This window comes from Mesoplodon mirus (assembly GCF_964341445.2).
Source record: "Mesoplodon mirus genome assembly, chromosome: 4".
In the NCBI taxonomy this organism is placed as follows: Eukaryota; Metazoa; Chordata; class Mammalia; order Artiodactyla; family Ziphiidae; genus Mesoplodon; species Mesoplodon mirus.
This window is the reverse complement of record NC_138979.1, coordinates 48870811-48942899: the sequence shown is the minus strand read 5'-3', so window position 1 is coordinate 48942899 and position 72089 is coordinate 48870811. Positions and strand designations below refer to the sequence as shown.

Below are 72089 nucleotides of genomic sequence, written 5' to 3'. Positions count from 1 at the left end.
CGATTAAAATGTGTCCCCCATCTCTGTGCCCAACTTGAACCTTTTTCAACCCCAGCATATTTCACATGACTCAACTGTTTTGGGGCTCCAACTGCCATCACACAGACCCTTTGGGGCCATCTTTTGTTCCTGCCTTTTTGCATAGGTGTGTCACCACCAGAAGCGGGTAAGTCCAGACCTAGAGGTCATTTAGGTCTTCCAGAATGGGGTAGAAAACCAGTCAACATCAAGAAATTATGAGATCTAGGATTAGGGAGCAGGACTTGGAGAAGCAGGAAAGCATCCTAGTCATGGGGAAACTAGGACACCAGGAAGGGAAATGAAATAGGATAATAGTAACAAGGACCTGGCTACCAGGTCATAGATCCAGGCACCAGGCTGACATAGTGAGAGACCAGGAAGTACAAACCCACCTCTGAAGTTGGTGCTACTAGATCTTGGGTTTGAGTTGATTCTGTGAGTAGTAGTAGGTGGCCTAGCAGTGGGGGTTACTGTACTGCCCCAGCGGAGAGTCAAGCAAGGTGCTAAGATAGCCTCCAAGAGAATTTTCAAGATTCCTGACACGTGCTCATCCCATTCAGTTCTTCCAGCTGGCCCTGAATTAAATCCTGGAGAGCGCCTCTTTTTACTTGTTTCTGAGTCTTTTGTGAGATTACCTTATTGTAAGGGCAGTCAGAAATCTATCAGATGCCCTTTTTTTCAGCAGGATGACAGTATTTGACTACAGCTGGGTGGTATCCAGGTAACTGGTGACTCTCTGAGTACTCAAAATGTCAGTTTAAGGCTAGGACAAATCTGATAAGAATGGAGCGAGGCAGTGATGGGTTACACTTTATGGTGCAGTCATTTTTAATCCACTTTAATGACTCAAGGGAATGGTACTGGTTGTAACTCTCTGGCTGTCTGTACCATCAAGGTGCCCTTAAGTGTCACTCAAAAGCCATCTAAGACTTTTCCCATTTTTAAATCTTTTAAAACTAAAAAAATATTAAAAAAATTTTTTTTAAGGAAATGGAGAAATAAACTGCATCACAATCCCACCTTCTGGAGAAAATCTGTTAAAATTTTAGAGTGTATCTGAGCTAGTTTCTTTCTGCCCTCCTGTCGACCCCCCCCCCCCATCTACCCCCTTTCTTGTCCTCTTCTTTCTCTTTCTCTCTTTGGACCTCAGGGGCAGAGAGTTGAGTTGTTTATGCTTTTCAGTGATGATGCATTATCAACATTAGCATGTCCTTGGCTTTGCTTCTATTTTACTTTATTATTTTCCCCCTTTCTACTGAATCTTTACTCTCAGTCCCCCTTCCAACCACTGGTGGCCATTCTAAGATGCTGTATTCTTGCATTTGCACTCATCATTGAAGAATATATTGTATTTACGTATTTTCAATTTACATACATGGTACTTGCTATAGGTTTTGTTCTGTTTCTTTTTATTTTTTAATGCATGATCTATTTATAGTGCAGATGTCCATCTGGCTCATTGCTGCTTACAGCTGCATGGTGTTCGGTAGTATATATTCACCACATTTTATTTGTCTGTTTCCCTGAGTGATGGACTTTCAGGTTGTTTCTAACATCCTATTGTCAAAAACAACACAGTAGGGCTTCCCTGGTGGCGCAGTGGTTGAGAGCCCGCCTGCCGATGCAGGGGACACAGGTTCGTGCCCCGGTCCGGGAAGATCCCACATGCCGTGGAGCGGCTAGGCCCGTGAGCCATGGCCGCTGAGCCTGCGCATCCAGAGCCTGTGCTCCGCAACGGGAGAGGCCACAACAGCGCGAGGCCCACATACCACAAAAAAAAACAAAAACAAAAACACAGTAAACATCCCCATGTATATACCCCTGTGCATCTGATTATCAGAAGTATATAGACAGGAGTGAGATTGCTGAATCATAGGGATACACATATTTAGTAGCACTAAGGTGTTCCAGATTTTTCTTCAAATGGTCATAACATTCTTTTTATTGAGAAATGATTCACATTCCATAAAATTCACGCTTTTATGGTGTATAATTCAGTGGTTTTTAGATTATTCACAGAGTGGTACATCTAATTCCTGAACATTTTCAGTTCCTCCAAAAGAAACCTGATAACTATTAGCAGTCACTCCCCATTTCCTCTCCTCCCAGCTCCTGTCACCCAGGGGCTGAAAATCTACTTTCTGTCTCTGTATATCTGCCTACTTTGGACATTTCATATAAATGGAATCATTCTGTATGTGGCCTTTTGTGTCTGGTTTCTCTCACTTATTAAACTGTTTTCAAGGTTCATCCATGTTGTAAAATGTATCAGTACTTCATTCCTTTTTATTGCTGAATAACAACATTCTATTGTATGGAGATAAAATATTTTTTTAATCCATTCATCAGATGATGCACTTTTGGGTTGCTTTTTGGCTATTATGGATTATGCTGCTATGAATATGTATGTATAAGTTTTTGTGTGGACACACATTTTCAATTCTCTTGAAGATAGACCTAGGAGTGAATTGCTTGCTCTTACGGTAAATTCACTTAATTATTGAGGACTGTTCCAAAGCAGCTGCACCATTCCATGTTTCTACCAGCAGTATATGAAGGATCTAACTGCTGCACTTCCTCACCAATACTTGTTATTATCAATCTTTTTTATTACAGCCAACAAAGTATGTGGCTTCGCATTGTGGTTTTGATTTGCATTTCCTAATGACTAATTATTTTGAGCATCTTTCTATGTGCTTATTGGGCATTTATGTATCTTAATTGGAAGGAATGTCTATTTAAATCCTTTGCCCATTTAAAATTGGCTTATTTGTCCATTTATTGTTTAATTGTAATGGTTTTTTAAAAAATACTATGGATAAAAGTTCCTTATCAGAAACGCTCCCAATTACCATTGCAACAAAAAGAATAAAATACCTAGGAGTAAACCTACCTAAGGAGACAAAAGATTTGTATGCAGAAAACTATAAGACACTGATGAAAGAAATTAAAGATGATACAAACAGATGGAGAGACATACCATTTTCTTGGATTGGAAGAATCAACATGGTGAAAATGACTATACTACACAAAGCAGTCTACAGATTCAATGCAATCCCTATCAAACTACCACTGGCATTTTTCACAGAACTAGAACAAAAAGTTTCACAATTTGTATGGCAACACAAAAGACCCCGAATAGCCAAAGCAATCTTGAGAATGAAAAACAGAGATGGAAGAATCAGGCTCCCTGACTTCACACTATACTACAAAGTTACAGTAATCAAGACAGTATGGTACTGGCACAAAAACAGAAATATAGATCAATGGAACAGGATAGAAAGCCCAGAGATAAACCCAGGCACTTATGGTCACCTTATCTTTGATAAAGGAGGCAAGAATATACAATGGAGAAAAGACAGCCTCTTCAATAAGTGGTGCTGGGAAAACTGGACAGCTACATGTTAAAGAATGAAATTAGAACACTCCCTAACACCATACGCAAAAATAAATTCAAAATGGCTTAAAGACCTAAATGTAAGGCCAGACACTATAAAACTCTTAGAGGAAAACATAGGCAGAACACTCTATGACATAAATCACAGCAAGATCCTTTTTGACCCATATCCTAGAGAAAGGGAAATAAAAACAAAAATAAACAAATAGGGCCTAATGAAACTTAAAAGCTTTTGCACAGCAAAGGAAACCATAAACAAGATGAAAAGACAACCCTCAGAATGGGAGTAAATATTTGCAAACAAAGCAGCTGACAAAGGATTAATCTCCAAAATATACAAGCAGCTCATGTAGCTCAATATCAAACAAAGAACCCAATCCAAAAATGGGCAAAAGACCGAAATCAACATTTCTCCAAAGAAGATATACAGTTTGCCAACAAACACATGAAAGGATGCTCAACATCACTAATTATTAGAGAAATGCAAATCAAAACTACAATGAGGTATCACCTCACACCGGTCAGAATGGCCATCATCAAAAAGTCTACAAACAATAAATGCTGGAGAGGGTGTAGACAAAAGGGAACCCTCTTGCACTGTTGGTTGGAATGTAAATTGATACAGCCACTATGGAGAACAGTATGGAGGATCCTTAAAAAACTAAAAATAGAACTACCATACTACCCAGCAGTCCCACCACTGGGCATATACCCTGAGAAAACCATAATTCAAAAAGAGTCATGTACGATGTTCACTGCAGCTCTGTTTACAATAGCCAGGACATGGAAGCAACCTAAGTGTCCACTGACAGATGAATGGGTAAAGAAGATGTAGCACATATATACAATGAATATTACTCAGCCATAAAAAAGAAATGAAATTGAATTATTTGTAGTGAGGTGGATGGACCTAGAGTATGTCATACAGAGTGAAGTAAGACAGAAAGAGAAAAACAAATACTGTATGCTAACACATATATATGGAATCTAAAAAAAAAAAAAAGGTTCTGAAGAACCTGGGGGTAGGACAGGAATAAAGTCGCAGACATAGAGAATGGACTTGAGGCCTTGGGGAGGGCAAAGGGTAAGCTGGGATGAAGTGAGAGAGTGGCATGGACATATATACACTACCAAATGTAAAATAGCTAGTTTGAAGCAGCCTCATTGCACAGGGAGATCAGCTGGGTGCTTTGTGACCACCTAGAGGGGTGGGATGGGGGGCTGGGATAGGGAAGGTAGAAGGGAGACTCAAGAGGAAGGGGATATGGGGATATATGTATATGTATAGCTGATTCACTTTGTTATACAGCAGAAACTAACACACCATTGTAAAGCAATTATACTCCAATAAAGATGTTAAAAACAAAAAAAGTTCCTTATCAGATATATGATTGCAAATATTTTTATCCATTCTGTAGATTGTGTCCTTGAAGCACAAAAGTTAAAGTCCTATTTATCTATTATTTTTTGTTGTTGATTATGCTTTTGGTATAAACCGCTGTCTAATCCAAAGTCATAAAATTTTATGCCTTTGTTTTCTTCTAAGAGTTTTATAGTTTTAGCTCTTACATTTAGAGACTTTGATCCATTGTGAATTAATTTTTGTACATCTTACAAAGTATTGACCCACATTCATCTTTTGCATGTGGATATACAGATATCCAGTTGTTCCAGCACCATTTGTTGAAAAGACCATTCTTTTCTCCATTGAATTGTCTACGTACCCTTGTTGAAAATCAGTTGACTATGAATGTGAAGATTTATTTCTGGACTCTCAATTCGATTCCATTTTTATACGTCTATCCTTATCCACACTGTCTTGAGTACTGCAGCTTTGTATACTACGTTGTAAAATTGGGAATCATGAGTCCTCCAACTTTGTTCTTTTTCAAGATTGTTTTGGGAGGGTTTGGGCGTGTTAACCATCTGTATTAATTTTCTATGGCTCCTGTTATAAATTAGCACCAACCTAGTGGCTTAAAACAACAGAATTTTGTTATATTACAGTTCCACATGGATTCACCAAAATCACAAATTTCACATGGATTCATCAAAATCAAGGTGTTGGCAGGTTTGTGTTCCTCCCTAGTGGCTCCAGGGGAGAATCTATTTTCTTGTCTTTTCTAGCTTCTAGAGGCCACCCTCGTTCCTTGGCTCCACGATATGCTTTTCGATCTTCAAAGCCAGCGGTGGCAGGCCTAGTCCTTCTCACGCTGCTCTCTCACACATTCTCTCTTTTGAGGGAGGCACACCTCCCTCCCAAAATAATGTTTTGTAGTTTTCAGTATACAAGACTTGCACATCTTTCATTAAATTTATTTGTAAATGTTATTCTTTTTGGTACTATTACAAATGGAATTGTTTCTGTAATTTTGTTTTCAGATGGTTTGTTGCTAGTGTATAGAAATAAAATCTATTTTTGTTTTTTTGATCTACCCTGCAAACTTGCTAAACTCATTTATTATATCCAGTGATTTTTTTGTGTGTGAAATCTTTAGGATTTCCTACAAGGAATGTCATGTCATCTCAAAATAGAAGTAGTTTTACTTTGTGTTTTCCAATCTAGCTGTCTTTTGCTTCTTTTTCTTGCCTCATTGCTATGACCTCCAATAAAATGTTGAATAGATGTACCAGAGTGGACAACCTTGTCTTGTTCCTGATCTTTGGGGGAAAGATTTCAGTTTTTCACCATTAAGTTTGATGTTGCTTTGTGTTTTTATGTAGATTCCCTTTATCCCATTAAAGAAGTTCCCTTCTATTACTAATTTTTTATAATAAAAGTGTTTTGAATTTTTGTCAAATGATTTTTCTACATCTATTAAGATGACAATATATCCTCCCATGTTTTTCTCTAAAAGCTTAATAGTTTTAGCTTTTATTCTGAAGTCTATGATCCATCTTGAATTATTTTTGGTGCATTGGGTTATCCTGAAGTAGGAATCAAGGTTTCCTTTTTTCTAGTTGTTCAGGACCATTTGCTGAAAACAGTTTCCTTTCTCTATAGGATTGCATGGGCTCCTTTACTGAAAATCAATTTACTGCATAAGCATGGGTCAAAGTCTGAATTCTCTGTTCTGTTCCATTTATCTGTTTGTCCCTCCTTATGCCAATAGCATACTGTCTTGATTACCATGGCTTTATAGAAAGTCTTAATATTATATAGTGTAAGTCCTCTAACGTTGTTCCTCTTCTTGAAGGTTGTTTTGGCGCTTCTAGCTCCTTTATATTTACATATACATTTTATTTTTTTTAAACATCTTTATTGGGGTATAATTGCTTTACAATGGTGTGTTAGTTTCTGCTGTATAACAAAGTGAATCAGCTATACATATACATATATCCCCATATCTCCTCCCTCTTGCATCTCCCTCCCACCCTCCCTATCCCACCCCTCTAGGTGGACACAAAACACCGAGCTGATCTCCCTGTGCTTTGCAACTGCTTCCCACTAGCTATCTATTTTACATTTGGTAGTGTATATAGGTCCACGCCACTCTCTCACTTCGTCCCAGCTTACCCTTCCGCCTCCCCATGTCTCAAGTCTATTCCCTATGTCTATGTCTTTATTCCTGTCCTGCTCCTACGTTCTTCAGAACCATTTTTATTTTTTTTAGATTCCATATATATGTGTTAGCATACGGTATTTGTTTTTCTCTTTTTGACTTACTTCACTATGTATGAGTCTCTATGTCCATCCACCTCACTACAAATAACTCAATTTCGTTTCTTTTTATGGCTGAGCAATATTCCATTGTATATATGTGCCACATCTTCTTTATCCATTCATCTGTCAATGGACACTTAGGTTGCTTCATGTCCTGGCTATTATAAATAGAGCTACAGTGAGCATCGTGGTACGTGACTCTTTTTGAATTATGGTTTTCTCAGGATATACTCCCAGTAGTGGGATTGCTGGGTAGTATGGTAATTCTATTTTTAGTTTTTTGAGGAACCTCTATAGTGGCTGTATCAGTTTACATTCCCACCAACAGTTCAAGAGGGTTCCCTTTTCTCCACACCCTCTCCAGCATTTATTGTTTGTAGACTTTTTGATGATGGCTTTTCTGACTGGTGTGAGGTGATACCCCATTGTAGTTTTGATTTGCATTTCTCTAATAATTAGTGATGTTGAGCATCCTTTCATGTGTTTGTTGGTAAACTGTATATCTTCTTTGGAGAAATGTTGATTTCGGTCTTTTGCCCATTTTTGGATTGGGTTCTTTGTTTTGATATTGAGCTACATGAGCTGCTTGTATATTTTGGAGATTAATCCTTTGTCAGCTGCTTTGTTTGCAAATATTTACTCCCATTCTGAGGGTTGTCTTTTCATCTTGTTTATGGTTTCCTTTGCTGTGCAAAAGCTTTTAAGTTTCATTAGGCCCTATTTGTTTATTTTTGTTTTTATTTCCCTTTCTCTAGGATATGGGTCAAAAAGGATCTTGCTGTGATTTATGTCATAGAGTGTTCTGCCTATGTTTTCCTCTAAGAGTTTTATAGTGTCTGGCCTTACATTTAGGTCTTTAAGCCATTTTGAATTTATTTTTGCGTATGGTGTTAGGGAGTGTTCTAATTTCATTCTTTAACATGTAGCTGTCCAGTTTTCCCAGCACCACTTATTGAAGAGGCTGTCTTTTTTCCACTGTATATTCTTGCCTCCTTTATCAAAGATAAGGTGACCATAAGTGCCTGGGTTTATCTCTGGGCTTTCTATCCTGTTCCATTGATCTATATTTCTGTTTTTGTGCCAGTACCATACTGTCTTGATTACTGTAACTTTGTAGTATAGTGTGAAGTCAGGGAGCCTGATTCTTCCATCTCTGTTTTTCATTCTCAAGATTGCTTTGGCTATTCGGGGTCTTTTGTGTTGCCATACAAATTGTGAAACTTTTTGTTCTAGTTCTGTGAAAAATGCCAGTGGTAGTTTGATAGGGATTGCATTGAATCTGTAGACTGCTTTGTGTAGTATAGTCATTTTCACCATGTTGATTCTTCCAATCCAAGAACATGGTATGTCTCTCCATCTGTTTGTATCATCTTTAATTTCTTTCATCAGTGTCTTATAGTTTTCTGCATACAAATCTTTTGTCTTCTTAGGTAGGTTTATTCCTAGGTATTTTATTCTTCTCGTTGCAGTGGTAAATGGGACTGTTTCCTTAATTTCCCTTTCAGATTTTTCATCATTAGTGTATAGGAATGCAAGAGATTTCTGTGCATTAATTTTGTATCCTGCTACTTTACCCAATTCATTGATTAGCTCTAGTAGTTTTCTGGTAGCATCTTTAGGATTCTCCGTGTATAGTATCATGTCATCTGCAAACAGTGACAGTTTTACTTCTTTTCTGATTTGGATTCCTTTTGTTTTTGTCTTCTCTGATTGCTGTGGCTAAAACTTCCAAAACTCTGTTGAATAAGAGTGGTGAGAGTGGGCAACCTTGTCTTGTTCCTGATCTTAGTGGAAATGATTTCAGTTTTTCACCATTGAGGATGATGTTGGCTGTGGGTTTGTCATATATGGCCTTTATTATGTTGAGGTAAGTTCCCTCTATGCCTACTTTCTGGAGGGTTTTTTATTATAAACGGTGTTGAATTTTATCAAAAGCTTTTTCTGCATCTATTGAGATGATCCTATGGTTTTTCCTCTTCAGTTTGTTAGTATGATGTATCACATTGATTGATTTGCGTATATTGAGGAATCCTTGCGTTCCTGGGATAAACCCCACTTGATCATGGTGTATGATCCTTTGAATGTGCTGTTGGATTCTGTTTGCTGGTATTTTGTTGAGGATTTTTGCATCTATGTTCATCCGTGATATTGGCCTGTAGTTTTCATTTTTGTGGCATTTTGTCTGGTTTTGGTATCAGGGTGATGATGGCCTTATAGAATGAGTTTGGGAGTGTTCCTCCTTCTGCTATATTTTGGAAGAGTTTGAGAAGGATAGGAGTTAGCTCTTCTCTAGATGTTTGATAGAATTTGCCAGTGAAGCCATCTTGTCCTGGGCTTTTGTTTGTTGGAAGATTTTTAATCACCGTCTCAATTTCAGTGCTTGTGATTGGTCTGTTTATATTTTCTGTTTCTTCTTGGTTCAGTCTTGGAAGGTTGTGCTTTTCTAAGAACTTGTCCATTTCTTTCAGGTTGTCCATTTTATTGGCATATAGTTGCTTGTAGTAATCTCTCATGATCCTTTGTATTTCTGCAGTGTCAGTTGTTACTTCTCCTTTTTCATTTCTAATTTTATTGATTTGAGTCCTCTCCCTTTTTTTCTTGATGAGTCTGGCTAATGCTTAATCAATTTTGTTTATCTTCTCAAAGAACCAGCTTTTAGGGCTTCCCTGGTGGCGCAGTGGTTGAGAGTACGCCTGCCGATGCAGGGGATGCGGGTTCGTGCCCCGGTCTGGGAGGATCCCGCGTGCCATGGAGCGCCTGGGCCCGTGAGCCATGGCTGCTGGGCCTGCACGTTTGGAGCCTGTGCTCCACAATGGGAGAGACCACAACGGTGAGAGCCCTGCGTACTGCAAAAAAAAAAAAAAAAAAAAAAAAAAAAAGAACCACCTTTTAGTTTTTTTGATTTGCAATTGTTTCCTTCATTTCTTTTTCATTTATTTCTGATCTGATGTTGATGATTTCTTTCCTTCTGCTAACTTTGGGGGTTTTTTTTGTTCTTCTTTCTCTAATTCCCGTAGGTGTAAGGTTAGGTTGTTTACTTGAGGTGTTTCTTGTTTTTTGAGGAAGGATTGTCTTGCTATAAACTTCCTTCTTAGAACTGCTTTTGCTGCATCCCATATGTTTTGGGTCATCGTGTTTTCATTGTCAATTGTTTCTAGGTATTTTTTGATTTCCTCTTCGATTTCTTCAGTGATCTCTTTGTTATTTAGTAGTGTATTGTTTAGCCTCTATGTGTTTGCATTTTTTACAGTTTTTTCCCTCTAATTGATATCTAGTCTCATAGCATTGTGGTTGGAAAACATACTTGATACGATTTCAATTTTCTTAAATTTACCAAGGCTTGATTTGTGACCCTAGATATAATCTATCCTGGAGAATGTTCTATGAGCACTTGAGAATAAAGTGTAATCTGCTGTTTTTTGGATGGAATGTCCTATAAATATCAATGAAGTCCTTCTTGTTTAATGTATCATTTAAAGCTTGTGTTTCCTTATTTATTTTCATTATGGAAGACCTGTCCATTGGTGAAAGTGGGGTGTTAAAGTCCCCTACTATGATTGTGTTGCTGTTGATTTCCCCTTTTATGGCTGTTAACATTTACCTTATGTATTGAGGTGCTCCTGTGTTGGGTGCATAAATATTTACAATTGTTATATCTTCTTCTTGGATTGATCCCTTTGCCATTATGTAGTGTCCTTCTTTGTCTCTTGTAATATTCTTTATTATTTTTAATTAATTAATTAATTAATTAATTTTTGCGGTACGCGGGCCTCTCACCGCTGCGGCCTCTCCCGCTGCAGAGCACAGGCTCCGGACGTGCAGGCCCAGCGGCCATGGCTCACGGGCCTAGCCGCTCTGCGGCATGCAGGATCCCCCCGGACCAGGGCACGAACCCGCGCCCCCTGCATTGGCAGGCAGACTCCGAACCACCGCGCCACCAGGGAAGCCCCAATAGTCTTTATTTTAAAGTCTGTCTTGTCTGATATGAGAATTGCTAATCCAGATTTCTTTTGATTTCAATTTACGTGGAATATCTTTTTCCATCTCCTCACTTTCAGTCTGTATGTGTCCCTAGGTCTGAAGTGGTTCTCTTGTAGACGGCATATGAACGGGTCTTGTTTTTGTATCCATTCAGCCAGTTTATGTCTTTTGGTTGGAGGATTTAATTTATTTACATTTAAGGTAGTTATCAGTATGTATGTTTCTATTACCATTTTCTTAATTGTTTTGGGTTTCTTATTTTAAGCCTTTTCCTTCTCTTGTGTTTCCTGCCTAGAGAAGTTCCTTTAGCATTTGTTGTAAAGCTGGTTTGGTGGTGCTGAATTCTCTTAGCTTTTGCTTGTCTGTAAAGGTTTTAGTTTATCTGACGAATCTGAATGAGATCCTTGCTGGGTAGAGTAATCTTGGTTGTAGTTTTCTCCCTTTCATCACTTTAAATATGTCCTGCCACTCCCTTCTGGCTTGCAGAGTTTCTGCTGAAAGATTAGCTGTTAACCTTTTGGGGGTTCCCTTGTATGTTAATTGCTGCTTTTCCCTTGCTGCTTTTAACATTTTGTCTTTGTATTTAATTTTTAATACTTTGGTTAATATGTGTCTTGGTGTGTTTCTCCTTGGATTTATCCTGTATGAGACTCTCTGCGCTTCCTGGACTTGGTTGACTATGTCCTTACCCATATTAGGGAAGTTTTCAAGCATAATGTCTTCAGATATTTTCTCGGTTCCTTTTTTATTTCTCTTCTTCTTCTGGGGCCCCTATAATTCAAATGTTGGTGCATTTAATGTTGTCCCAGAGGTCTCTGAGATTGTCCTCAATTCTTTTCTTTCTTTTTTCTTTATTCTGCTCTGCTGTAGTTATTTCCACTATTCTATCTTCCAGGTCACTTATCCGTTCTTCTGCCTCAGTTTTTCTGCTATTGATTCCTTCTAGAGAATTTTAAATTTCATTTATTGTGTTGTTCATCATTGTTTGTTTGCTCTTTAGTTCTTCCAGATCCTTGTTACATGTTTCTTGTATTTTCTCCATTCTATTTCTGAGATTTTGGAGCATCTTTACTATCATTACTCTGAATTCTTTTTCAGGTAGACTGCCTAGTTCCTCTTCATTTGTTAGGTCTGGTGGGTTTTTACCTTGCTCCTTCATCTGCTGTGTATTTCTCTGTCTTCTCATTTTGCTTAACTTACTGTGTTTGGGGTTTACAGGCTGCAGGTTCGTAGTTCCCGTTGGTTTTGGTGTCTGCTCCCAGTGGATAAAGTTGGTTCAGTGGGTTGTGTAGGCTTCCTGTTGGAAGGGGCTGCTGCCTGTGTTCTGGTGGTTAAGGCTGGATCTTGTCTTTCTGGTGGGCAGGACCATGTCTGGTGGTGTGTTTTGGGGTGTCTGTGAACTTATTATGATTTTGTGCAGCCTCTATGCTAATGAGTGAGTTTGTGCTCCTGTCTTGCTAGTTGTTTGTCATAGGGTGTCCAACACTGTAGCTTGCTGGTCGTTGAGTGGAGCTGGGTCTTAGCGTTGAGATGGAGATATCTGGGAGAGCTTTCGCTGTTTGATGTTACATGGGGCCAAGAGGTGGCTGGTGGACCAATGTTCTGAACTCGGCTCTCCCACCTCAGAGGCTCAGGCCTGACACCTGGCCATAGCACCAAGACACTGTCAGCCACAAGGCTCAGAAGAAAAGGGAGGGGGAAAAAAAAAAAGAAGGAAGGAAGGAAGGAAGGCAGAAAGGAAGGAAAAGAAAGTTATTGAAATAGAAAAAAAGTGTTAAAAATAAAAAAGTAATAAAAAAAAAGAAAAGAGCAACCAAACCAAAAAACAAATCCGCCAAAATAACAAGCACTAAAAACTATACTAAAAAAAAATTAAAAAGTACAGTCAGAACCCTAGGACAAATGGCAAAAACAAAACTATACAGACAAAATCACACAAAGAAGCATACACACACACAAAAAAAGAGTAAAAGAAAAAAGAAACATATATATATATATATATATATAAATTAAAAAAGGAAGCGAGCAACCAAATCAATAAACAAATCTACCAGTGATAATAAGCTCTCAATACTAAGCTAAGATAAACATAAAACCAGAAACAAATTAGGTGCAGAAAGCAAACCCCAAGTCCACAGTTGCTCCAGTGTCCACTGCCTCAATTTTGGATGATTCGTTGTCTATTCAGGTATTCCATAGATGCGGGGTACATCAAGTTGATTGTGGAGATTTAATCCACTGCTCCTGAGGCTGCTGGGAGAGATTTCCCTTTCTCTTCTTTATTCGCACAGCTCCTGGGGTTCAGCTTTGGATTTGGCCTCACCTCTGCATGTAGGTCACCTGAGCACATCTGTTCTTCACTCACACGGGCCTGGGTTAAAGGAGCAGGTGATTAGGGGGCTCTGGCTCACTCAGGCCGGGAGGAGGGAGGGGTACAGAATGCAGGGTGAGCCTGTGGCGACAGAGGCTGGCATGACGTTGCAACAGCCTGAGGCGTGCCTTGTGTTCTCCTGGGAAAGTTGTCCCTGGATCATTGGACCCTGGCAGTTGTAGGCTGCACGGGCTCCCGGGAGGGGAGGTGTAGATAGTGACCTGTGCTTGCACACAGGCTTCTTGCTGGCTGCAGCAGCAGCCTTAGCGTCTCATGCCCGTCTCTGGGGTCCGCGCTGATAGCCACGGCTCGCATCCGTCTCTGGAGCTCGTTTAGGCGGTGCTCTGAATCCCCTCTCCTTGTGCTCCCCGAAACAATCGTCACTTGCCTCTTAGGCAGCTCCAGACTTTTCTCGGACTCCCTCCCGGCTAGCCATGGTGCACTAGCCCCCTTCAGGCTGTGTTCACGCAGCCAACCCCAGTCCTCTCCCTGGGATCTGACCTCCGAAGCCCGAGCCTCAGCTCCCAGCCTCCACCCGCCTCAGTGGGTGAGCCTCTCATGCTGGTGAGTGATGATTGGCACTGATCCTCTGTGCGGGAATCTCTCCACTTTGCCCTCTGCATCCCTGTTGCTGCGCAATCCTCCATGCGCCGAAGCTTCTCCGCCACTATCCCCCATCTCTGCCAGTGAAGGGTCTTCCTAGTGTGTGGAAACTTTTCCTCCTTCACGGCTCCCTCCCAGAGATGCAGGTCCCGTCCCTATTCTTTTGTCCCTGTTTTTTCTTTTTCCTTTTTTTTTTTTTTTTTTTTTTTTTTTTTGCGGTACGCGGGCCTCTCACTGTTGTGGCTTCTCCCCTTGCGGAGCACAGGCTCCGGACGTGCAGGCTCAGCAGCCATGGCTTACGGGCCCAGCCGCTCTGCGGCATGTGGGATCTTTCCTGACCGGGGCACGAACCCGTGTCCCCTGCATCAGCAGGCGGACTCTTAACCACTGCGCCACCAGGGAAGCCCCTCTTTTTCCTTTTGCCCTACCCAGGTACATGGGGAGTTTCTTGCCTTTTGGGAAGTCTGAGGTCTTCTGCCAGCGTTCAGTAGGTGTTCTGTAGGAGTTGTTCCACATGTAGATGTATTTCTGATATATTTGTAGGGAGGAAGGTGATCTCTATGTCTTATTCCTCCGCCATCTTGAAGGTGCCCCCTTGCACATACATTTTAGAACGAGCTTGTAAATTTCTACAAAAAAAGCATGTTGAAACTTTGATGGGAATTGCATTAAATATGTAAATCATTTTTATTTTTGATAGATTTTTGGATAAATTTGGTAGCTCTATTAGGCAATTAAGTAGTTTGGTTAGCTTCTTTATTGAAGCTAGACTCTGTAATTCATGAACTAAGCATGACCCTGTGCAAGTTCTTTGCACCTGAGTATATGAAGAAAACTGTCAAATCTAAGTCAGTCACATGACTTGGATTATTTAAGTGTCAGCAAATTTACTCTCCTGGAGATTTTTCTTCAGCATTTTTTTATGTTAGCAAAGCAGATATACAGCTGAATTTGTAAATGTGAAATAGTAATAGAATCAGCTGACACTTATGAAGAGGAAAGTAAATTCCAGGCTCTGTGTTAAATGTTTCACAGGCATTTTCTAAATACTTTCAACGACACATAGAAAGCAAGTGCTAGTATCATTCCCATTTTATGGATAAAGAGGGTGAGGTTTAGAGGGTCACACAGCTATTCAGCGGTGGATCAGAATTCAGTCTGGTTGTCTGTAACGCCTGACCTCTTGAGGACTAGCCACTCAGCCACCAGCCTGTGATTGCACAGACTCCTTCCATGGTCTTGTTCCAGAGGTCTGTGATTCAGTAACAAAACATCTATTCCCTGCCCTTGGCCCCAGGCTAAGAGCAGGCTCCTGCATCATCCTCTTCCGTGCATGGTCCTCTTTGCTCCTTGATCCACAGAGGTCTTTCTGGCTATAAGTATATCATCTATTAAATTAGAATCTAATTCTCTGTATATCAGCAGATGAGATCTGCCAGCTGAGGACCATCAGAACCTCCTTTGGTAGAGGTAATTTCTTTCATGCAAAAGTTGGGAAGTATTATGCCACTTTTTATTAGCTTTTATTTCTATAGGTCTGAAGTCATTGGGCAAAAAGTATAAACAAAAACAAACAATAAACAGGAAGTATCAAATAAATACCACAACTCCAGGTAGAGAAGCTTAGGAATTTTTAGGTTTTCACTTCCCTTAATCAGTCACTGTGACTCTCTTGCATAGGACTGCATGGATGTTAAATATTTGGATTTCTTTCCACAGTTCGTTTTACCTTTTAAAGTATAAACATTTTATGGAGTGTGCATTTTTTGGTGTAACAAAAGTCACTAAAGACCTTTTCTGCAATTCAGGTAAATTCAAGACTTCCTCTCTTTCTAAAAATAATTTCTTTCACTCCTGGCAGATGGCTACTTTTAGTAATAGTAGACAAACACATTTTCCTTTTGGTATAAAAATGAAAATATTTTGCAAAAATCTTACAGAAGACTCTGATACAAGGGTACAGAACTGAGGTAAACTTGTGCCCCGTGTTCTCCTGAACAATTAGACATCAGAGTAAATCCCCTGTTTTCAGTTTTCACAGATTCCACGTTATTAACTGGGGTTGAAGGACAGTCTCACTAGAAATGTGAACTGTGACTAAATATTTGATGATATTAAGAAATTATTGATAATTATTTTTATGTATGATAATGGTATTTTGTTTTTGTTTCTGTTTTTAAAAAGAATCCTTATCTTTTAGATATACATATTAAATATCCATGAATACAATTATATCATGTCTGGGATTTGCTTCAAAAAATAATCCTAGGGAGAGTAGTGAGAAACAGAGAGGGGGTATTGATGAAAGCATGTTGACTATGTGTTGGCAACTGTTGAAGCTGGTGGGGAGTCTGTTATACTATTGTACTAGCATGATACTATTTCCTACTATATTTAAAAAATCTTCCATAATAAAAAAAAATGAAGGCAATCCCACTGACTTCTGTTAAAGAGTGGAAAATAAAACTGGATCGTTAAGTATTTGAAAGACAGTTTCTGGAAGATACATGTAACTGAGAATTATTAAACTATGGAGAGTAAGAGAAGAGCTTGTGACCAAATTCTGATTTCCTCACTCTATGTCATCAAACTACAGCACATTAGAATGCCATTAATAATAGTAACAATAGCTGCTGCCACAGCAGCAACAGTTCATATTCATTGAATACATACCTTGAACCTGGGAACTGTTTTGAGAACTTGGCATTGATTATCTCACTATTTTTAGCCCCACTTAATAGATGACTAAACTGAGGCTAAGTAACTCGGCTACTGTCCTAGTAGTAAAATCCCGAGAAACCAGGATTTGAACCCAAAGAATCTCACTCTACAATCCATTCTTTCATTCATTCTCCAAACACCTATTGAGCAGCTACCGTGTTCCAGGCACTGGAGCAGCAGTGGTGAATAAAAGAGCACAAAGTCCTGCAAGCATGGAGCTTCTATTCCAGTGGAAAGAGCAGACAAAACCCAACATGCTTAATAAGGAATATGTGTGTTTTACTTATTTATTTATGTTTTTTAAATATATATTTTTAAATTTTTTATTTATTAATTTTTTGGCTGTGTTGGGTCTTTGTTGCTGTGTGCAGGCTTTCTTTAGTTGTGACGAGCGGGGGCTACTCTTCATTGTGGTGTGTGGGCTTCTCATTGCAGTGGCTTCTCTTGTTGTGGAGTGTGGGCTCTAGGTGCACAGGCTTCTGCAGTTGTGGCACGTGGGCTCAGTAGTTGTGGCTCACCGGCTTAGTTGCTCCGCAGCATGTGAGATCTTCCCAGACCAGGGATCGAACCCATGTCCCTTGCATTGGCAGGTGGATTCTTAACCACTGCTCCACCAGGGAAGTCCAGGAATATGTGTGTTTTAGAGATGGTAGTAAGTGCTGTGGAAAAAGATTAGGAAGGGAAGAGGATAGGGAGTGACAGGTTGTCAGAAAGACCTGAAAAATGTGGTGACATTTGAGAAGACCTGAACAACTGGTAAAGGGAATTTCAGGCAAGAGAAACATCAAGTGCAAAGGTCCTGTGGCAGGAGCTTGTGTGGTGGGTTCAAGGATCAGCACAGAGGCTTGTATGGCTGCAGCTGAGGATAGACAAGGAGTACAATAAAGGCAAGACAAGGGAGACCCACATATTACAGGGTCTCTGGAGCTTATGGCGCCCCAGGACCTCCCTGGTTCCTTCTCAGAAGGTCAAGAAGGCCCTTTCCTGCACAGTGCTTGAGAAGGAGAGAGAAGGGCCAAGATGTGGATGGTCCCCATGGTCTCAGGCCTCAGACCTGGCCTCCAGAGTATCCTCACAACTTCTAGGACTTTCAAGGCTCTCCTCTGTTTCCATCTTTCCTCTGCCCTTGGCCGTGTTTCCTGAGACCCCACAGGCAGGGTGTTGAGGACCACAAGGAGGAAGAGGCTGCAGTATGACTGAGCTGTGGGACACCAGGGGGCGCGCTAGAGCCCAAGATGTTTTTAGCAGACCAGGAAAATGTTTTAGTGTCTTCTAACATGATATAAAACATAATAATATAGTCTAGCTTGCCACCAGTGCAGTCATAAAACATAATTTAAGCAATAAAATTTTCTATGAGGAAAGGGGCCCATGAGGGCAAACATGCCTAAAGTCTACAAAAGACATAATGTAGTCCTGGAGAGAAGATAGAGTCAAACTATGCTTGGACAACATGTCCATCCTCACATAGTTCCGTGGATTCTCTCAGCTAACTCAATTCACTTATTCATGTTCAGTTTTATGAGGGCCTTCCTTTATTAATCTTGAGACTACGTTTCTTGATAGAGCTACTCCATTTCCAGCAAGAAAAAATGTTGGGGCTTGGTGGATCAGTCTATCTACCTGTCTGTCTATCTATCTATCTATCTATCTATCTATCTATCTAAATAATCATTTATATATCTATATTTATCTATCATCAACTATGTACCTATTTATTTTTATAGAGACTTAGAGAGTCAGTAAACCTGACCAGGTCTACCACTGTTTCACTCCATATACTGTGATAAGTAAACATGTTATCTCAGAGAACTTAAATTCTCAGTTTGAGAATTGATAAACAACTTGATATAAAAAATTTCTTTGTGGGTGATATTTGGTAGGTTGAGTAATTCTGTTTAACTTATCTAAATACACTTAACGAAGAAGTCTTTGACAAATTACCTGAGATTGAACTAACATCACTTTTTGTAGGTTCTACACTTGAAACTTTTATAAAAATTTTTAGCAACAACTTGTCCCAAATTCTTTATCAGTGGTTTTCAATTGGTGTCCCCCACCACACACACAGAGCTTCTCTTCAGAGACCCTTCAGTGGCTGCATTGGGGGTGGTGTGTGAGATGATATCACAGGCAGGATGAAACTCACATCCTCTTCCCTGCCCTCTTTCTATTTATAGCAGCTCTGGTTTACTTGTGGATACCATATAAGATTTTATTTGAACAGTAGGTTCTGTGGCTAAACAAAACTTGTAAACCATTCTCTGTAACTGGAAGTTGTAATTCTTTTTCCATGATGACGTTTTTGAACACTGACATACCTTTAAATAAGGCAAGTGTGTGTGTGTGTGTGTGTACGCAATTTAAAGGAAATAATAATTTATATCTTAAGGACTGGATTTTTAAATGTGACATTTTTACCCCACATGTTCTGTTCAACAGCTGAGTGTTAACTTTGGCTCTTAAAGTTTAGAAAAGTCCTACAACCTTTGGCATGCTCTGAGATCTCAACTTGTTGGGGAATCATAGAGAAATTCCATCTTTGACATTAAAATAAATGCTTCTATTACGTTTTGTGATTGACAAGGAAGAGAGGAGGGAAGATGTTGCAATTCTACCTCCTAAGGAGGTAGGTATTTTTAAAGGTAGGTATTTGGCTCTAACTGACTTCTGACACATGTCATTCAACCCTATAGAAATTCTCTTGGATAAGAACCTGACCCAGGCAAACCCACTTGTAAACTGGGGAAGGGGGAGGATTTGAGTGTAAGCACCTTGAACCAGAGGACATTTTTTTTTCCATTTAGAAAAACCTTCCTGAGGTTGATTTCCATAAGTGTACTTTTCCTCTTCATAATTCTAGTCATTAATCACCAAGTAGTGTTTAAGAGCACCTGCGTGGATCACAGATTCCACAATCCAACCTGAAAACTCGAACTTGGGATTACTTCTTGTTGTGAGAAGTATAATCCATTCCCAGGGTCTGCCCCTGACGCATCTGGCATCTCTGTTTTTGAAAGAACTTGGATCAGGGCACAGGATTTCATTGTCTTCTCTTACTCCTCTTTTCTTGAATCCAGGGTCTCTTAACCTCCGCACTATAGACATTTGGGGATGGATACTTCTTTACTGCAGGGGAGGGCTGTCCTGTGCATGGTAGGATGGTTAGCAGCATCTCTGACTTCTACCCCACTAGGTGCTAGAAATGCTCCTACCCCAGTTGTGACAACCAAAAATGTCCCCAGACATAGCCAAACGTCCCCTTGCAGAGGTAGTAGGTAGGACTGTGAAGGAGCAAACTGTCCCCTACTGAGAACCACTGCTCTCTAATCCCTGAGGATCCCAAAACTGAGAATCCTACCAGGAATTACCCGGTCACCACTAGACATGGTTCTCAAGGATACTCATGTACTTTAACCAAGTCAGTGTTCTCAATGCTGGCTGCACATTAGAATCACCTGAGATGTTTACCAATGACCAACTGAGCATTAGTGTTTTTTTAAAAGCTCCCCAGAGATCTCAATTTGTAGACAGGCCAGACAACCTCTGAACTAAGTGTACTTAACAATCTTAATACTTATTAAAACTCCAAAAAAAACACCTCACCCCAAATTTATTTCAAATAGGAAATGCCAAGTAGATTCAGAGAAATAAAAAATTCCATGTATCAATCTATTACAGTCTATTATAGGCCCCTGGAGACATTCACATGTGCTTTTTGTTGTTTTGTTATCATCACAAAGCAGTCACAAAGCAGTTGAGAAACTGGATAACTCTGGGAATTCTGAGCTTTATAACAGTTTGACTGAAGGTGCATCACTTGATGTAGAGCAGTTTCTCTGGTGCTTGTAATTCACAAACTTTTTTGACCAAAGTGACAGGGAGGAGCCTGACCAAGAGGAAATTCCTGGAATGTACAATGTTGGAATTGGCAGGGAAGGAAGATCAAGACTTAGCAAGACTAAGTGTGGCCTAGGAAGGGAGGCCTCTGATAATGTTCTTCAGCAGATGAAAAATACGATCTAACATGAAAGATCTAAAGGATCTAAAGGAAAGATCTGCCTCTTTCCTTTGTTAGTGCTTCAGTAACAGTGGGAATAAAACCAGACAATGGCGGTCTTCGTAACTTAGGATCCAAAAGAATGATGCCCAGAAGGTGTGTATGTTCTGGCAGCTGCCAGTCCCACTTCTGGCCGGCCAGGAGGGGCTGGCCAAGGTTTTCATCCAGTTATTAATCTTCTGAAAGGTACAGGATGCATTCAGTGATGTTCAACTTTCCATGTGACCTTAGGCAACTCAACTTCCCTGAGATTTTGTTTCCTTATCTGAAAGATGAGCAGCGTGATATTTACCCCAGACAGTGACTCTAAGGATTAAGTTAGATAATATGTGTGAAAGTGCTTTGTGAAGTGTAAAGCCCAGTAGGTAGCCAATTGTAAACCCAGAGCTGAGTGTGCTATTACATTAGCACATTAAGTTCATGTTTCTCTGGTTTGTCCTCTGGCTGTTCTTCCTCGCAGTCTGGGTTAGGATCCGGGTGGTGGATTTCAATGACAAGAACATAGATGAGGCCTCCAGCCATAGCACCAACAAAAGGGCCCACTACAGGAATCCACCAGAAGTTATTTCCAGCTCTGAAATCAAACAAAGAAATTAGTGATACACCACTTGGCCTTCTTCCTGGTATTACTGCTAGTTATTCACTAACCAGCTAGTCATTTCTCATGCTCATGACTCCCTTTTAAATCAGCAAGAGCTAAGTATAAGGGCACTCACTGTAGCTTGGCAACCATCATCCTAGATTTTGCAGTATTACCTGATTTCAGATGATCTACTCTATTGTCCTATTAGTACTTGTGAGAGAAAGTCCCATTTATTTTCCTTTCAGAAAATATAGTCCCCGAACCCATGGCTACAATTGAGGGCATTTAGGGAAAGTTCAGGTTGATTATTCAGGAGTTGCCTTCCCCTCATCCTGAAATAATGAGTCCTGGGGATTACGAATGGTTGGGAGATGTGGAGAGATTCCTGGACATGATTGGTGTATGAGGGCAATTACAGAATAAACCATCAGGAAACATTTGCCAATAAGTGAATTAAAAAAAATCAAAGGTAGAGATATGAATTACCTACTAAATATAATTTAATTCAGTACTTATATTTTGAGGTCACAGCTTACTTAAACTTACTCTCTGATAAGGACTTTCTGCCATGTTTCCCTCTCCCCTCCAGAAATCCTCAATGTCAGCACATTGTATTGGAGGTGTAGTTCTGAGAGGAAGCAGGTGCCTTTGTGAATTGTCACCATCTCTTTTGGAGATAGAAAATCCATTTAAATAATTCCATAGAAAGGACCATGAGTGATCAGAAGCAAGTAAAACTATACAATATGTTGTTTAAGGATATGTACATCTGAGATAAAACTTTTTAAAATCAGGATAATTATGAACAAAAAATTTAGAGTAATGCAGAGGGGGCAGAGGAAACGAGGAACACAACTATGCATGGGAACTTCACAGTGTTCTATCTGGGGAAGGATTCATGGCTGCTATTTTTATTTTTATTCCTAACAACTATACATATTTCCATGGGACCTTTTGTTTGTATCAGTTTTTTATTAGAAAGGATAATAAAAGAAATAAGCACAAAACAGGGGGCCTGTCCTAGAATTCATGAGATTTAGTTCTAATCTCAGGAGGGTCCAGAAGGTCTTTGGGCAAAGTCTCCTCATCTCTGAGCTTCATTCTTCCATCTGAACAGTGGTCCCTTCCACCTGTATCATCCAAGCACTCTCTTAGATCCTGAATCTCAGATCATCAGTGCAGGCTCACAATAAGATAATAAGTCTTAGACCATAAACGCAGGCTCCGGGGAAGAGCACCGTGATTAAGCACGGTGGCCAGCAGATGTCACTCTTACTGCACTGGAAAGAGGTCACTGCATTCAGCTGTTCTCACAGCGCCCTTTCCCACGCCTCCAAATCCAGGCGGAATTTTCTATGAGAGTCACCTGGGCTTTAAAGAACTAGGAGGCTTCTCTTCAGGTAAGCACATGAAGCAAGTTTAAGCCACCTTATTTGGTCCATCACTTCCTTTCTTCCATCATGTTCCTGTGGCACATCTTTTACTGTCATTTAACAGATTAGGGTCTAAGATACCTGCCAGCACACATGTCCTCCTTTCACTGGCTGGACCCTCTTGAGCTGGATGTGTTGCACCAGGGTCACAGGGCTTAAATGGAGGAGCTCTGATGCGGTTCCCTGCCTGGCCTCACAGGTAAACAAGGTCATTTGCACACTATGATTTGGGGGATGCCAGCAATACATGTGTGTTAATTGCTTACGGTACCGTCATGAGGGGTTCATTCCTTTGGTTAAACTATTTTTAAAATTAACAATACCCCTGAGATCCTTCATCCACTAAGTTATCAACACTTTAAAGTGAATTAGTGAAGACCACTTGCTTACATCCTAATACTTAAGGGAAAAGCAAGGGTCAGCCAGGGTCTATCTTGCCCTTGTCAGACCTGCTGGAGCCCCACTCCCGCTGTCATCCTCACTCCGTGCCGTACAGGGGCAAGTGAGGATCCAAGGCAGTCTCGGTTTTATCTGAGACCTTAGGTGTGGATCCAAACTAGAAAGTCCCCTGAGATGCTTAGCTTGGATGTAGAACCCTGAAAGGATGGGACACTTTAGGGACACTTTGGAGTCCTGTTATCCCTCAGCGGTTTCCTTGGGAACTTTTTGGTTGAGGATTATCAGTCCGTCTAGCTATTTCCTAACTGGTTTCTGCCCCCTCTACTCATTTTTAATCTGTTCTATATAATAATGTCGGATCAATTTTGCTAAATTGAAGTTCTAAACATGTCAAACTTCTGCCCTAAATCCTTTGTTGCTCCCTATAACCTACAGAAGAGGGAGCAGCAAAAACCCCAAAGTCTCATTCTGGGAATCTAGGTCCTCTAATGGTCTGAAACAATTGCCCTTCCAAGCTTCTTCACGCACTCTTCCAACTAAGCTAGATCATGTGTTATTTTAACATTCTGTCTTGGGATACAGAATCCTCTCTGCCTGAAATATCCTCTCTGTCCCCTGTTTAAGCCTGTCCAAATACTACAAAATGCCCCTACTTCCACCCCCATAATTCTCAAATTTGGAGCTACAAACCTTCTCTCAACTCTTGGAGTTAATTAGTCGAATCTCTTTAATGGCACTTGACAGCTTCAACCTGTGTAAGGGCCTATGCTCACTACTCTGAAATAGAACGTAAATAAAGCAGTGAAGGGCAACAACGGTGAAGGGCATCTTTAGCATAGGGCCTTGAGTAAGAAATCAGGTAGCTGAATGGATGAATGAATGCGTGAATGAGGGGGAAAGACCCTGACGCTAACAAGGGACATGGTGCTCAGAGTTCGGCATTAGGTGATTTCAGCATTCTCCCACAGACATGGTCTCCTTCCATATACTCAACAAAGCAAAGAAAACAGGCAAGATCTCTACCTCTTTAGAACCACCATCACTCTTAAAACTTTGGGTGAATCACCAAGCAGGGCTCAAATAGAGGTCACATCACTGTGGGGCACCTTTTTCTCAGGGTCTGTGTGAAACTCACACAGGTGTCTTGCTGGTGGGGGCAGTGGTCTCCTGGAGTCAACCTCAGGAAATTGGGATTAAAGGAAACTCATGGGCCAATTCTGGGCTTTGGAAATAAGGAGATCTTTAACGTATGCTTTTGACAGTCCATTGGAAGAATACAAATGATCCTTCCTAGTTGGCATTTTGTTCAACCTTTTCACGTTCTAGTATGATCATTCTGGAAGAGAGCTCCTCAACTGTGGCACTCTTAACATTTTTGGCTGAATAATTCTTAGTTGTGGCGATCTGTCCTGGATACTGTAAGATGCTTAGCAGTATCCCTCTACTGGCCTCTACCCACTAGATGCTGGTGACAACATCTGCCCCCACCCTCCCCAGTTATGAAAACCCAAAGTGTCTCTAGGCATTGCCAGATGTCCCTGAGGGCAGTATCACCTCTGGCTGAGAACCACTGCTCTATAAATTCACTGCATTGTTTGTTTCTTAAAGATAGGGAATGTGGGGCTTCCCTGGTAGGGCAGTGGTTGAGAGTCCGCCTGCCGATGCAGGGGACGCGGGTTCGTGCCCCGGTCCGGGAGGATCCCACATGCCGCGGAGCGGCTGGGCCCGTGAGCCATGGCCGCTGAGCCTGCGCGTCCAGAGCCTGTGCTCCGCAACGGGAGAGGCCACAACAGTGAGAGGCCCGCGTACCGCAAAAAAAAAAAAAAAAAGGGAGGGAATGTTTCTTGAATCTTTTTTATCCCTCATCTCCTAGGACATGTGTGTCACATAGCATTTATCCGTACTTTTATCCAATAGCTTTTATTGAGGCTTTCTATGCGCCAGGCCACATCCTAGTCACAGCAGACACAGCAGTGAAAACATGGTCAGGGTCTCTGTCCTCATGATGCTTATGCTATAGCAGCTCTAGTGCTGTCTGTGGTGGTCAGAACGGTGTCAGTGATTTCAGTAGCTTGTGTTTCATGATGGTGAAGGCAACCCAAACTCTTAAATAAATTCATCACTGTGTACAGCTGTATACAGGTCAGCCTTAGTGACACTCAAGTGTATGGTTCTCACAGCAGGCATTAAACTAAAATTTGCTCACACGTGTTTTCCCTGCTTCTCTTTCTCCATGTTAGAGCCCTGTTTCCTGGGGAACAAAGGTGGGTGCCTTTCCCAGAGAGAGATGTGATGAGTGGTTGGGGACTGGCCACCATGACTTTAGGTGGGGAACGGTGGGAAGGAATTAACGGGCAAAGTTTGTCCTGGGAGCTTGGTACCAGCAGTTGGCATATTTTATCGGCACATTCTGAGGTGTAAGGCACGGGGTCTTGCCACTTCCTGTGCACAGGCTCTCTTTGATGCCTGTTCCACTAGGCATTTCTTATGCTTCAAGAATTCAAGAACCAGTGATTAGGACTCCGCGCTTTCACTGCCAAGGGCAAGGGTTCGATCTCTGATTGGGGAACTAAGACCCCGCAAGCCACATGGCATAGCCAAAAAAAAGAAAAAAGAATAAGCTCAGCACTCACTTCTTCTGTGGTGCCTCCCTCAACTTCCCCGGGTAGAGCTAATCACTCCCTCATCTTTGTTCCCTTAGCACTTTGTTTCAGGGGTTACCAGAGCATTTGTTACATTGCTCAAGGCCAGTGTCTTATCTGATTTTGAAATTTCCTTGCCTAGCACAGTGACCACAGCATAGGTGGTGATTAAGGTAGATCTGTTGAATGAATGAATGAAGCGAAGCTAACTTGGTCTCCTAGAAAGAGCCCTATATTAGTATCAGAAGATAGAAATTCTACCCCTTTGTCACAAAGTGAATACATAGACAAGTTATACATCTAAAATAGTCACATAAAGCCATATACCAATTGAGAAATTATTATCATTATTGTATAGGACAAACCTATCTCTTTGAATCTATCTAGAGCCTCTCTATCTGTCTCTTTGTCTCTCTCTCTGTCTCTTATTATGTCTCTGTGTCTGGCTATCTCTTTGTTTCCCTCCCCCTTCTCTCTCTCTCTCTCTCTCTCTCTCTCTCTCTCTTTCCTACACACACACACCGTATCATAAATCACCAGTGATACATTCCACACTTATGATGAGGATGCACTTAACCTCATCCTCCCATTTGCACTCTCTTGGATCTCCAGGTCAAAGCACAGCCCTCCCCACTGAGGCACATGTGAACCTTCCTCCCTCCTCCCTGACCGTTGTTACTTACGTGAAGACCTCAAACCCCCAACCTGCCAAGGCAGTGAAAAGTCTGGGACTCAGGTCTCGAGCTGGGTTCATGGCACAGCCACTGTTCATTCCCAGAGAGGAAGAAATGACAATAATCAGGAAGCCAATGACAATGGGCTGTAGGCCTTTGGAGACTCCCAAGTTTCTTGAGTCAAAAACGGCAAAGATGACAATGAGGAGGAGCATGGTGGCCACTACCTGGGGAGGGAGAAAATATACAAGGGATTTAGCTTATATTCTTCCCCCTTGCCCACCTCAAAATTCACCCACTCTCATTAAAAACAAACCTAGTAATAAGTAACATACTCTGGGTGAGCACTCTGTGCCAGACCCTTATTGCAGCAATCCTAGACATGGGTGCTGATATCATTCTCCTTTACAGATTAGTTACCTGCCCAAGGTGACACAGTTAGTGACAGTCAGGTGTGGATACAGAGAGTTCAGCTCTAGAGACTGTTATCTTTCCTACACTATCCTGCTGAGCTACTACCAGCTAAATGGAGAGCAAGCTACAGGCTAGAAAAATGAACAAAGGGGCTCAAATTGGTGAGAAAAACAATGTGAGACATCAATAGATGAATGGGCAAAGGAAATGAAAAGAAAATTCATAAAAGAAAAATAGATTTAAGAAACAAATAAGAGGGAAAAACTGATTCACAATGAAAAACGTGCAAACAATACCAAGTGTTAGGGAACTGATACCACTTCTCTCAGGCTTTCCTAATTAAATTAAGCACATACTACACTTTTGAAAGGCAATTCGTCAGTACTTTAGTAACATGCATTAAAAAAAATCCATAAGATTATGTACTGAATTTGACCCAGTTGGATATTTTGAGAACCACATCATGGAAATAATCTAAAATATGGAAACATCATAAAGCAAATACGCAAATAAATAATTAAACATCATTTATAGTATTGAAAAACTGGAGTCCACATCAATAGGGAAAGGGCTAACTATATTATGAAGTGTCCATTCTATAGTCTATTATACAGCCATTAAAAACAAATATAAGAGCTATCTGGTAACATTTTAAAATGCTTATGATATTAAGAAAAATATGTGCATTATATTTTATACTTGAAAACAGCATAAAAACAAGTGGTAAGAGATTATACAAACAATGACAGCAGGTATTCTGAAGTGGTGTGGTACAGTGGGTATTTTCCCCACTCTCTAGTTTCTAAAATTTCCAAACTATTATTTTACTTTAACAGCTAAATGATAGCTTCTATTTACCAGACACTTATTATGTGCCAGGTACTTCATATGTTTTTTCTCATTAGAACGTCACACCAATCAGTGAGATAAATCATATTTATTCACAGTTTACAGATGAGGAAATGTAGATAGAAGGAGGTTAAGAAACTTGCCCAAGGGCACACAGCTCATAAGCAGAAGAATCAGGATGAGAACCAGACAAGTGATTTTAGACCAGAATAGTTGTGCTATTGGCTACACGACAGATGCTTGGATGCAGCTAGTTTAAATGTCATTAAGGCAGAGACACTTCTAGCTGCCTAGAGAGTCTGGATAAACCTATGCACGTGGGGAGACACAGAAGACCTGTGATACTCTAAGCTCAACTACTACACTTCACAGTCCTTGAACTGAGATCACAATGTCTTTTCTTGAGGCCTCCACGTTTAGATCATGTGCACAAAAGAGTTAGGTGGAACAAACCCCATTTGCCCCTACAGGGGTTGAAATGTCCAGTCATGCACTTTTCTCTGAAACTTGACTGATGTGGAACAAGTGTATGTATTAAAGAGGAGGCGGGAAACCCTTAGTGGTATGAACTTCGGCAAGGGCAGAAATTTGTCAACAAAGCTTGGGTTATGTGTAGGGACCTCTGACTTTGGAAACACAGCCTTTCCTTTCTGATAGGCCTACAATGTTCCTATGCATCCCCCTTATTAGATTATGTCTTTTCACCAAAGTTAGGTCTTTGTTGAATGTACACTTACTTGGTCTGCAAGTGCGTTCACCAGAGACAGATATGGAGCTGGGTATGTTGCGAAAATGTGTGCTGTTGCGTTTTCTCCCACGACGAGCAGTTTTCCACCAGCAAAAGACAGAAATGCATCTATGGAAGACAGAGCTCTGGCATGTTAGTGTCCTCTGGGCAGGGGGGAGGTAGGCCTATGCCAGGTCTTGTGCTGAACAAGTACAGGCGAACCCTCAGGTTTAGCTAGGCAGATCCGTATCATTTGCCTCTTTTCACTTCACAGTATGGTAGCTTTAGAGGTACCCAGAGAACTCCCAGGATAGCATGTCAGAGAGAGAAAGCCCCGGCTGCCCTTGATGGTTCACTCCACGTTTGTGCCAAATCCTTATCCAGTGGGTCTTGGGAACCATTTTTCTTTGAGGGGAATTCTTAGAATTTTCAAGATTGACTAAAAGGGAAAGTGAAGCTTGGACTTGCTCTGTGTAGAGCTCATGATTCCCAGAGGGTTCTCAGTAACCCCTAATAGCAGTCCAGAATTTGAGGGCATCAAGGTCCAGTGAAGATGCCCTTAGAACAAGAAACACAGAAGTCCCAGACACAGCCAGCACCACCCACAGGCCTCTCTGGCCACGGCAGCTGGTTCTCTAGGTTTCCGGTCTGGTCTTGAGTAATTCTTTAGTCTTCTTACACTCTAATTCTTAGGATACTCTGTGGGAAGAGGTCCCTTTCCACAGTGTACCTCTCAGGCTTGGCTCATAATTCTAGTTCCTAAGGGCTTCAGTTTGAGAGTCATAAAGTGTTAAGACTTACCTTGGGTTAGATAGAAGGAACTACTTTAACACTTGATTTTATGGAACCCCAAGGTTTTTTAGTTTGAAGGGCCTAAGAAGTCACCTACTAGTTCAATTCCTTTATTTTCCAGCAGAGGAAACTGAGACCAATAAGGTCAGATGACTTACTGAAGTCACACAGCTACGTACTTAGTTCACATGGAACTAAAGTCTGGGTCTTTGATCGTCAGTACTGTGGTTCCCCCAGGACTGTTGCAGAATGGATGCCGTGGCTGTTGGATGGAAGGGAGAAGAGGTTCCCCACCCAGCCCATTTCTATGCTATGCCTCTTCCTTCAAAGACTTTGTTCCAGATTCCTTCTTTAAGTACTTACTCATCATTCTCCTTGCCACAAGTCAACGGTTCCCTTCCCAGCCAAATCAGAGAAAGCCATGGAGAAGCCAGTGGCCTATTGCTTACTTTGGCATTGTTCACAGTGTAGTGCTGGTTGGGTCTAAAAATATACTTCCTTTAAGTTCTGCCCTCTGTTTAAGTTGTGACCATTTTCATTAAGAGGCTTCCTGAACATGCCCTGATGATAATGTTGGCCCCATTGTTTAGAACTTAGGACTCTTAGAACTACGTGTCAAGTGGAGAACGTTTCCTGTTCTTACCTCATCTCACCTCTTCCTACCAAGTAATTCTGACTTTCAACTTATAGCCAGCTCTCCCTAATCTCTGGACTCAGGGGCCCTACTCACCATAATAAATGCCAAAGAGGGTTGCAGCCCCTACAAAGGCTCCCAAGAGCTGGGCCCCCACATAAAAGGGGAATTTGAACCACTTCGTCCGTCCAAAAAGACACATTGCAAAAGTCACAGCTGGGTTGATGTGGCCACCTGCAAGGAAGATTAGGAAAGTCAGAGGGCAGACCAGGGAGAATTATTGTGAAGGAAACCTTATCTAGGGACTGCAGGCAGAATTTAGTCTTCTAGGTGAGGAACTGTATGTGAGGAGACAGAGGGGTGTGTGTGTTTGTGTGTGTGTGTGTGTGTGTGTGTGTGTGAGTGGAGAGGAAAAGAGGACTAATAATCCTCATGGCATCATTAGACACTGTTTAGGAAGTTTAGCTTTCTCAAAAGAAAGTCAAATATATAAAGAAACTTGTACTCAAGTGGCTCATTTTCTCTCTTTCTCTCTCTCTCTTTCTCTCTCTCTCTCTCTCTCTCTCTCTCTCTCTCTCTATCTATCTATCTATCTATCTATATCATCTATCTACTGGGTTTTGCCTAACTATAAAGCAATAACCCCAAAGAGATTGATATAAACTGTTAACTTCAGTATATTTGTAAGTCAATATACTTATATACTTGTAAGATTTAAATCTATATCTAGTCATTTCTAAGTCCATGTCCAGAGGATATAGAAACAATCTTAGGACTGAAAAGAGATATCTCTTTAAGGGGAAATGGCCCTTGCTTTGTGGGCTGTGCCTCTCACTGAGGTAAGGGGCTCAGTTTATTTTGAGGTAGTCACAGTGTCTGAGTGGATTTTCTGTAGTTTCTCCGCATAAACGATGTATATCTCACACACACAAGTGGAGCAACACTTCCTCCACTCCAGCCTAAACTCTGACTAGAGAAATCAGCCTCTTTGATTCTAACCCAGTTGCAAGGTCAGGTAGAGGGCTTGCTCTGGGGTAGGTTACTGATATCCCCAGCTGGCTTTGCTAGTAACAACAGTAACAACGGTGCATATTGAACACTTGCCAGATGCTGGCATAGGGGTATTACGTGCCCTTGATCCTCCTGAGAACCCAGTGAGGTGGGTACTAGGCCAGTTAACTGCTGAGGAAACTGAGGCACAGAAGTAAAGTAACATTTTAAGGTCACATGGCTAATAAATGGTAGGTCTAGGATTCAAATTCAGGTTTATTTGAACTCTTGGGCCTATGTTCTTTTCTAGACCTTCTTTACCAAGTTTATAAAGGTTTCTCTGCCTTAGAAGGCAGGGAAGAATTTTTCAAAGATCATCTTTGAGCATATGGGCTTGATTCCTAGGGATGAAGGACACTCATATGAAGAGTGCCAATGACATTTAGTGTGGAGGGGGAATTAGAGTAACTGTCAATGTGACCACACTGAAATGTGGACCTCTGGGTTGTGGAAATAGTTGTAAACCAAGGAGTGATTATGATAATGATGATGATGATGACGACACTTTGCCATTTGACCCCCCACAGAACATATTGGTGAGCTTGTTTTGGGAAGCCTTCCCCCCTCTCCCCAGTCGGTGAAGAAAGCTATGCTTTTCCTGAGTCTCTAAGTCAAAGTGGGCTTGCAGTGGGGAGGGGTTCTGACTGCTGACTACACCGTGAGGGTCCTTTCTTCACCTGCCTCTGCCACTCTGGGGCTAATATGAACAAGAAAATGCCAATATATCAAAGCACAGGTGACTTCCTGAAGACTTACACACACATCACCTGTTTTGTTTTACTTTTAAATCTAAGAGAGTCATAATTCTGGAGGCTGGCAGGAGTACAGCTTCCTAGGGAAGCTGGAAACAGGGGTTAGAAGAGGGGAGCGCCCAGGGCAGTGGAAAGTTCCTGGAGCCAGCCCTGTTCCTCTTCTCCCAGAGCTGGTTGGAGGGTAGCCGCCACCCAGCCAGCCTGGAGGAACCCATTGTGAAAGGACAAGGGGATGTAAGAAATCACCTCCAATCAAAAATGTCTCCCCTCAGATGAGTCCACCAATGGGAGAGTTACTGTTTAGCAAGCTCCTCTTCCAAAACAAGACTTGCTGTAGGTAGGTTTATGCTTTTAACCCCTCAAAAACACCCTGAGGCAGGAACTATTGTTCACCTTGACCTTGACATGCTGCAAGGCACTTCGTAGGTTTTCAAGATGTGAAAGTTGATATATGTGGGATCTAAAATATGGCACAAATGAACCTATCTACAAAGCAGAAACAGACTCATAGACATAGAGAACAGACTGGTGGTTTCCAAGGGGGAGGTGGGGAGGGAGAGGGAAGGACTGGGAGTTTGGGGTTGGTAGATGCAAACAATTACATTTAGAATGGCTAAACAACAAATCCTAATGTATAGCACGGGGGACTATATCCAATCTCCTGAGATAAACCATAATGGAAAAGAATATAAAAAAAGAATGTCTCTATGTGTATAACTGAGTCACTTTGCCGTGCAGCAGAGACTGGCACAACATTGTAAATCGACTCTACTTCAATTTAAAAAATTGAAGAAAAAAAAGATACGAAAGTTGAAGAAATAGTCAGAGGTCTTTATTCAGATAGCTCAGACTACAAAGATCTACAGAGGGAAAGTTGTTTGGGAGTCAGAGAGGGTGTGCCCGGGAGGGTGCTTTGCAAAGCAACGAGGAGAGTTTCTCCTTGCAGAGATGCGTGATCACTTGGCTTACCCGAAGGACAAAGCAGAGCAGTGTAGTGGAAAGAACATGAGTGCTAGAGTCAGAGAACGCCACACTCACATCTTGGCCCTGCCAAGGTGGTTGTGATGATCAGATTATTCACATAAAGAGCCCAGGGGGATAGCTGGATTCCCCGAGGCCTGAGATGAAAGTCTTACATGAGCAAGGTGAACTCTTTCAAGGTTCTGTCCTAGACGAGTCTCCTCCCCACCACCCACAGACAACTCTGTGATAGAGATCATCTTAATATTTTATTTGTCATTAAGCAAAGCTATTTTGATTTTTCAGTGAATTTTTATTGCTTATTAAAAAAACTACATCAAAAACAACCGCCATAGTCTAGGTACAAGCTGGCAGTGTAAACACTTCGTGGGGGATGGTGCATAATTAGGGCATTATGAGTTCTGATTGGCCAGATTGGATTGCCAGACTACTGGCAAGTTCACAAGGGAGAGGGCGCGGTAACTGCCATGCAGTAAGGAAATGCTTTATGTTCCACAACCAGATGTCAGCTGCCCTTACCAGTCTGGACCACAGAGTGGGATCCCATTTATGTTTATGCCTCATATACATTGGTTATTTTTGGAATTCCCAAAGAGGGCCTCACATATGCCCACAAACCAGCATGTTAGCTGCAGCCACTGTGAGAAAGTCACCTCCCCTACATAGTCTTCCTCTCCTATTCCTGGGCTGCTGAAGCCAATACTGAGTCTGCAGTGATGTCATCAGTGAGCCAGTGTGTTGTCTGTGCATGTTCCCCCCAGTTCTCAGGGAGCCTGAATATCATTTCCAAACAGAGATGGGGAGATAAGCTCCTTTTCCAACTCAGTGCTACCTTATATCAGCCGGGCTCAGAAACTGCTCGCCTTGCATTTTGAGATCTCACAGTCTCATAAACAATTTGGACAGCTCCCAAGCCTCACCCAGAAGCAGCCTCTAGTGAAAACAGTCCCATCAGTTCTGGCCCTTACTGTGAGCGCAGGGGCTTAGTCCCAGTCTAAAGGCCAGATGGGAAGACTCTACACCATCCTTTACGCCCTCTTCCCCTTCCTGTTGGTCCCTGTCCCTTCTCCTCCTATCGTGACTCCAAATATACCAGTGGATGCAAACAGACATTGACAGCGCTGGTGGTAAAGGGTGTTAGCTACATTAGTAGGGTCTGGGACCAATTTATCCTAAGTAAATATTTGATGAAGTTTAATTCAGGGTGTTATGCAGGTGAAATACTGCAAAACCACATCTCCACCTTAAAAAAAATCGCTGAAAATATGCCTACATTTATATTGCATGGTTTGTGGAAACAACATCTGTGTGAATGTAGTTGGGAGCGTGAGGGGAGGCAGTGGAGCATCCTGCATGCTTATTTGAAGCCAGGAGTGTGTTCTGTGTCTGGTGTCAAGGCCTACAACTGTAATTAAGCCTTGGCACATTCAGGGTGTTCCCCTGGTTATTCTTGTGTCTTAGGTAGGTAGTGCAGTGCTGGGATCACAGCAAAGGCTCGGCACCGCTCATGCCAAACAAACCACATGTATGGGAATCTGTAACCTGGTCTGCCCCAGGATCTGAGTCCGCCTGTGATATGGAAAGGCTGACAGCTAGCAAATGCCTGTTCCAAGTGCCCAGCCCATGGATGCCCTGCGGGGGTCTGGGCAATCATTCTTTAGCGCTCCAGTGGCAGCACTTGTCACCAGTCCAGCCAGCTCAACTGCAGGATCCTCCAGCTGGATCATACTGCCCATAGGCCCTGCCTGTACTGTCCTTCCCATAGTAGACCACTGGAAATGTTGTATAATAATGGGGACCTGTGCTTTGCTGTCGTATAGACCTGGGTCAGATCTTTGGTCTGTCTCTTTGCCAGCTGTGGGACTTCTGGCAATTTACTCAATCCCTTGGAGCTCCAGTTTTCTCTGTAGAATGGACAATAATACCGGCCTCAGAGTGCTGCTATAGAAGTGAGAGGAGATAAAGTATGTACAGTACCCAGTACAGTGCCCAGCAGGCAGGGGGTCCCTTCTTCCGTTATCACCAACAGTCTTGCCTTAGTCCTCTGAGCCCCCAGACGAGGCTGCTGAGGATTCTGCAAGCGTTTGGGAAGTGGATCATTTCCACAGTTCCTTCCTGAGGTCCCAGGCTGTATTAAATATCATTTCATTTTGCTTCTCAGAACCTTGAGAACGGCTTCTAATTAGCCTACCACTCAGGACAGAATTGGACCAAGACCTTCTGACTAGCCCTGCACCTCCATGAACACACTAGCTATTTTGCAAATGACCTAGGCTCTCTCTGATTGCTGTGGATAAAGGTCCACGGAATTGCCTCTGTTGGAGTGATATTCACTGGGCTATTCACAGCATACCTGGGAAGTGGTTTCCAAGCATGGGGTAGAGTTAGTAAAAGATTCTGTTGATAGATGAAGAATACTATTCAGTAGCCAGATTTAGGAATCAGTCAGTTTTGAGTTCCAACCCTCATCTCTGTCTTTTGCTAAATGTTGCCTTTGTGCCAGTCACTTACCATTTGCTGGCCATTTAAATTTTTTCATCTATAAAAATAGAATCAAATACATATTCTTGCAGGACTGTTGAGGCCTAAAAAAATTAAGGTCTGTAAAGTACCCAGACCTGCGCTAGTACATTGGAATGGTTGAGTTAATAGCAGCTGTTATTATTATTATTTCTATTACTTACCAGAGACACCTCCAGCAACATAAATGGCCATTACTATTGCCAATGAAAATCCAGTATGGATAGTGATGGTTCCTCCATGACGTCCTCGACTGAGGACAGCTTGGGCAACAGAGCCACATCCAAGGACCTGGAATGAAAGGGATCTCAACAAGTAAGTGAAGATGGCCACTAGCAAAGACAATGGAAAGTCAGAGTAACAAGAAGCATTATTCAAGCACACTCATGGCTTGGACTGCCATAGGCCTCGTGCAAATCAAATTATAATCTTCCAGCTGTGCACAGGTAGCAAACGATGGTCCCAAGGCTGCATCTGGCTTATGGATGAGTTTTGTTAAGACTGCACAGTGTTAAAATTTTGTATGAATTTATAAACCAAGTAATTTGGTAATCATTTCATAATATATATAAATATCAAATCATTATGTTGTAAAACTGAAACTAATATAATGGTGTATGTCAATTATGCCTCAAAAGGAAGGAAGGAAGGAAGGAAGGAAGGGGGGAAGAAAGGAACATTTGGTGAGGGAGGGTTATTGGGAAAGATGAAACAGTCATACAAGTTTGGTAGGAAAACAACAGGACAACGAATGACCATCAGCCTTTGTCACTCTGGTTTAAAGAGCCAGTGTGGTCCTGGAGGAATAAGTTCTGGGCTGCAGGATCATTAGATCATTGCTCTTAGATGTCAAGTAGCCACAACTTTTTGTAGAATACAGGTTCTGTTTTAGGTTTTATAACTAAAGAAGAGCAACCAACTGGAGGGAGGGCTCAGCATCAAGTAATGGATATTATTTAAGGGCATATGAAGAAAGGTTTCAGAAACAAATGTATTTAAGGAACAAGAGATTAAGAATGTGAAGACTTGGGCTTCCCTGGTGGCGCAGTGGTTGAGAGTCCGCCTGCCGATGCAGGGGACACAGGTTCGTGCCCCGGTCTGGGAAGATCCCACATGCCGCGGAGCGGCTGGGCCTGTGAGCCATGGCCGCTGAGCCTGCGCGTCCGGAGCCTGTGCTGCACAACGGGAGAGGCCACAACAGTGAGAGGCCCGCGTATCGCAAAACAAAACAAAACAAAACAAAAGAATGTGAAGACTTCTTATCAGGAACATAATAACCAGCTCTTGTGTCCCTTCACAAAAGAATGAGAAAGGAAGTCTGAACCTGGAATATGAGAAGTTGCACATAAACCATTTCCTGATAGTGATGAATTAATTCTAAATAGCTCCCTTGGGACCCATTTGTGGAGTCCTTCAGAGAAATACAATTTACAAACAATGGATATTTAATACATATAGAATGATTTTGGTTTACTCCTCCCTGAAGGCAGAGAAATTACCTAGATGATCTTTTAACATCCACTCCAGTCCCTGATTCTAAGATATATTGATTTAGCTCTACCTGCTAGACAGTAGGGAGAAGTAGGACTTGACATCTCAAGGGGAGCACAGGGGCTGCATATCACACGCACAGGGCTGTCTTTGACGTTAATCACAGACTCCAGACCCTGTACTGAGAGCTAAATAAAGTTGCAGCAGGAACATGTTCCCTTTTCCCTTTCCAAAAAGAAAAAAATCCCCTGGGTTCATTTCACAGCCTACCAATTTCACCTAGGCTTGACATTATTTTTTTCTAGGGTCCCTATCTGTTATAGTAACTGTCAGAATTAAAACCACACTGCTGTCTTCCTTTTTAATTTATAGCCAATTAAATGCACCTGGCACAACTTCCAAGCTAACTGGCATTTTGGTAGCATCTTCTGAAAAAAGGAAAAAAACATTCCTGACAGCTGAGATGACCTGATTTAGACAGCCGGGGGTAAGAAGAGACACATCCAGACACTGGCCAGTCCTGAGCTATTACTACTTTCCACATAATCTTCTTCCCTCTTTTATGGTCTGATGTTCACACACTTGTGGTAGTCTACAGGGGGCATAAAAGCTTTAAATGGCGTGAGTGGACCTGGGGAGGCTTCTGTCCTGTCAAACTTCATTGTAATTAATACTCTCCTCTTCTACCCTAGATGTTGAAATTGCTTTTTTGTTCTTTTCTAGAGAGGATAACTGATGCTGTGCACTGCAAGAAAGGAGCAGAAGGAGAAATGAACAAGGTAAGGACTTAAGTTACCCTAGTCAGAAATTGTTACTCAGAAGATTTCAGCCCAACTTGACATCACTGCTTCTTAATTTTTAAACACATTCATACAGCCTGAAAATTAATGAGGAAGACAGGTAATTGCCTGCTAGTATCTTTCCTTGCCTGCTTCATCCCACCTGCATTCACAGCACCAGGGAAGCAGATCTGGGATATTCTAATGTTATCATGGTCTGATTGCTAGGGAATTGGTCACCCACTCTGGTTTCCTTCTTCTGTGTGCCCACTGTAATTTTTTTTCCTTAAAAAAATGAGAGAACTGTTGTTTATGGTATTATGATAGAATTTCCAGCATGATTCCGTGCTCTAACCTTTAAGAACTGCCATACTTTCCCCCTTCTTAGACACAGAAAGAACTAACCTGTCTGAATTTTTCTGGTCTCCCTATCTAGAAATCTTTTTTTGGACCCATCACCCTTTCATATTCTTCTCACTAAACCTAACCTCTTTTCTCTGAAATTCACTTGTACTGTCTGTACTGAACAATTAATACTTAGTTGTTTTCCAGATGCCTGATCTTGATTTCCTTATCTAGAAAACAGTCTCTAAGATTCCTTTACATACCAACAGGCAACAATATGCTAGTCTATCCTGTTTTATTCTGTTTCCTTGGGTGTTGTGTTTCCCAAGTCCACCGCCCATATGCATGCCATCCACAGACCTCCAAGGTCTCTTCCACCTTCTTGTCAGGATCCAGCACCTACCTTCTCCAGGTAGGTAAAAAAAATCACAAAACCATGTAGGGGAGGGAGGGTATTACAAAGCCATGGATCTAGTCTTCACTGTGCCCTGAAAAGTCTTCGTTCATTTCTCATTCATATTCTCCCAGTAGTTTCATCAAGCCTTCTCTTCTCTCATTAGCCCAAGGCACCTGAGCCCCTTTCTGCAAATAATATCTCCTTCTACTTGACTCAGTACCTGTAGGTGGCTTTGAAGATCAATGGGAATTCAGAAGATCACATAAACATTGTGTTCTGATTATTCAGTGCTACGAAACTAACTACTCCCAAACTTAATGGTTTAAAATGGTAACATTTATTTTGCTTGTGAATCTATCATTTGGGTAAGGTTTGGTAGAGCATCTTACGCCTGCTCCATTAGGTATCAAATGTGATGGTTCAAAACTTGAAAGACTGGAATTATCTGAAGGCTCACACAGTCACATGTCTAGTGGTTGATGTCAGCTGTCAGCTGATGCCTCAGCTGGTTGGTTGGCCAACACACCTACAAATGGTCTCTGTGTGGGTTGGCTGAGTTCCAGGGGTGAGCACTGTACAGCCTTCAGAGCCTGCGTTCTTAAACCCTGCATCATGCTACCTCTCAGTCATAGCACTACTTTGGTTCTGAACTCAATAGCACACAAATTACAACATCCTTAATAGGCATTAACTTGGCCCATGTTGGTTACCTTTAGGAACAGGGAGCTCATTACCACATCAGGTAGCTTGTTCTAAATATTTTTGGTGTTCCAGTAGTTGGGGAGTCCTTCCTTATATGAAGTTGGAGTCCTTTTTTCCTATAACTTCTGTTCATGAGCTCCTGGCTTACTCTTGGGACCTCAGAGAAGAAGCCTCTTTTATACACCAGGCACTCCATTAAATAGAGGGAGCAAAAAGTCCTCCCTGAGTTCTTTTCTGCTGGATGTTTGTCCCTTCACCTTTGATCCCTAGGGCTCCTCGGATTCCCAGGGAGTCTCACCTGGATAAGCTCTAGGTTGTTAGCACCCCTTTTAAGCACGGAGCCCAGGAATGGACACAATCCTCCCTTATTTTTTTTAAGCTTTTAAAAATGTTTATTATTTAAGACAAAAAATCCTGTGCAGGCTCCTTATAGAGAATATGAGGAATATATAAAAATATAAAGGAAAAAACCCAATCACAATGCCTTTACCTATGAACAGACATTATAAACATTTTGGCTTATTTCTCCCCAGTAATTTTTAAAATATTTATTTATTTATTAAAGTATAATTGACCTAAAACACGATTCACTGTTTTCATACATTACAAAATGATCACCACAAGTCTAGCTACCATCTGTCACCATACAAACTTATTACAGTATTACTATGTTCCCCATGCTGTACTTTTCATTCCTGTGACTCATTTTGTAACTGGAAGTTTGTACCTCTTAATTTCCCTCACCTATTTCACTCATCCCACCACCGCCCTCCCCTTTGGCAACCACCTGTTTGTTCTCTATATCTATGAGTCTGTTTCTGTTTGTTATATTTGTTTATGTATTTTGATTTTAGATTCTCTGACTTATTTTACCTAGCATAATACCCTCGAGGTCCATCCATATTGTCACAAATGGCAAGATTTCATTCTTTTTATGGTTGAGTAGTATTCCATTGTATATACATACCACATCTTCTTTATCCATTACTCTATTGATGGACTCTTAGGTTGCTTCCATATCTTAGCTATTGTAAATAATGCTGTAGTGAACATAGGGATACATATAACTTTTCAAATTAGTGTTTTTATTTTCTTCGGCTAAATACCCAGGAATGGAATTGCTGGATCATGTGGTAGTTTTATTTTTAATTTTGGGGGAAACCTCCATCCTGTTTTCTATAGTGGCTGCACCAATTTACATTCCCACCAACAGTGCATGAAAGTTCCCTTTTCTCCACATCCTTGCCAGCACTTGTTATTTGTTGTCTTTTTGATGATAGCCATTCTAACAGGTGTGCGGTGACACCTCATTGTGGTTTTGATTTGCATTTCTTTGATGATTAGTGTTGTTGAGCATCTTTTCATGTGCCTGCTGACCATCTGTATGTCTTCTTTGGAAAAATGTCTGTTCAGGTCCTATACACATTTGTTTCTTTGATGTTGAGTTATATGAGTTCTTTGCATATTTGGGATATTAACCCCTTATCAGATATATCGTTTGCAAATGTCTTCTATTTTGTAGGCAGTCCTCCCTTATTTGTGCATCACATTATGACATGGTAATTAATCATGTACCTTCTGCTCCTTGCTTCTATTGCTATCTAGTGGAGCACTTAACCACAGGATGTAATTCAACTGTTCACATATTAATGCCTGGTTTTCCCAATTTTGTAAGATGCTTAAGATTGTGTAATAAACTTCTTTGCCTTTTAACAGCATCTAGTATATTGGACATAATTAAATAACCAGATCCTACATGTTATTTCCAGCTATGACACTTGGTGTCTGTGTCAATGAGCATGTTACTTCTCAGCCTCAGCTTGCTCATTTATTAAAAAATAATACCGGCCAGACTTGTTTCATAGGATTGTTCAGTAAAGGTTCAAATGGGATAACCTTAATGAAGGCACTATTTAAACAACAAAGGACAATAATAGGTGCAGGATATTATTGCCTTTGGTATAAACTCAAAAGGAAAACCCCAATTCAGGGTGAATAAATTAAAACAAAGGGACTCATGAACTTAACCACTAATGCACTGCCTGGCAATAAAAATGGGGCAAAAACACATCTATGACAGATATTAGAAATAGCTACTATTTCATTCCAAACGTGAGATCAAAATTTTGGGGGAGAGGGGAAGTGAGAAACTGACAAGAACTTCAAGGTGTTTTGCGTATTTGTGATTACTCTTGAAAGATAGGTCGTTGCATAGATGGCAAGATTTTAGTGCTTTTGGTAGTAAAGCAACACTGGAAAAGAGGAGGGGGTAAATGCCGTTGTTATCAGGTTCCTTGTATGGCAGGAGTGGGAGAAAGAATTTCAGTGCAAAAGGAAGAAAGACATTTGAAAGGCAGAACTCCTGTAAAAGATTGATTGGTGAGTGAGGTACCCCCAGTCATTCCCAGTCACCCAGGCCATACATTCTGGAATCTTTTGGTATTCCTTCCTCTTCTCTCTCTTGGCTACCCATAGTCAATCATTCCCAAATCTGCGGAGTCTTCTTCTGTGGCCTCTGACCAGTGTCCCCACTTCCAGTGTCTCCCTACTCAGTGACCATGCCAGATGAAGCACAGCATACATACACTCCCACCCCTAGTGCTCAGGAATTGCCAGCATAACGAATTGCCCCTTAACCTGGTACTCAGGGCCTTGCCTCACAATCCCCAGCTACTTTCTGCCCAGGGTTCTTCAGCATAAGTCTCTGCATCAGCCAGTCACTTTGAGTCCTTTGAGCTCATGACACTCATTTCCACCTCTGCACACCTGCTCATGCTATACCTTCCAGGAGAATATCTTTTCTGCATTTTTCCCCATCAAAACCGATCTATTCTTAACACTGAACTAAAATGCTACCTTTTCCCTAGGGCTTTCTCTGGCAACTGAAGCCCTCAAAGTTCTCTTCTGCTTATTTTGCCATGTCTTTACAATGTCATTTCATTTTATTTCACCTTGCCTTGTGGCACCCCACCAAGGCTGTAATGTTCACCAGGGCACTCATGCTTCTTTGTATTCCATGCTCAAACAATACTTATGAAAAAAATTAAAATATCTAAACAACCAGGAAAAAATCCTTCATAAAATGCCTTTTCAAGAGAAGAAGTTAATTTGAGGGTAAGATGTAAAAAGTGGGAGGTGTAATTTCTAAGACATACCACTTGGGACTGCCGGGAAGTTCGCAACTGAGCCATGAACCCTATGACAGGCTGATTAATGGACACAATGAAATGCTGGAGATGAGGAGAGAGGATAATGAGTCCACAGATTTTATTTCATTTGAGCCTTCTCAAATCCCCTTTGCATATACTACCTCCTTTAAAGTGAAAGCCAAGATGTTCTGAGCACAGAACAGAGTGCAAAACAGGCACTCAAAATATTTGTTCAGTGAGTATGTAAAAACTGAGCCCTTTCAGAAAAGCAGTTAGCGAAGGTTAGGGATTACTTAGCAAAATGTTGGCAAATGCATGCACCCTGGAGCCAGGGATCACCTGGGAACCTTCTAATTATCGCAAGAGGTCTGTGATTCCCTGTGCACATCAGCGTTATCCAAAGAAGGAAAAAATTAACATGTCTTGTATCTACCTTTCTGTTTCAGTATTTTCAGAATTAATGGATACTAAAAGAACAGTTTCTATCCTATAAAGCTCCTGAAAAAATTTTAAAGTCGAAAGGAGCTCCTTGGGAAACATTGTCATAGACTTTGGAATAAAGGCTGTATGAAATGTTAACTATCTTTACACATCTGTTTAGGGTAATGTGAGTAAAGGAATACAAATACCAGCTACTATCTATTTGGTGTGTGCTTTGTGCCAACTTCCATGCTAAGTGCTTTACGTGTATTACTTCATCATTATCCCATTAACTTATGATCACCCTGAAGGGGAAGTATTATTATCTCCATTTTATGGATGAGGAAATTGAGGCTGGGAAAGGCCAAGCAATTTTCCCAATGTTACATAGTAAAAATAAAGGAGACAGAACCAGGATTTGATCCCAGGTCTTACTCAGAGGACTGTGCTCCTAACCATGACATATTGCCAGAGCAAGAGGTCATCAGAACCAACCAATGCCCCCAAGAATTCATGGAAGTTTTCAGGGAGGACACTGGGTTTTCCACAGGAAGTGAGATGGGGCACCATTTTTCCTATCTGCGTACTGAGAGTAAAGGCTGTCTGGGAATGTTGAAGGATTTGGAAAGCCCAGGCAGCAACCATCTGTTACCATCCACCCAGTATAAAAGGCCTCCCTGCAGACCAGATACAGTCTGAGGAAAAAAGACTGAGGTTGAAGCTCATTTGGAAGCTTCCTTGTAGACCCTGCTCTTTGTGCCAGGACAAGTGCCTTTTCTGCTGACAACATGTGTGATCACTCTAGCTCAGAAAAGTACCCAACACTTGTACTTTTTCTCTAAAGCTTCCCATGACCTAGAGAAAAATTCTTTTCAGCCCCGTTTCCCTTCCTTTCTCAGAGATCAAAGAGACATGTTGGTGATTAAGTGCAGCTTTTTAGTTTATGCAAAACTTTTTTTATGGATTTCTGTTTGCTTGATTTCTAGCTCCCTTTGCAGAGACAACTTCCACTAGATGACCAAGTGCTCACCAGGGAAAACTAGACCTGAAGGCAGAGTTAAACCTTTTCCTCTCTTGTTCTCTTTTGCTCGTTTTCTTTCCTCATAGTGTCTCCCAATTTTGTAGTCATCAGCAGAAATCACACTCCTCACCCTAATGCTGACAAAACCTGCCGACTCCTGGGAGTCAGTGGGCTGAGAGAATGGTGGGGTAGGCCTTTTCTACACTTAGAAACCACACCCACGAGCCACGTGGATTTCTTGTGGAGCTGGCCAAAATTTAGGGCACTTATTTAGCATTCAACCAATTCACAACACCAAGACTCAAGAAGTCAACCAATTCCACCTCTCCCTCTCTGCCCCAAATGCCCCGTTAGTACATTTTACTGAAAAAGAGCCAAAGAACTAACCCAGGTGGCCATTCTAAACTGCTCCAGTGTCTCCAAAGCACACCTGGCTAGTGTTTATTCACTATTGTTCTTTTAAAAATGTATCTAGGAAGCCAATATCCTCCTTTAATCCAGTAATGTCAGTTTGGGTCATGTTTGCTATGTGCCATGTGGGCAGCAACAATGTGACCCAAGACATGAACCATGTATGACTATTTACCTTATGTTGCTGCAGGTCTTCTTGGAAATAGGTAAGGAATATATTTTGAATGAAAAGTATTCTTCAGTAGATAATTTGTCATTAAATGATACAAATATTCATAAAACAGAAGTCAGCATTAAAAGGGCATATCTGTGGCAACACATATTTTAAATAAACTGAGTTGTATTATGTGTAGGTGGATGAGTGTATATGTATACACACACCCACCCACCCACATATATATATAGATATAGATATGTTATAAATAATCTCATTTAGTCCCAATAATAACCTAAGGGGGAGGAAAACTCTGCTGTTTTCATCTAAAGAAAACTTAGGTCAGAGAAATTAAGTAATTTGCCTGAGGACTACTATAGCTAGTGAGAAGATCGTTTTGAACCTAAAATTAACATTTCCGTCCAAAGTTCATGTTCCTTCACTTACATAAACAGCCCTCAAGTGTACCTGAGCCAAATAAGTCATTTGTCCAGATTTGTACTTCAGAAGCCTGTCTTTCAAAAAATCAAATTGTGGGAAATGAAGATCTCCAAATCTACAAATACCTCTCACTGGGAATTGGCATTCACTTTTCTTCATCCATTCCTCCCTGTTCATGTACATTCAAAAATTCTAAGTGCCATGCACAGCGCCTGGTGTCATAGGGATGCAAAAAAAACAGACACAGAGCCTCCAAAGTTCACAGACCAGTAGGAGAGGTAGGAGCTGGGAACTGGTAAGAATCACAAGAACAGTATGAAGTGATTCCCTGTTGTTTTATGATATAATCCTGTTATTCGTGAATGGTTTAAGTATTTATGCCTAGGGAAAGTGTGCATGGGGATGTGGTTTTATAATTCAGCCTTACTAACTAGGTGATGGAAATTTTGACATTTAAGTCTCCCCAAATTCTTGAATTACTTGATTAATACCCCAAATTATTGAGCCACCTGACAATACTATTAAGTCCAAGATATATATATATGTGTGTGTGTGTGTATATATATATATATATATATTTTTTTTTTTTTTTTTTTTTTTTTTCGGTACGGGGCCTCTCACTGTTGTGGCCTCTCCTGTTGCGGAGCACAGGCTCCGGACACGCAGGCTCAGCGGCCATGGCTCACGGGCCCAGCTGCTCCGCGGCATGTGGGATCCTCTCGGACCGGGGCACGAACCCGTGTCCCCTGCATCGGCAGGCGGACTCTCAACCACTGCGCCACCAGGGAAGCCCCCAAGATATATTAATATATCACGAGTGTATAACAGATTGACCTCATGAGGAACTTGACTACAATAATATAAGATCACGATTTATCTTCTGATATTGCCAGAAATAAAATTGTTTTCACCCTATTGCCTCAACCAATTTTACCAGGGGGTAGGATGGGAAAAGGAAAGGACCACAATATTGCATGTAGGACTTAGATTTCTAATAGCCAGGCCTCCTGTAAACAGACGACATTGGACAGTAGCCCTCACAATCTCTCCATTTGCGCTTTTCTGGTGAGGATATTTTGTCTTTGTAGAAAGTGGTTAAGAACACCTTCAGGGCAGAGTCACAAACTGGTGGTCCATGGCTAAAGACAGCCTATGAGTAGGATTGACTCAAAGATGTGTTTTGTTTGGCCCACATGGTGATTTTTTATAATTTTAGAAATTGTTACCAGTATTTAAAAATAGAAAAATTGGGCTTCCTTGGTGGCGCAGTGGTTAAGAATCTGCCTGCCAATGCAGGGGACACAGGTTCGAGCCCTAGTCCGGGAAGATCCCACATGCCATGGAGCAGCTAAGCCCCTGCGCCACAACTACTGAGCCTGTGCTCTAGAGCCCACGAGTCACAACTACTGAAGCCCGTGCAACTAGAGCCGATGCTCCACAACAAGAGAAGCCGCTGCAATGAGAAGCCCGCGCACTGCAGCGAAGAGGTAGCCCCTGTTCGCCACAACTAGAGAAAGCCCGCGCGCAGCAGCAAAGACCCAACACAGCCAAAAATAAATAAATAAATTTACTAAAAAAATAGAAAAATTACAGATAGAACTCTGGATTACTGACCATTCTTGAAAAACTGGAATATCTGATAAAGCCTTATCCCATTCCTGCTTAGCCACAGTGGAGACGGTCTGGGTGGCAGATGCCCCCCCGAGACATGGCATACACTGTCCACTTCCTCCCTAACTCCACCATGCCCATGTCACTCAGATATCTTACCTGACTGGTGTCAATAAGCTTTGGGGCTATTGAGTACCATCTTAAGTCCTAGAAAGAGAAACCCATTGAGATTTTGGGGCCAGTGACTTCCTGGCCCCACAGATGCCATGGAGATAACCTACCTGGGCTGAGATGCAGGACAGCCTCCCAGTTCCTGGAGGAAGGATTGTTGGCTACCTTCAAATGAAGGAATAACTATGGGCAAAGCTTTATCTAGGGAGGTAGTAACAGACCGAAAACACAGTCCTATTCTTGAGAAGAAAGTCATTTTGGGGCCTGCCACGGGCTCTCCTCTCCCTGTAAGTGTTGTGTCTTTTGTAACTGGAGAGGAAGAACAAATCCCAACCTGTCAGTACACTGGTCTCTGCAAACCTTGTCCCTCCGGCCCGTGCTGTAGGTATGTGTTACCAGAAGTCCCACCTCCTACTCCATCTGTCTATATATACCAATTTAGTTTATGTAACTGTGTCCATTGGAACATGTAATGATAATAGTAACAACAAGAAAAACAATAACAAATACTACTTATTGAGTATAATAGCATACATTAGCCCATTAATCTCACAAAGACCCTATGAGTCAGGTACTCTTAACTGTCTCCACTTTACATATTCAGGAAACAAAGCTTAGAGAGGTTAAGAGGTCAAGAGAATTTCTCACATACACACAGGCAGTAAGTGATAAAGCCCAGGTTTGATTGCACATAATTTTGGCTGCTGGGTGGGTGAATGAACAAACATTTACAGCATGTATACCGTATACCGCCAAGCATGCTCACTTCTATTACTTCCGTTATTCCTCCCAACACTTAATCCTCATTTAAAAAGTGAAAGACTGGATGGCTTAACAAAAAATCCTATAGCTAATAAGTGGCAGAATCTGAGTCGGGAGCCAGGTTCTCTGAGTCCCAGTCCTGTGTTTCTCCTGAAACAACTTCTGCTACCTTGGTGGGGCTACTTGGTCCGTTTATTAGGACAGAATGCCTCTTCAGGCACGGCTTTCCAGTCAGTTAGTTTTCCAACTGGAAAATAAAACTTTCTCAGTCATAACAAAAATGGTCACAAAGAACCAAGACTGAAATCTGGACATTCCAGTTAAAAATAAAGTATTGGGTGGCACGTAGCCTGAGATAATATCAGAATGCGATCAGTCACCTCTCAAGAACCAGCTGTACTTCAAAAGAGATGATATTAAGGCAGGTTCATCAAAAGAGAGGAATCTGAGATTTGAGAAACAGGTGAATGGGCAAATGGCCAATTTTATAGGTCTCCAAATAGAAAAGAGTACCAAGAACCAACACAGACCTCAGAAATGAGAGATGACTAAACTCCACTATTTCCACTAGGCTGAAAAGAATAGTGCTCTCCTTTTCTGATCTACACCAGGCATTCACTCCTCCCTCAGCTCATCCCAGATAATGCTAGCTTGGACGAGAGCTTGATCTTGATCCCAGGGCCAGAATAAGAAACTAATTATTGATTAAGGTGTGTGTGTTCATATCAGGATAACCATGGGGCTGAGTGTGCTGGGTGTGGATAGGGGGTTGCTGAGGACAATTCTCTCTTTATTCAGAGTGGCCCAACAAAGTCAAGTATACCTCGGGTCACTCTCAATCTGGAAGATCACTGAAGATGGAGGAGTTTGGGGCACTGATTTGTTTCTTAGGTTCATTCCAGGGCTTGCAGTTCCCAAAGTGTGTTCCACAGTTTATCAGTTCTGTGAGGTGCTCCTCAAAAAAAGTGGTTTGTGGTCAAGTAAGTCTGGGGACAACTGTATATTCTAGTCCCCTCTTAGAAATTTACAGTGAAGATTAAAGGCTCTGATAACTCCAACAGTTAAGAAAACTACTTAGCTTGGTTTAACCCAGTGTTTGCAAAGCATATCTGGGAAGGACAGCATATTTTCTTTCATGAAGTCCTTGTTTGCATTTCACAGCACTAGTGTTCTTCAGAACACAGTTTGAGCATCTCCCTAAATCACTTGGAAGGGATAAATTCTGCTGAGTGAGCTCTTTTGTGGGGAGCAGAGAGGTGAAGAAAATATACATGAACATTAAAAATTTTTCAATTACAAAAGGTATATGATAAAATATAAGAATTCGTGGGACTTCCCTGGTGGTCCAGTGGGTAAGACTCCATGCTCCCAATGCAGGGCACCCCAGTTTGATCCCTGGTCCGGGAACTAGATCCCACATGCATGCTGCAACTAAAAGTTCACATGCTGCAACTAAGAGTACACATGCCAAAACGAAAAATCCCACATGCCACAACTAAAGATCCTGCATGCTGCAAAGATCCCACGTGCCACAACTAAGACACAGCACAGCCAAAATAAATAAATAAGTAAATATAAAAAAACAAGAATCCGTGTCCTTCCCAGCTCAGATTTCATATTTTATCCTCTATAGGTAACTAATATCAATACTTTCTGGTGTATTCTGTTAAACGTATGTGTATATGTGTGTGTGTTTATACAAGTGGGAGTTTTTATACATACCATTTTCTGCCTGCTTTTTCACTTTAAAAGCTTAGCGAGTCTTTCTATATCAGCATTTAAAGGTTGGCCCCATTATCTTTAATGGCTGCATAAGAGTCCATTGCAGCAATGCACCCCAATTTCTTTAACCAATTACATGTTGATAGAGGCATAGCTTTTTTTTTTGTTTTTTTTTGTTTTTTCGGTACGCGGGCCTCTCACTGTTGTGGCCTCTCCCGTTGCGGAGCACAGGCTCCGGATGCGCAGGTTCAGCAGCCATGGCTCACGGGCCCAGCCGCTCCGTGGCATGTGGGATCTTCCCGGACCGAGGCACGAACTCGTGTCCCCTGCATCGGCAGGCGGACTCTCAACCACTGTGCCACCAGGGAAGCCCGAGGCATAGGTTTTGAGGGGAGATTTCCTGCTAAGAAAGTTTTACACAGAGTCTAAGCCATGTGGGCCAATTCTAGGATGAGAGGGACTAAGCCCTTGGGTCCTTTTTGGTCTTTGCTGACCATCCCAGACCTGTACCTTAGAGCATATCAGCCAATCTATTAAGATGGCTGAGGGGGGCGCAGTGCATATTTTGCTGGCATATTTTCTTTTAAAGCATTTCCTTTGCTTTCCAGGGTCAGTGAACGTAGCAGTTCTACCTCAGATGTGAAATAAGGTGCCCACTAGATGCATGGAGTCACTGCTGGGCTCTTTCAGCATCTTGATATGTTGTATAGGTTGTCTCACTTCTGTGAGGCTTCCCTTCCTCAAAGGCCTCACTTTATGCCATATCTACATCACAAGGCTGATGAGTAAGGAGGAGCCAGCTTCTGCTCTCATCCCATGTTCTCCTTTCTTGTCAAGTAATGAGAACATGTTGCAGAGAACTTTGTCATTAAAGAAAAACTAAGCAACTCCACTTCTGGAAAGTAAAAAACAAAAATACTTCCCCTTTGAAAGTAATGAAAATAGCAAGTTTTCTGGGTCAAAATTGAAACTCAGGGATCACAAACACAGTTTTGTTTGGCAGAATCAAATTTGGCTTTATGAGTCTACAGCCCTTAGATCAGCGACTCAGAACAGACTTTTCTCCCCCGGTTCTTTGGAACTCTGAAATTTCCCAAGTTAGTCTGGCCCTTCATGTTCACTGATGATAAGGGGAAGCCGGCAGGAAAATCCTTCTTCAGCTGATACTGACTCAGGGTCTCAGGCCTTGAAGAGGATCAGCCTCATTTAGAGAAAGCATGGGGTTTCCTAGTCACTCTCGGTCACACATCCCATGTGGGAGAAAGGGAGCAGAGAGCTGTTCTGTAGAGTGACTGCCCCTCACCACCACACCCACATTCGTCAGTCTTCTGTTTTGTCAGTTTTCCACCTCACAGTAATCATTTCTGGTTGGTGATGTACCTGGACACCCTAGCAAAAGCAAATGCAAACCTGTTCTGGAAGAGCAACTCCACAGTTGAGGCCGTACAGATTTCCCACACTGAATAATAAACCTTCCTGAAGAGCTTACAATACAAATTTACAAAACACTAAAGGAAATGATCCTTTGTGAATGAGACAGTGGATAAAATAAGCAAGATGATTAGCAACTCCAAAACTTGAGATGATGGAAGTAAAATATCATAAAATACTGTAAATATGTTAGGCTTTAGTAAGTTAAACAGATTAAAAATAAACACATAAGGAGGCAAAAGAAAAGCAATTAAGTAAAAGAACCAAATAGAACTTCTGGAAATGAAAACATATTAATGAAACTGAAGACTTAATGAATGTATTAAACTGAAGACAAGATATAACTGAATAGGAAATTAGTGAATCAGAAGACAGATTTGAGAACACTACAGAAAATTCATCATAGAGAGGTTGAGATAGATTTATGAAAGAATGGTTAAGAGACATATAAAAAAGTGAGAGGGTCAAGCATATATACAAATATAATAGGAATTCTAAAAGGAGAAAATAGTGTGGAGGAGAGGAAAGGTGATAAGCTGAGAATTTTCTAGAATTGGTGAAAATTGCAAATCTTTACATTGAAGATGAACAATGAGTCCTGAGCACTACAAAGATTCATTCCTAGTCATAGTATAGTGAAGTTTCAGGAAAAAAAAGAAGCTTGTAATAGTAGGCAGAGAAATGCAGGTTATTGAGGACAAAAATTAGACCAGTAACAAACTTGTCAATAGCAATAATAAAGACATTGGGATGGGGCCTCCCTGGTGGCGCAGTGGTTGGGAGTCCGCCTGCCGATGCAGGGGATACGGGTTCGTGCCCCGGTCTGGGAGGATCCCATATGCCGCGGAGCGGCTGGGCCCGTGAGCCATGGCCGCTGGGCCTGCGCGTCCGGAGCCTGTGCTCCGCAACGGGAGAGGCCACAACAGTGAGAGGCCCGCATACCGCAAAAAAAAAGAAAAAAAAAAAAAAAAAAAGACATTGGGATGACACCTGCAAAATGATAAACAAAACCAATCATCAACCTAAAATTTATCAACTAATTTATCATTGAACCTTGAGAATGAAATAAAGACATAGGCAAACAAAGACTGAGAAAGTTTATCCCTAACACACCCTTCCTGAATAATTTCCTTAAGAAAGTTTATTTTATTGCACAAAGAAAATTGCACCTGAAAGAAAGTAATGAATGGATGCAGTAATGATTAGCAAGTAAACTGGTAAATGATAGTAAATTTAAATAAGTATTCACTCTTAAAAACACTAAAATTAAGAATAATGAGAGTAGAATATTAGATAACAATGGCATAAGATGGAGTGGTTGATTACAATGAGGCTTTTAAAAAGTTTTTGTGTTGTTCAGAAGGAAAGAGATATTAATTCACTTTAAAGTTTGTGAATGCAATAATATTTTTTTTAAATGTAAGGATAAGTACTTAAAGAATAGAAAGTGTAAGCAGAGGAGAAAAGGGAGAAACAAATCTGATCAACTCAATGGGAGAATATAAGAAAGGTCAAAGCAGAAACTACTAAGTGGAAAACAAAGAAACCGCATTAAAAATTAAAGAAAGGGCATCACCACAGGTACAGAAGAGATTTTTAAAAGCTGTAAGCAAATACTATGAAAAATCATCTCAAAATTACTGCTTTCACTATATTAATTTTGAAAGTATTAACAATTTTGAAAAACTACATTTGAAAACAGAAATGAAGTACAGTGCCCTAGGAAAAAAATAAATTGCCAAAATGGAATTAAGAATAGAAAATCTAAATGAGACATAGCTTTAGAGAAACCTTCTCTCACACATCTCTCTCGTTCTCCCTTTTTCAGTTCACATGCTAAGTAATCTTTAAGAAACATAATCCTCATTTTATACAAAATGTTCCAGAAAACATAAAAAGAGGGAAAAATTCCAAAACATTTCATGAAGCTAATATAACCTTGGTAATAAAACTAGACAAGGGCAACATAATAAATGAAATTATAGTCCAGATCCTTAGTAAGACATTGCAAACGAAATGCTGCATGAGTAGGTGGGAATTAATCTCAGGAATGTAATGATGATTTAACCCAAAAATATTTATCAATGTAATTTTCTTTATCAACAGATAAGAAAAGAAAGCCCTTGTGCTTATTTTAATAGATGTAGTAAGGTATTTTTTTAAAATTCAACAATCTTTCCTAATGAGAATTTTAGTAAATGAGGATCAGACAGGAGTTTCCTTTCTCAAATCAAGAATGTCTACCAGGGCTTCCCAGGTGGTGCAGTGGTTGAGAATCTGCCTGCCAATGCAGGGGACACGAGTTCGAGCCCTGGCCTGGGAAGATCCCACATGCTGCGGAGCAACTGGACCTGTGAGCCACAATTACTGAGCCTGCGCGTCTGGAGCCTGTGCTCTGCAACAAGAGAGGCTGCGATAGTGAGAGGCCCGTGCACTGCGGTGTAGAGTGGCCCCCGCTTGCCACAACTAGAGAAAGCCCTCGTACAGAAACGAAGACCCAACACAGCCATAAATAAATAAATTGGGAGTATCATTCTCTGTTAAAAAAAAAAATGTCTACCAAAAACTTACAGAAACTATCATGTTTCTTGGTAAAATACCAGAAGCAGATTTTTGAAAGTTGGGAATATAACAAGAATGCTGCAATTATAGCTTCTAATAACATTGAACAAGAGGTTTTAACCACTATAATAAGATAGTAAGAAGAAATTAACAATTTAAGGACTAAAAAGAAAGAAAATAAAAACTCTCATATTCTCAGAAAAAAGTATTATCTGTGTCAGCACAGTCCAATAGAGCATTTTTCAGTGAGAGAAAAGTTCTACATCTGTGTCGTCCAATATGGTAGTCAGTAGTCATATATGGCTCTTGAGCGCGTGAAGTGGAACTAGGAAGACTGAGGAACTAACTTTTTTATTTTATTTAAGATTAATTTTAAGTAGCCACATATGGCTAGTGGCACTCAAATCTGATGGCCTTGATCTATACAGAATAGCCAAGATAATCTATAAACTTATTTGAATTAATAAGAGAATTACCAAGTTTGCTGAATGTAAAATCAATATACAAAAATCAATATTGTTCTTAAACCCTAGTAATAACCAATTAGGAAATATAATTTTTAAAAGGTACTATTCACAATAATGATAACCATAAAGTAGCTAAAAATATATCAAACAAAAATCTATATGACTAATACCAAGTAAATTATAAAACTCTGGAAAGAAATATAAAAGCAGACCTATGAATGAGGACCTATTCATGGTTGAGAAGATTCAGTATTTTAAAATGTCAGTTCTATCCAGAATACTATAAATTAAATTCAATTCCAGTCAATTAATCTTTTATTTGAGATTAATTTCCAGAGGAGAAAAATCTTAAGGTTCAGTAAACATGAAAAGATCAACTGCACTAGGAATTCATTAAAACTGCTAGTGAACTTCTATTTCCTACATATCAAATGGGCAAAAATATAAAAGTTGGATCATATCAAGGTGTTGGTGAATGTATGGAGATGGGGACTCTTATGTTGCTGCCTGTAGTATAAATTTGAAACCACTTTGGAGAGCAATGTTACAATGCACATAAAGGTGAAGATAGACATGTCCTAAACCACAAAACTCACTTCCAAGGATGTACTCAAGAGGAACTCATGTACCAGGAGACCTGTACAGGATGTTCATAACAGCAGGGTTGGTAATTGCAGCACATTTCAAACAACATAACAGTTCACAAGGTGAATGGATATATACACCTGCCGTACTACACAACAGTTAAAATGAATTACCTGCATCTACATGTCCCCAAGTAGATTAATCTCAAAAAACATCTTTGACATTTGTATACCTTCAAATTGTAGAAGGTATACAAGTTATGAAGCCACGCATATAAGTTTGTAAAACATCTGAAACAGTAGCATAGATTGTCATGGGCGGCAGTAATAAAAGTTCAAAAGCATGCACAAGAATGCAGAGAAACCAGAGAGGTTTGATTCTAAATCCAGCTCCACCACACATTTGCCTGTGGGCAAGATGTTCCATCATACTAAGCCTTAATTTCCTCACCTGTAAAATAAGAACAATTTCTTTATCTCACTAGATTTTTCCGAGATTAAATTGAGTGTTAATGCTCTTCACCATCTTTTGTCCTCATCACATAACCGTATTTGGAGTGAGAGAACCTTCCGCTTCAGGCCCCTCTACACTCCATTGAAGGCACTGGGCAAGAACCCACATAAGAGCTCGTGTTTGGGTCTTTCACAGTTCAGATTTAGAACCTTGGACTTCCTTAATGTGACAGAACACCCAGATGCAGAAGTACAGATCCATGAAAGGCAGAGTACTGGACATAAATCATAAGTAAATAAAAGAAGCAGGTAGGGTTGGCCATGGATGTTCTCTCTGATGTCCTGCTGTGGTAGAAAGAGCATTTGACAGAATTCTGTGAGTAAGCGTGAGGGTCTTTGTTTCCTCATCTGAAAGATGCAGGGGCCAGACAACAGAGACTACTTCATCCCAGTGGGTGGGGGCCCGAGGACAGAGCATCCTTCCATGGCTCTGGCAGACAAGCCATCCGAGACCAGCAGAGGCTTCTGGCCTATCACCGGTCAGCAAACCGACAGCTCTAGCTCTGTGGGACTCTCAGTCATGGACATCCCAGGCTTGGAGTGGGGCACGGCTTTGCAAAGCCATAAGCAAGAACCAAGCAGATAGAAGACAGAGGGCAGGGGGCTGTCAAGACAGTAAGCGAGAAGAGTTACCGAGTCTCTTGAGGGCCACTTCCCTTTAGGTCCTTTGCTCTCCTTGGAGATATATATATATGTGGAAACCCAAGACCATGTATGTGCATGAGGCATGACAACTGGGCTCCATATTGACTCCTAGGACACATGACTGCACCAGCCCATGCCTCAGCTTCCCCATCAATGAGATGGGCCCAGGACGTTCACCTCACTCTTATCTCATAGGTGTCCTACCAGTCTCTGGGAACTCCAGATAAATAATGTAGTAGACCAGAATTGTCTTGAATTACACCCTGCAAAGCAGACTTATTTTAAGAACTGGCTAATTTTAAGAACTCTAAATGCTAACCATATATTCTTTTCTTTTTCTTTAACATCTTTATTGGAGTATAATTGCTTTACAATGTTGTGTTCCTGCTGTATAACAAAGTGAATCAGCTATTCGTATACATATATCCCCATATCTCTTCCCTCTTGCGTTTCCCTCCCATCCTCCCTTTCCCACCCCTCTAGGTGGTCACAAAGCACCGAGCTGATCTCCCTGTGCTATGTGACTGCTTCCCACTAGCTATCTGTTTTACATGTGGTAGTGTATATTTGTCAGCGCTACTCTCTCACTTCCTCCCAGCTTACGCTATATTCTTTTGTTTCAAAAGCTCCCTAATATGGAATAGGCCTATTCCAAGATCTGAGGACACTTTGTAACAATCATTTTAAAGCCCCAGAATTTCTATAGCCAGCATATATGAAAACCCTTCCAGAAACAGTGACGAACTTGGTGACTCTGTCAAAGAGAGAAGTTTGGTCATAAAGTCATGAAGGCAGGATCAGATATGGGAAACATGGTGGGGTCTGAAATTTCTCCATCCATCTCATTTCCTCCCTCCCTCCTGCAATGCCCACTCCCCTCTGCCCTCCATATCCTGTGTCCCAGGCCTCTGCCCTTTCTATTTCCCTTCAGGGCACAGATCAAAGGTATTACTTTTAGCAAAAGTACTTGTATTACTTCATTCTTAGATATGCCAAAAGATAGGTTGTCTGATGTACAAGCTTGATGGGGTGAGAAAAAAAATGTAGGCTCTTTCGCAATACACAAGTAGATGCTACCCACTCATAAGTGCAGAACTGGAAGGATGCCCTTCCACCACAAGAGGAAATATGGCTGCTTGCTGGGCTGTTCACCTCAGCATCCTCAATAGGATGAGCTCTGTATCAAAGAATCCTGAAATGTTTGGAGAGAGAGGAGGGTACACAAAAAAGCGACGAGTGAACATAGCTCCTTCAAAAAATGATGAGAGATCTTGGGAAGTTCAGCCCCTAAAAGGAATTATTTAATTCAGCACACATTGACGGGGTCCCATACATGTATGGGCAGAGTTCCGTAGTCCGTGCTAGGGAAAGGCATGGGCACGATGCCCAGGAGGGGACAAAGCAGCTGTTTTAAAATACTACAAAGACTCTCAAGTAAAAGAGCAGAAGGATCGAGGGGTAAGGGAACTAGCATGTAATGAGCATCCTATGTCAGGAATTTTACACGTAGCGGATATTTAATGTGCAACTTGAAACCCACACACCATGGGCCCACGTGCAGGGGGCTGAGAAGTGTGTTTTCTGCCTTCACCTCAAACCCTTCCACCTGAGTTGAGTAGTCTTTTCTCCTTAGGGGTGCAACTAATGGTCTGGTCTCATCAGGTGCTCATCAATTAAACTCCCATGCCCACAGTACTAACTCAAGGCTCCAATCTATGGAAATATTAAAGCAGAGTCTGATTTACTATCTATCAAGAACATTTGCCAAAGGAATTCCAGCAATGGGTGGAAGTACGTGGAAAGCGTAGCCTCTAGAATTAGAAAGAATCCCAGTTCACTGCTTTCCCGGTTTTGGCCAGTTACCTCATCTCTTTGAGCCCTCACTTCTCCAACTGTTTATGGGTGATAATGAAGTCTTCGTAATGCAGCTACCATAAGGATTAAACAAATGTAGGTAAAGAAGCTAACAAATGGTAGGTACTTAACACATACTCCCTACCTTTTCAGCTCAACACTTCTAAACCTCTTCTCTGTGATGGGGAAGATGCATTGCAAACTTTCTTCCTGGCACTAGCAAAGGCATAAAGGCCTACCTATCCCAATGTCTAAAAGGCCAAATTAGAGCTAGTTTTTTAGCTTATGACTTAATTATTGTTGTTTTTAGTTGTAGTCTACAGAGAATTTTTCATGGACCTGCTCTTTCCTTAGTGCTACCAGTAGCCCTTATTAGTCATTTATACCACAGTGTGAGTGACCTTGAGATGCTTCCCTTAAGAGCAGTTTTTGAGAAGAGGGAGGCAAATGGCATCAGACTCCCAGTGTCTGGGGGAAAACTAATTTTACATATGAAAGACCAGTGAGTCCTGCATATACTCTGTCATCTTTTCAGTGCTCCCTTTGTTCCATGCCATATCAACATGCAAAGCTTTTTACTAGAGAAAGTAAGGCAAAATGCACATTTTCTAATAAAGCAGAAGCAATTACTTTGAATAACCTTTGAGAAAAACCATGTAGATTTATTAAAAATTAAATTTTTCATTTACATGTATATTAAAAATTGTGTTTTTGCAGAAGTTTCTTGTTTACACATCCCCACAAGCCTCAACAAACTTGAAGATTATACTCACCATGAAAGATTTCATCAGGGTTTGTTTTAGAACAGTATAAATAGAAATCAAACCTTTCAGGAAATTATTGGCTTTAGCCAGAAGATACAAAGTTTAACTTTTCAGCGTACAGTATTAAGATATTATTTCTTTAGCTCCCACCTTGAATAGTAGGGGAAGACACAATACTATTTGCATGAGTAGAATAGTGAATGGCTAAAAGCCACTTTCCTTTACTTAACTCAGACAGGATGGGGTCATGAAATAGGTTCTTGTTAAGAAATAAAGAGGGTTTTAACTTTTTTGGTTACAAAATACGTAGATGTTTAGTTCACTTCCTCTTCTGTAGTACTTGCAGAGCACTTAGAATTATAACTGAATTTGCCTCACTTCTCTGTACCACGGATCACCTTGAGGATGAGGTTAGGCCCGGGGCAGCAACCACTCTCCCCTTTGGGACCAGATTGTCAAGTAACATGACCCCAGGGTTTCTGTCTCCCTGAGGGCGATTTTCCAGTAAAGAGTGACAAGAATCAGAAGAATCTTGGACTTTTATTTTCTCTCTCTTTTCCTTCCAGTGCCCTTCTCCCCCACACTACCCCCGCCTAACAAGTCACTATAGATGAGAGGTGAGGATGGTCAAGAGGGAATGTAGGAAATTGCCCTTAACACCTTGAAAATACTTGAACAAATCAGGTACAAAGAGGTTTTCAGAGACCAGAAAACGTATTGCTTTCTTATTTTACACTAGTTCCATTTTTTTTTTAATTTAATTTTTATTTTTTTTGTGGTACGCGGGCCTCTCACTGTTGTGGCCTCTCCCATTGCAGAGCACAGGCGCTGGACGCGCAGGCTCAGTGGCCATGGCTCACGGGCCCAGCTGCTCCGCGGCATGTGGGATCTTCCCAGACCAGGGCACGAACCCATGTCCCCTGCATCGGCAGGCGGATTCTCAACCACTGCGCCACCAGGGAAGCCCCTAGTTCCATTTTTTGAATTCACATTTGTTTCTCAGTGTTGGCTTAGTCTCCTAAAGTATTATTATGTATTTACCCAATGCAAAGAACTTTTAAAAAAATTAGGTATGGGCCTCCCTGGTGGCGCAGTGGTTGAGAGTCCGCCTGCCGATGCAGGGGATACGGGTTCGTGCCCCGGTCTGGGAGGATCCCATATGCCGCGGAGCGGCTGGGCCCGTGAGCCATGGCCGCTGGGCCTGCGCATCCGGAGCCTGTGCTCCGCAACAGGGGAGGCCACAACAGTGAGAGGCCCGCATACCGCAAAAAAAAAAAAAAAAAAAAAAAAAAAAAAATTAGGTATAATTAGCATATAACAATTTATTAGTTTCAGGTGTACAACGTACTAATTCAATATTTGTTTATATAATGAAATGAGCACCACAATAAGTCTAGTTAATATCCATCACCATACATAGTTACACATTTTTTTATCTTGTGATGAGAACTTTTAAGATACACTCTCTTAGCAATTTTCATATATGTAATATGGTATTATTAACTGTAGTCACCATGCTGTACCTTACCAAAGAACTTTTAATGTACAAAGTTTATGGACAAAAATAACTTTGTTATTTTTTTATAACAGAAATCAGAAAATACTCACAATCATTATAAATGTGCCCAAGAACTCGGAGAGCATTTCTTTAGCTAAGCTGCTCTTCAAGACCAGTCTCTGCTTCAAGCTTTTTTTCTTTTGTTCCATCTCACTTGCGGCTTCTACAAGGACTACTCTTTTCACCAATACCTGCTTCTTCTGGTCCCTATTTCACTGGCACATGGAAGTTTTAACAACTGCTCACAGATTCCTGGAGATGCCTGATTAGATAATATGGCTGTACAAATCCAGTCCCAATTAGCGCCTGTGGCTTAATCCTCTTCTGGTGAAATTGTCATTCCCTGTTTGCTGCTGTTTATTTGAAATGGCGTATTAGAACCTGAAATCCTGAAAACAGTCCTTTTTGTACCTGATGGATTAATCATTACCTTTATTTTCAAGGTATCTTTTTTTTCCAAGAGATGAGAAAAGAGATGTTTTGGTTGCGTTGCCAAACCACAGTGATGGGCTCCAGTCCAGGAGAGATTTACATGTTGCACAATTGCAAGCTTCTGATTTTTTTTTTCCTATTCAGAATTGGTTGGTTGAGGTATAGTTTGGAATTGTCAGATCAGGTATATACACATCTAATGTAAACATTCTTTTCTGAAGGAGCTTTCATGCAAATTGGAGAACAAGAAGAAAAATAAGATGTGTTGTTCAACAAGATTAATCACTCTTTTTTTCTTCCAGTAACATTTCAGTGATTTAATTACACCTCCCTGAGGGTGTTAAGAACCACTGCATTCGTTCTGGAGATGAAGAAATTAACGTACAGAGAGACCATTCCAAGTCTCACATGGCAAGTCTGTAGGACAGGATGGGATTTCCTCCTCGGTTACTGTAGCTGGGGTTCATCTACTGAGGATAGCTTGGGATCAAGAATCAGAAAGATGGAGAAGCCAACTTCTTAAGAGGCATTCTAGTTTGAAAACCAAGTTACTCTCCTTCATTTACCATGAAATATTTAGGCAAAATACATACAAATAAACAATAGTAGCTTGAAAGTCTATACTGCTTGGAGATCACTAAGCCAGAAGGAGATCAATCTGAGTGTATGTCACCCTAATTAAACAAGAAAGGGAGTAAAGATGCCTAAACAAGGCTCCTAGATTATATCTTTTAAGTTTGATGAATTAACATTCTTACAGGCAACAAACTGTGTTCAGGACTAGCTTCTCATCATGTCATATATTCATGCTTTCTTTTTCAAAACTAGTTTGTGAGAAGAAGTAGAATCCAGCAGTTGTTTCTGAATACCAAGGCAGTCCCATGGAATTAGTACCCTTGCTGTGTGCTTCCTCCCAGTCCTCCCACAGAAAAGCCTGCTCTGTTTCAGACCCTCCCCTATCTTTGCAGGAGGCCCGCAGTCATTCCCAGTTGAGGAGGCAGGCTGGAAGAGGGGCCTGGAAAAAACAGCTGTAGAGATTTCAAGGACAGAAGACGTACCTAGTCTGTAGGTGAAATCAAGAGTTAAGGCCTAAAGAGGTTATAACTTGCCTGAGGGCATGCCATTGCAGAGCCAAAACAGGAATGAGCATTTTGACTGTAACTCCTGGTTGAGTTATGGATCCCATCCCACTACTAGGTATATACCCTGAGAAAACCATAGTTCAAAAAGAGGCATGTACCACGATGTTCATTGCAGCCCTATTTACAATAACCAGGACATGGAAGCAACCTAAGTGTCCATCAACAGATGAACGGGTAAAGAAGATGTGGCACATATATACAATGGAATGTTACTCAGCCATAAAAAGAAACGAAATTGAGTTATTTGTAGTGAGGTGGATGGACCTAGAGTCTGTCATACAGAGTGAAGTAAGTCAGAAAAAGAAAAACAAATACCGTCTGCTAACACATATATATGGAATCTAAAAAAAAAAATTGTTCTGAAGAACCTAGGGACAGGACAGGAATAAAGACGCAGATGTAGAGGAATCGACTTGAGGACACAGGGAAGTGGAGGGGGAAGCTGGGACGAGGTGAGAGAGTGGCACGGACATATATACACTACCAAATGTAAAATAGATAGCTAGTGGGAAGCAGCTGCATAGCATAGGGAGATCAGCTTGGTGCTTTGTGGCCACCTAGAGGGGTGGGATAGGGAGGGTGGGAGGGAGATGTAAGAGGGGGGGGATATATGTATGCATATAGCTAACTCACTTTGTTATAAGGCAGAAACTAACACACCATTGTAAAGCAGTTATACTCCAAGAGTTATTTATGACCATGCTATTCCCAGGTCCCAGTGGATGGACCAGAGAGACAGGACTTTATTGTGATTACAGCCAATACCACACAAGGGTGTTCTGTGGTCTCTCCATTCCCTCACCTAACAAATATTTATGGCATACTCATTATGTGCCAAACACTGTACTTAACAAAAGCACGTGGGGTTCTTGCCCCTTACAGAGCTTAGAGTCTCATGAGGGAGAGAGACGTGAGTGAACTAATCATAAACACAGAAATATGAAATTACAACAGAGATGTATGCTTTGAAGATAGAGGACATATTTCTGTAAGCAGATGTAAGAGGGGAATTTCATCTTGCCAGAGATCTCTGATAGCTTTTCCAAGGACATCATGTCTGAGCTGAGATCAGAAACAAGTTTAGTGGGGAATGTCTTGTGGGCTGGGGATGGGAACAGTACGATGCGTATCCAAGAATGAAAGAGAGGCAGCAAAGGAGCACAGTGCGGAATGAACCTGGAGCCGTGGGCAGGGATCGGACCATAGTGAGCCTTGTAAATCAAGTTTAGGGTAACAGCAATAATAAGTCACTGAAGTGGTTTAAGCAGGAGTAGGACACCATCAGATTTGAATTTTAAAACTCATGTCCATGGCACGTAATGTTTGAATAAACGTATGTTGAGGTAAGGAGTGAGGAGAACCCTCATCCTAGCTGTGAGGTGGAGAGGGGATTGATGGGGGCCTAAGGTGGGCATATGTAGACATTGGGGGACATTCCAGAATTCCAGGACTAGGTGGTGGCTTTCACAATGGAGAGAAATGGAAGGACTCAAGAGTTCTTTATATCTTAAAATTGGAAGGACTTGATGGATTGGATATGAAGGATGAGGAAAAGAAGCTCAAGTTTGATGGCTGTATTCCTGGCTTGTTGGGGAAGGAGGTGCTAAGCCTCCAGAGAGGAAATGCTGGAAGAGGACCAGGACTGCAAGGGAAGGTCATGAATTCTGCTTGTGCAGGTTGAGACCTCTGGGGCTCTCTGGTGCTTCTGAGAGACGATGTCAAGTAGGAAATGATATGGGTCTGTATTCAGAGGGAAGGTTCTTGTGCTCATCGAGGTGATAACTGAAGCCATGAATAAAGATGAGGTTACCTAAAATAAAATAAAATTAAATTAAATTTTAAAAAAAGATAAGGTTACCTGAGGGGAGAGTTTGAAGAAAGCACAGGTTAAGCTTGTGGTATTGAACATTTCAGGCTTAAGTGGAGGAGATGAAATATTTATCATTTCTTTCAGTCTACCTTCAGAGGACAGTTACACTTTTTACCTGCATCACCATGAATTTATCATCAGACCTAACTCACTCACACCCCCCCTTTGCAAAGCACCCTCATGCCAAAGTTCCTGTTAGAAATATGGGGCTGCTTAGTTTCTTTCATTCATTCAGAAAAACCTTTTATTATTTACCATATGTCAGGCACAGCATTAAGCAGTAGGGATTCAAAAATAAGGAATACAAATCTCTACTTCTAAGGAGTTATATAGTCAAAGTGACAAGTACCTCCAAATAAACCCATCATATGGTAAAATAGAAGCATGTGCAAAGTACTGAACCAAAAGTCCAGCTATCACTGCATGGATATCCTAGAGGTTACCGTGCATTGCCAACATATTGACTCATCCTGAAATTGACATATTGACAACAGTCCTAAAATTGTGCTTACGTAGACACAGTGCCATGCTGAATCTATGGAGCTAGCCTACCCAGCTCTTTTATTTATTTATTTTTTGCCTCAGTTTCCTCGTCTTTTATTTTTTTTTAATTTTTATTGGAGTATAGTTGATTTACAATATTGTACCCAGCTCTTTTATTTCTCCCTGACTCTCTCCCTCCCTAACCCCGACATTCTCTTCTCTGCTTTTGCCTTGAGAAGAGAAACCATCTTTGCCTCCATCATGGGATTCAACAAGTCTGTTGTTTGTAAGGATAATCATCTCATACTCTGACCTTTACTCCCCCAACCTCTTCTACTTTGGCCAAATTTATCCCCACTCTAGTTCAGAAGCCCCTTTCATGGCCACTGTTGGAACTGTGTCACCATCTCCTCTCTCAAAATCTTTCATACCAAGACACATCCCACTGACTAAAACTTCCAGTTCCCGCCTTTCACCCACTCTCTTTCACAAATCTGCTTTACATCCTCTTCACAGATTACAGTTTCTCAGCTCCTCCCTCTTCACCCAGCTCTTACCTCACCGTCACCCAGGTTAATCATGCACTTACCAGCGTCTCTGGTTCCATTGACCCCTTGACTTTCTTCTACACCCGCATTGCCAAAACCCAACTCTGAGTAAATCCAGAGTTCGATTTTTCTCAAATGCTCTCTTCCCACACTGTGAATAATGCTGGAAAAATTATATAAATGTATCGATTGACCCTAGAGATAGTTGCGATCTAGCATCAGCAGTGGCCCCATATCCTTAGTTAACCTTTTATTTCAAAGGTTCCAGACTTTAGGGTGCATTTGGACACCTAACTTCAGAGGGTATGATTTGGTAGATCTGGGATGGAGCTCAGGAATCTCACACATACACCTCATAGTCCAGATACCATGCACTATTTCATTCTCTGCAACAGTAATATAGCTCTTCCATGCCCCCCAGTTCCCTGTCCCAATCCTCCTAATCAGCTGATGACCTTTTCTCCCAATCCACTGGGAAAACAAATGGGTTCATTAGCTATAACACTTTTGTACCTCTTCTCCTCAGAAAGTTGCTCTAATTTTATTTATATTGTCCTTCTTTCCCTTCCTTCTTTCTAAAGTTAGCCCTGATGCTGGTGTACTGTCCCAGCCCCTCTGAGACCTTGGCTGATTAACATTCTCCTCACTCTCTCAATCTCTTTCCTCCATTGGCTTCTTTCCTGGGGCCTAAAAACAAGCTCAAGTCTTGACTATCCTGAAAAAGGTTCCTTCAGAGTTGTTTCACCTCAAATTCCACAGTCTTAGTCAATTTGGGCTACTATCTCAAGACCCGTAAACTAGGTGGCTTAAGCAACAAGCTTCTATTTCTCACAGTTCTGGAGGCTGAAAGTCTGAGAGTAGGATACCAGTAAGGTTGGGAGAGGGTGAGAGCTCCTTTCCTGGGTATAGACAGCCACCTTCTTGTTGCATCCTCACACGGCTGAGAGTTCTAGTCTTTTTACCCTCTTTTTAGGGTACCAGTCCCACCATGGAGACTCTACATAACTTCATTCAAAACCAGCTTCCCCCAAAGTCCCCCCACTCCAAACACCACCACATTTGGAAATTAGGGCCTCAATGTATGAGGACACGAACATTCAATTCATAGCAACCATTTCATGTTTCATCTGCTTTTTTTCTTTTCTAGTTGGGGTAAAAAATAACCACTTTACCTTGAACAAAAAATCATACTAAACTGAAAAAAAAATCAAAAGTATTTAAATTAAAAGAAAAATCTCTCATAATCCCAGCCCTCATAGATAACCACTGTTAACAGACTGAAATATATCCCTCCAGAATTTTTTTCAGTAGATCTATATAAATATTTTTTTTCTAAAACTGGGATTATATTATACATACTAGATTAATGTGTTTTCTCTTCAGAATTTCTGTCTTCTTTCTATTCCAGTGTGTAACTCATCTTTTTAATGACTGTAATATTCAATTGTACAAATGCGCCATAATTTAAACAACTTCCTTTCAATAGACAATTGGTTGTTGCTATTTTCCCATAAAATCAACATCCTAGTGTATATAATTATCTATCTATCTCTTAGCACAATGGCCTAGAAGTTGAATTACTGGTCAAAGAATATGCATATATTCTGGGTTTTAAAAGTACCTATTTCTCCGGGACTGCCCTGGCGGTCCAGTGGTTAAGACTCTCTGCTTCCACCGCAGGGGGCACAGGTTTGATCCGATTCTGCATGCCGTGTGGTGTGGCCAAGGGGGGAAAAAGTACCGATTTCTCCCATTCTCTTTAATATTGGTTAATGTAAATTCTAATTCTTTTGCGACTATAGCAGTTAAAAGATTACATTGTTTTAGTAGACATTTCTTTGGTTAACAGTGAGGTTGGGCATCTTTCATGTGTTAGCTATTTGTGTTTATTCTTTTACACATTTTAGAATTATATGTGTTTATTCTTCTATACATTTTAAATTTATGTCCTCTACCCCTTTTTCATCCATTTTTTATTTATTAATTTTTGTCACTCTTTATAAGAATATAAATCTTTTTTTTTTTTTTGCCGTATGCGGGCCTCTCACTGTTGTGGCCTCTCCCGTTGCGGAGCACAGGCTCCGGATGTGCAGGCTCAGTGGCCATGGCTCACAGGCCAAGCCGCTCCGTGGCATATGGGATCTTCCTGAACCGGGGCACAAACCCGTGTCTCCTGCATCGGCAGGCAGATTCTCAACCACTGCGCCACCAGGGAAGCCCAAGAATATAAATTTTTTATCTGTTATATGTGGCAAATCATTTTCCACTTAATCTTTTATCTTTAATTTATAAAGATGATATGTGCCTGCCATAGAGAAGTTTATAAAATTTGTGTACTCAACTCAATAAATATTTCTCTGTATGGTTACCAAATTTGGTATTTATGCTAAAAAGACCTACTCTATCCACAAATTACAAAAATATTAAACTTTGTCTTATGTTTTATTCCAATATTTTCATGATTTTACGTTTCACACATAAGTTTTTAATTTTTTTAGAATATATTACAATGTACAGTATAAGGTAGAATTCTAATATATTTCCAAAATATTTTGACAAGTTTTGCAACACTGTTTGGTTTGAAATTCCATCTACACTATATAAAAAAATTCCGGGAAGTAGAATTATAATTTTTTTAACATCTTTATTGGAGTATAATTGCTTTACAATGGTGTGTTAGTTTCTGCTTTATAACAAAGTGAATCAGTTATACATATACATATGTTCCCATATCTCTTTCTCTTGCATCACCCTCCCTCCTACCCTCCCTATCCCACCCCTCTAGGTGGTCACAAAGCACCGAGCTGATCTCCCTGTGCTTTGCAGCTGCTTCCCACTAGCTATCTGTTTTACGTGTGGTAGTGTATATATGTCCATGCCACTCTCTCACTTTGTCACAGCTTACCCTTCCCCCTCCCCATATCCTCAAGTCCATTCTCTAGTAGGTCTGTGTCTTTATTCCTGTGTTCCCCTATGTTCTTCATTACCTTTTCTTTTTTCTTTCCTTTCTTTAACATTCCATATATATATGTTAGTATACAGTATTTGTTTTTCTCTTTCTGACTTACTTCACTCTGTATGACAGGCTCTAGGTCCATCCAGCTGACTACAAATAACTCAATTTCGTTTCTTTTTATGGCTGAGTAATATTCCATTGTATATATGTGCCACATCTTCTTTACCCATTCATCTGTTGATGGACACTTAGGTTGCTTCCATGTCCTGGCTATTGTAAATAGAGCTGCAATGAATGTATTGGTACATGACTCTTTTTAAATTATGGTTTTCTCAGGGTATATGCCCATTAGTGGGATTGCTGGGTCATATGGTAGTTCTACTTTTAGTTTTTTAAGGAACCTCCATACTGTTCTCCATAGTGGCTGTATCAATTTACATTCCTACCAACAGTGCAAGAGGGCACCCTTTTCTCCAAACGCTCTCCAGCATTTATTGTTTGTAGATTTTTTGATGATAGCCATTCTGACCGGTGTGAGATGATATCTCATTGTACTTTTGATTTGCATTTCCCTAATGATTAATGATGTTGAGCATTCTTTCATGTGTTTGTTGGTAATCTGTATATCTTCTTTGGAGAAATGTCTATTTAGGTCTTCTGCCCATTTTTGGATTGGGTTGTGTTTTTTTGATGTTGAACTGCATAAGCTGCTTGTAAATTTTGGAGATTAATCCTTTGTCAGTTGCTTCATTTGCAAATATTTTCTCCCATTCTGAGGGTTGTCTTTCCACCTTCTTTATGGTTTCCTTTGCTGTGCAAAAGCTTTTAAGTTTCATTAGGTCCCATTTGTTAATTTTTCCATTTGTTTCCATTTCTCTAGGAGGTGGGTCAAAAAGGATCTTGCTGTGATTGATGTCATAGAGTGTTCTGCCTATGTTTTCCTCTAAGAGTTTGATAGTGTCTGGCCTTACATTTGGGTCTTTAATCCATTTTGAGTTTATTTTTGTGTATGGTGTTAGGGAGTGTTCTAATTTCATACTTTTACATGTACCTGTCCAGTTTTCCCAGCACCACTTATTGAAGGGGCTGTCTTTTCTCCACTGTATATTCCTGCCTCCTTTATCAAAGATAAGGTGACCATATGTGCGTGGGTTTATCTCTGGGTTTTCTATTCGGTTCCATTGATCTATATTTCTGTTTTTGTGCCAGTACCATACTGTCTTGATTACTGTAGCTTTGTAGTATAGTCTGAAGTCAGGGAGCCTGATTCCTCCAGCTCCGTTTTTCATTCTCAAGATTGCTTTGGCTATTGGGGTCTTTTGTGTTTCCATACAAATAGTGAAATTTTTTGTTCTAGTTCTGTGATAAATGCCAGTGGTAGTTTGATAGGGATTGCATTGAATCTGTAGATTGCTTTGGGTAGTAGAGTCATTTTCACAATGTTGATTCTTCCAATCCAAGAACATGGTATATCTCTCCAACTATTTCTATCATCTTTAATTTCTTTCATCAGTGTCTTATAATTTTCTGCATACAGGCATTTTGTCTCCTTTGGTAGGTTTATTCCTAGATATTTTATTCTTTTTGTTGCAATGGTAAATAGGAGTGTTTTCTTAATTTCACTTTCAGATTTTTCATCATTAGTGTATAGGAATGCTAGAGATTTATGTGCATTAATTTTGTATCCTGCTACTTTACCGAATTCATTGATTAGCTCTAGTAGTTTTCTGGTAGCATCTTTAGGATTCTCTATGTATAGCATCATGTCATCTGCAAACAGTAACAGCTTTACTTCTTTTCCAATTTGGATTCCTTGTATTTCTTTTTCTTCTTTGATTGCTGTGGCTAAAACTTCCAAAAGTATGTTGAATAATAGTGGTGAGAGTGAGCAACCTTGTCTCGTTCCCGATCTTAGTGTAAATGTTTTCAGTTTTTCACCATTGAGGATGATGTTGGCTGTGGGTTTGTCATATATGGCCTTTATTATGTTGAGGAAAGTTCCCTCTATTCCTACTTTCTGGAGGGTTTTTATCATAAATGGTGTTGAATTTTGTCAAAAGCTTTTTCTGCATCTATTGAGATGATCCTATGGTTTTTCTCCTTCAATTTGTTAATATGGTGTATCACATTGATTTGCTTATATTGAAGAATCCTTGCATTCCTGGGATCAACCCCACTTGATCATGGTGTATGATCATTTTAATGTGCTGTTGGATTCTGTTTGCTAGTATTTTGTTGAGGATTTTTGCATCTGTGTTCATCAGTGACATTGGCCTGTAGTTTTCTTTCTTTGTGACATCTTTGTCTGGTTTTGGTATCAGGGTGATGGTGGCCTCATAGAATGAGTTTGGGAGTGTTCCTCCCTCTGCTATATTTTGGAAGAGTTTGAGAAGGATAGGTGTTAGCTCTTCTCTAAATGTTTGATAGAATTCGCCTGTGAAGCCATCTGGTCCTGGACTTTTGTTTGTTGGAAGATTTTTAATCACAGTTTCAATTTCAGTGCTTGTGATTGGTCTGTTCATATTTTCTATTTCTTCCTGCTTCAGTCTTGGAAGGTTGTGCATTTCTAAGAATTTGTCCATTTCTTCCAGGTTGTCCCTTTTATTGGCATAGAGTTGCTTGTAGTAATCTCTCATGATCCTTTGTATTTCTGCAGTGTCAGTTGTTACTTATCCTTTTTCAATTCTAAATGTATTGATTTGAGTCTTCTCCCTTTTTTTCTTGATGAGACTAGCTAATGGTTTATCAATTTTGTTTATCTTCTCAAGGAACCAGCTTTTAGTTTTATTGATCTTTGCTATCATTTCCTTCATTTCGTTTTCATTTATTTCTGCTCCGATCTTTATGATTTCTTTCCTTCTGCTAACTTTGGGTTTTTTTTGTTCTTCTTTCTCAAATTGCTTTAGGTGTAAGGTTAGGTTGTTTATTTGAGACGTTTCTTGTTTCTTAAGGTAGGGTTGTATTGCTGTAAAGTTCCCTCTTAGAACTGCTTTTGCTGCATCCCATAGGTTTTGGGTCATTGTGTTTTCATTGTCATTTGTTTCTGGGTATTTTTTGATTTCCTCTTGATTTCTTCAGTGATCTCTTGTTTATTAAGTAGTGTATTGTTTAGCCTCCATGTGTTTGTATTTTTTACAGATTTTTTCCTGTAATTGATATCTAGTCTCATAGCGTTGTGGTCAGAAAAGATACTTGATACAATTTCAATTCTCTTAAATTTACCAAGGCTTGACTTGTGACCCAAGATATAATCTCTCCTGGAGAAAGTTCCATGAGCACTTGAGAGGAATGTGTATTTCATTGTTTTTGGATGGAATGTCCTATAAATATCAATTAAGTCCATCTTGTTTAATGTATCATTTAAAGCTTGTGTTTCCTTATTTATTTTCACTTTGGATGATCTGCCTATTGGTGAAAGTGGGGTGTTAAAGTCTCCTACTATGATTGTGTTACTGTCGATTTCCCCTCTTATGGCTGTTAGTATTTGCCTTATGCATTGAGGTTCTCCTATTTTGGGTGCATACATATTTACAACTGTTACATCCTCTTCTTGGATTGATCCCTTGATCATTATGCAGTGTCCTTCTTTGTCTCTTGTAATCTTTATTTTAAAATCTATTTTGTCTGATATGAGAATTGCTACTCCAGCTTTCTTTTGATTTCCATTTGCATGGAATATCTTTTTCCATCCCCTCACTTTCAGTCTGTATGTGTCCCTAGGTCTGAAGTTGGTCTCTTGTAGGCAGCATATATACAGGTCTTGTTTTAATATCCATTCAGCCAGTCTGTGTCTTTTGGTTGGAGCATTTAATCCAATTTCATTTAAGGTAATTATTGATATGTATGTTCCTATTACCATTTTCTTAATTGTTTGGGGTTAGTTATTGTAGGTCTTTTCCTTCTCTTGTGTTTCCTGCCTAGAGAAGTTCCTTTAGCATGTGTTGTAAAGCTGGTTTGGTGGTGCTGAATTCTCTTATCTTTTGCTTGTCTGTAAAGGTTTTAATTTCTCCATCAAATCTGAATGAGATCCTTGCTGGGTAGAGTAATCTTGGTTGTAGGTTTTTTTCCTTCATCACTTTAGATATGTCCTGCCTCTCCCTTCTGGCTTGCAGAGTTTCTACTGAAAGATCAGCTGTTAACCTTATGGGGATTCCCTTGTGTGTTATTTGTTGTTTTTCCCTTGCTGCTTTTAATATGTTTTCTTTGTATTTAATTTTTGATAGTTTGATTAATATGTGTCTTGGCGTGTTTCTCCTTGGATTTATCCTGTATGGGACTCTCTTTGCTTCCTGGACTTGTTTAAGTATTTCCTTTCCCATATTAGGGAAGTTTTCAACTGTAATCTCTTCAAATATTTTCTCAGTCCCTTTCTTTTTCTCTTCTTCTTCTGGGGCCCCTATAATTTGAATGTTGGTGCATTTAATGTTGTCCCAGAGGTCTCTGAGACTGTCCTCAATTCTTTTGATTCTTTTTTCTTTCTTCTGCTCTGCAGTAGTTATTTCCACTATTTTATCTTCCAGGTCACTTATCCGTTCTTCTGCCTCAGTTATTCTGCTATTGATCGCTTGTAGAGAATTTTCAATTTCATTTATTGTTTTGTTCATCACTGTTTGTTTGCTCTTTAGTTCTTCTAGTTCCTTGTTAAACGTTTCTTGTATTTTCTCTATTCTGTTTCCAAGATTTTAGATCATCTTTACTATCATTATTCTGAATTCTTTTTCATGTAGGCTGCCTATTTCCTCTTCATTTGTTCGGTGTGGTGGGGTTTTGCCTTGCTCCTTCATCTGCTTTGTGTTTTTCTGTCTTCTCATTTTGCTTAACTTACTGTGTTTGGAAGGTCTCCTTTTTGCAGGCTGCAGGTTCGTAGTTCCCGTTGTTTTTGGTGTCTGTCCCCTGTGGCTAAGGTTGGTTCAGTAGGTTGTGTAGGCTTCCTGATGGAGGGGACTAGTGCCTGTGTTCTGGTGGATGAGGCTGGATCTTTTCTTTCTGTTGGGCAGGTCCATGTCTGGTGGTGTGTTTTGGGGTGTCTGTGGCCTTATTATGATTTTAGGCAGCCTCTCTGCTAATGGGTGGGGTTGTGTTCCTGTCTTGCTAGTTGTTTGGCATAGGGTGTCCAGCACTGTAGCTTGCTGGTCGTTGAGTGAAGCTGGGTGTTGGTGTTGAGATGGAGATCTCTGGGAGGTTTTCGCCATTTGATATTATGTGTAGCTGGGAGGTCTCTTGTGGACCAGTGTCCTGAAGTTGGCTGTCCCACCTCAGTGGCACAGCCCTGATGCCTGGCTGGAGTGCCTAGCAGCTTTCATCCATATGGCTCAGAATAAAAGGGAGAAGAGAGAGAGAGAGAGAGAAAGAGAATAAAATAAAGTAAAATAAAATAAAGTTATTAAAATAAAAACTAATTATTAAGATTTTTTTTTTTTTTTTTTTTTTTTGCGG

At 40.8% G+C, this 72089-nt stretch overlaps 1 protein-coding gene across 1 annotated transcript; it reads right to left on the bottom strand.

The window, feature by feature from the left end:
* Positions 1-20365: 20365 nt before the first annotated feature.
* On the bottom strand, positions 20366-59561 carry AQP9 (aquaporin 9). Its single transcript, XM_082618996.1, has 6 exons — positions 59273-59561; positions 35433-35559; positions 30062-30199; positions 28550-28668; positions 26559-26776; positions 20366-21392 (listed from the first exon to the last, which is right to left on the bottom strand). Exons 1-6 carry the CDS (start codon positions 59369-59371, stop codon positions 21218-21220), a joined length of 876 nt encoding a protein of 291 aa, XP_082475122.1. The 5' UTR covers positions 59372-59561; the 3' UTR covers positions 20366-21217.
* Positions 59562-72089: the final 12528 nt, after the last annotated feature.

Bases quoted from the DNA above. Each gene is read 5' to 3' on its own strand.
- AQP9 (XM_082618996.1), bottom strand. From the start codon at position 59,371: ATGGAACAAAAGAAAAAAAGCTTGAAGCAGAGACTGGTCTTGAAGAGC. The intron at 35,560-59,272 runs GTGAGTATTTTC...CTTTCATTCCAG, and splicing joins TGGGCACATTTATAATGATT to GTCCTTGGATGTGGCTCTGT. The intron at 21,393-26,558 runs GTAAGTAACAAC...GTTTGATTTCAG, and splicing joins TGGGGGTTTGAGGTCTTCAC to AGCTGGAAATAACTTCTGGT.